The sequence below is a fragment of the Zingiber officinale genome, chromosome 3B (assembly GCF_018446385.1).
Source record: "Zingiber officinale cultivar Zhangliang chromosome 3B, Zo_v1.1, whole genome shotgun sequence".
Taxonomy (NCBI): Eukaryota; Viridiplantae; Streptophyta; class Magnoliopsida; order Zingiberales; family Zingiberaceae; genus Zingiber; species Zingiber officinale.
In genome coordinates this window covers 25,680,042-25,752,130 of record NC_055991.1, presented here as the reverse complement: position 1 = coordinate 25,752,130, position 72,089 = coordinate 25,680,042, and the positions used below count along the sequence as shown (strand labels likewise).

The 72,089-nt window shown below is 38.4% G+C and overlaps 3 protein-coding genes across 5 annotated transcripts; all 3 read right to left on the bottom strand.

Moving 5' to 3' along the window:
* Window positions 1-25,278: 25,278 nt before the first annotated feature.
* Window positions 25,279-27,892, bottom strand: LOC122056243 (receptor-like serine/threonine-protein kinase SD1-8). The gene is made up of 7 exons (XM_042618092.1): window positions 27,045-27,892; window positions 26,850-26,966; window positions 26,623-26,762; window positions 26,331-26,541; window positions 26,016-26,253; window positions 25,790-25,940; window positions 25,279-25,697 (listed from the first exon to the last, which is right to left on the bottom strand). Exons 1-7 carry the CDS (start codon window positions 27,844-27,846, stop codon window positions 25,410-25,412), a joined length of 1,947 nt encoding a protein of 648 aa, XP_042474026.1. The 5' UTR covers window positions 27,847-27,892; the 3' UTR covers window positions 25,279-25,409.
* Window positions 27,877-28,453, bottom strand: LOC122054773 (G-type lectin S-receptor-like serine/threonine-protein kinase At4g27290; the record flags this gene model as incomplete). Its single annotated transcript, XM_042616208.1, has 1 exon — window positions 27,877-28,453. A coding segment is annotated over exon 1 (444 nt), but the record flags the coding sequence as incomplete, so codon positions are not given.
* A 131-nt stretch (window positions 28,454-28,584) lies between these two features.
* On the bottom strand, window positions 28,585-60,740 carry LOC122056244 (TBC1 domain family member 17-like). Of its 3 annotated transcripts, XM_042618095.1 has the most exons (12): window positions 60,569-60,740; window positions 60,360-60,456; window positions 59,598-59,693; window positions 47,504-47,607; window positions 46,224-46,468; window positions 31,478-31,600; window positions 31,222-31,310; window positions 30,726-30,831; window positions 30,262-30,359; window positions 29,731-29,991; window positions 29,096-29,179; window positions 28,585-28,989 (listed from the first exon to the last, which is right to left on the bottom strand). In XM_042618095.1, the coding sequence occupies exons 2-12, from the start codon at window positions 60,453-60,455 to the stop codon at window positions 28,975-28,977; spliced, it is 1,317 nt and encodes a 438-aa protein (XP_042474029.1). In that variant the 5' UTR covers window position 60,456; window positions 60,569-60,740; the 3' UTR covers window positions 28,585-28,974. The 3 variants fall into 3 exon arrangements, with proteins under 3 accessions (XP_042474029.1, XP_042474030.1, XP_042474028.1); XM_042618096.1 differs by having other exon boundaries at window positions 59,598-59,706; window positions 60,360-60,740; XM_042618094.1 differs by having other exon boundaries at window positions 60,360-60,740.
* Between the last annotated feature and the right edge of the window lie 11,349 nt (window positions 60,741-72,089).

The following is a 72,089-nucleotide window of genomic DNA, read 5'->3' as shown; positions in this document are numbered from 1 at the left end:
TCCGTGAAGTTGTTGCTTCCAGGACTTCAGTCGACGACAAGAAGGCAAGCTTGTATTGTTACATTCATTGTATTTACTTCTTGTATTCTGTTGTACTCTTAGCTTGCTGTTGCAAGTGATTGTGGCGAGGTTTCTCCACCCACAAGGAGTTGATATTAGCCGGTTCTCCGGGGACTCATCCACCGACGGATTGATAGGGCTCGTCCACCTTACGGACACGCCGAGGAGTAGGAGTATCATCTCCGAACCTCGTTACATCCTTGCGTTGAGGTTTGATTTCTTCTCCTGTTTTCTTTCTGCATTTAGTTTCCGCTGCGCTAACCCTAGATTGTAGAAAAAAACGCGAGCAATTGGGGTCGGCTATTCACACCCCCCTCTCTAGCCGTACGAAGAGATCCTATCACTAACCATATCTAAAAGAGTTTAATTTCTTCTTTCAGCAATCATATTTTGCTGTGGAGTTCTAGGGATAGTTAGCTGTCTAATAATCTCTTTATCATTACACATTATGTTGAACTGGTCAAATAAATATTCACCTCCAGGGTCAGTGTGTAAGATTTTAACTTTATGTTTCAATTGATTCTCAATTTCATTCAAATAACGATTAAAGCAATCTAATGCTTTCGATTTGTGAGAAATCAAATACACATGACCAAAACATCTGAAGTCGTCAATTAATGTAATCAAATAAGAACTTCCATTTTTAGCCTTCACATTCATTGGACAACAAATATTCAAATGAATTAATTGCAATGGCGATTCAGCCCTAATAGTCTTACCAAATAGTTTCCTAATTACTTATCTAACAAGACAATGCTCACATATAGACAAGGTAACTTTAGCATAAGCACCTAACAGACCCTCTTTCGTTAATCTATTCATTCGTTCTTGTCATATATGTCCTAGTCTACCATGTCGAACTTCATCATTAATGGTAAGAGCAATTTTTGAAAATAATCATCATTTCTATAATTATTATTTGGTTCTACATCAAGAACCATGAAACCATTTGTTACATAACCATTCCCAATTAACATTGAGTTAATGCGAAGTTCCACACAATGACTATAAAAGTTTACATAATAACCTAAATCAAGAAGACTAGTAATAGAACTCATATTCCGTCGAATCTCAGAAGCATATAGGACATCATGTAAAAACAAGGTACGTCCACCACAGAGGTTGAGTTTGTAAGTGCCAATGTCTTTGACTACAATCCTTGCATTGTTTCCCACATATATCCATTTGTTGTTAGCTGATACCCGACAGTACTCCATGTATGTAGCTCGATCATGTGCTGCATGGTTTGTTGCTCCTGAATATATAATCCACAAAGGATAAAAATCAGCTAACAACACTGAACTTGTAACATAATGCTCATGGAAAGAAGATAAAGATGGATCTACCTTTTTTGACTCAGTACAATCCCGAGAAAAATGGCACTTCTTGCCTTAATCATAGCAAATCAGCTTACTCTTAGGTTTTTGTCCATATTTCTTTCCTTTCTTCTTGATTTGGTCTTGCCCAACAACAACACCAGCTTCTTTTCCTTTTCCCTTTCCTCTCTTAAACCATCTTTTCTTATTCTCAGAATCAGAACCTTCAACTACAAAAGCTTGGTCAGAAATCCTTATGCATTCTATTCTCTCCGCCTCTAGGTCAACATGGCATGAGACATTAGTAAAAGTCTTGATACTTTCACTATGTTTAAGGTTCTATTTCATTGTTTCCCAAGAATTCGGAATGGATTACTGCTTGAACATATTGTTCATCAGTCAACTTATTACCAACAGTCTTAAGCTCTCGAATCATATTAGTCATTCCCCTCAAATATTGGGTCATGGTAACATTCGAGCGCTTTTTATAACTGTCAAACTTAATTGACAGCTGACAAAGCTTACTCAGACTTACTCCACTGTACTTCTCTCTAAGGGTTGCCTATACAGTATAAGCCGAAGGTAATGACTCATACTCAAATACTAGGTCATCCACCATTGAACTAATCAATATTCCCTTAGCAGTGGAGTCTTTTTTTCATGCCTTATAGGCATCAAGATCATGTCTATGTTATGTTGTAGAACCATCAGCAGATTCTTCCATTAACTGATTTACAGTCTCTAGAACTTCTTGTTCCTCAAGAATATATTGTATCTTGAGATGTCAGATTTTGTAGTTATCGCTATATAATTTCTCTCCCTTATTGAGTTCAGCTATAATGTTCTTAGTTACCATTATCTATAATAAATAAACACATTATTTATTATTTTCGAGTAATTCATATGCATGTAATTAATTATTGACTCAATGTAAATTAAAATTGGTTTACAAAATCAAGTGGCAACTATATTTCCACTCATTATTTGTATGTTCTAATTTAATCAACATTGATCGGTTATATTATACACATCTCATCAAATAAATTAATTATTAAATGAACTAATCATGCAATGAATGAATCATTAAATGAACTAATCATTCTTTAAGATTGTTAATACATACCATTTTTTTCTAAGTTCGTTAATGTAACAACCCAATTTTCCCTATTTCAAGTTCTAAAAGTCCTTATTAATACTTAGAAGTGCTATAGAAATATTCTAGAGATTTTTTAAAAATTTTAGAGTATTTTTACGTAAGTTTTGGAAGTCGTTTGATATTTGTACAAAACGAAAGAAGTTTTGACAAAAATAATGTCCAAGCCGATGTTTGAACCGGAAACCTCAAGTTAAGCAAAGATTCACTTAACCAATAGACCAGCCGAACTTTTCTTAACTAAACCTATATCGAAATATATTTAAGTTATAGTGGAGAACAGAAATAGAACCTAGGTATTAAAGGATGAGCTAATAGCGTTTGGGATTTTATTTTACCCGAACCCTAACCTCTCTTCCTCTCCTTCCTTGCGGCAATTTCTTTCGGGTGAAACAGGATCGGAGCTGGGGCTCTTCCTCCGGCGGCCGGCGAGGGGTTTTTCCGAGAGCCTCTCACATCTTCGAGACCGTCCCACCAAGGAGAACAAGTAGATAGGGAGAGATCATCGAGAAAGCGAGTTCACCCGGAACCCTAGAGTCAGTTTCTCGGTTGTAAGTCCAAGAACTCCAAGGATATGTAAGTACTACTCACCTGTGGTAGGAGTTGCTCCGAACTTAGGGTTTTCGGATTGTATTTCTCCTGGTTTTTGAATCTGCCGTGAGCTTCCATGTTTAGATGATTGCTGTGGTGAACTTTGGATAAGTGTAGATATTATTTACATGAATAAAGATGAAATCCTTGGATAAGTGGTTTTCCTTGTTTCCGAATTTGTGTTGCTAGGGATTTGGGTCCTTCTTGTTTAGGATCATTTTGTGCAGAAGTTATTTTACTAAGGTTGTTTCGGGTCTTGTTGTACGGCACGGGAATAGTTAGGGATTATAGTGTTTCTTTGCTTTTGGAACCTGCTGTAACAGATTATGGTTACTAGGGATGTAGTTCTTCTTCCTTGTTTTTGGAACCTGCCATAATAGATTTACTTCTTTGTACATGATTGGCTTGGAATTGATAAGAAGTGTATACTTAAAATGTATGCTCGGCTTGTATTTGGTTCTTTGCTGTGGACTGAACTGTAGCAACTTTCAGTTTTCTTTTGCTGCCGTGAGTTCTTATAGGAAGTTGAGAAGAGGCTTTAAGAAATTTGAGTAGTTCCCATTAGCAATTAGTCGAGCATGTGTAATTTCCCTTGCTGCCATGAAACTTGATTTAAATTGTTTAATTTTGAACAGCCTATTTGTAGCTTAGTTTTCCTTGCTACTCAAAAAAAAAAAGGGGCAAGAACAGCCTTTATTTAAAGTATGCAGTGTTAGTTCCTTGGTTTTCTTGAACATGAATAGCTATTAAGCTTATCTTGTAGTTTGATTGGCTTTGCTTTATTTTTATAGCATGCTCAGTTAGTTGCAATTCTCTACTTGTTAGATATACTTACAGTGTTCTAGTAAGCTCTATTAGGAGACTATGAGAAGTTATGAGTAGAGAAAAGACCAAGGTCTAATTAGAAGAGATAACAAGTAATTTAAAGTAAGAGGCTAGTACCCGACTTTCAAGGTTGTCGTTAAACAAATTCAGGTGACCAATTCCAAGGTCTTGGCCCTGGTAAGACCAAGGTCTTTACCCTCATAGGACTGGAGGCTCGCTACCTCAGTCTCTATTAGAGAGCGCGCATTTGGTACTAAGCCTGGGTCCAAGAAAGAGAAGAAGAAAGTTAAATATTAATTTCAAGTATAAGGCTATAAGTAAATGAAATAAGTATCACCTATGTTTAGAACCAGCAAAGTTTAGCTCTTTTAATTCTAAGCATACCGTATTAGTTTTCATTTGCTTTCCCTATGAGTTTATTGAGCATGATTAGCTTTATTTCCAGCATGCAGATTTGTTCTTATATATCATGCGTATGCAGATTATTTTAGTGCTTTGCTATTAGATGAGCATGTATAGCTTTTCTTTTTAGCATTTCAGTTTTAGCATCCTTTATATCTTATGCACTTTCGAGTTTTTGTGATATAGTTTAGTACTTACTAAGCATTTCGCTTATAGATTTATTTTCCTCCTACTGCAGATAAAGGAAAAGCTAAAGTATAAAGAGGAAAGCGATAAGGAGGATGCGTGATGGATGGTGTGATGTTGAACTATGGAAGCCTCGGGACTTGGCTAAGAAGTTGTTTAGAGTCCTTCTTTAATGTTATTAGAGAAGTTGAGATTGTTAAATAGTTGTTTCCTTTTTCTTATGTTGCTAATTGAGTCTATTCCGCATTGTTAGTTTGGTTGTTTCCCACTGTTGGAGCTTTATTCATTTGCTATTGCTAGAATAGTTTTTTTAAGTTGTTGTGTCTTATTACTGTATGGTTGTGAAGTATATATACCAGCCGCATGTGGCTGATGGTTTATTTTGCATGTATTGATGATTATTGTCACCGGTACAGGGGAGACTCTGTCGAAATTTTTCGGTAGAAACTTCTCTGGGGTCGTGATAAATTTAAGTGTTGCTAATAATAGCATAAGTAACACTAGTAAGTAGAGTAATAGTAGTAAGTAGAGTAATAGTTAAGTAACGACCACCTTTAGAGAGTAGCAAGGAAGGTGGGTCGCTACAGTTAACGCATAACATAACTTTCTATTAAAATAGTATTGTTTGTACATAACAACAGTTTCTATTACATAGTTTTATTAATACGAGCTTAATACTGTCCATACATAGTGGCAATAATAACAATTGTACTCTACTTTACAAGATAAGCTAGCGCAACTCCCACTGGGAAAAATACTAATGCAATGGGCAATATTATCCTGTTCATCCCGGACTCGATGAAGGCAAGATCAGCTTTAGATTATCTATTTCTAGATCTTCCTCAAGTTCTTTGGGATCCATTTCTATATCCTCCTCAGATTCTTCGGGATCCATTTCTATAAGATCTGGATGCTCTTCTGATTGTTTAGAATCTCATACTAAATGAAGTAAATCTCTGCACATCTCTAAATATGAGATGCGTCCTTCAAAATAATCCATTAGTTGGTGTGTTGTATCTCTAAGATGTCCCAGCAATGACTAAACTAGAGCCCATCTTCTATGTTCGTCCAGGACTGGAAACTCTTCTCGTTCGACTTTCTAGAACAATTGATCGAGTCGACCAATAAGACATCCAACTCCATGAATCGGGTCATAATCAAGCTCCTTGATCTCCTCCCAAAGCTCATGTTGTCGTATATTGTGGCTTGTCATCGTGTATATTATCCGTTATATCTGGAATTGAAAATAATAATGTCAGTACAAAATCGACAAACTAGTAACAAAACTAGTCCAATTCAATTCTCACATATGTATGGAACAATATACAAAATCCATAAGCATATGAGAAAAACATATTTTCTTTATTTAAAGAGTTCCAGTACACTAACACACTAGATCGGTTGATTGGAAAATTAGATCCTAAGTACCTTTACTTATTAGAACTAATCTAATTGACATATTTAGTTATTTTTATTTAATCTAAGCCCATTTAATTAGACCATCCTTATTAATCTGGTTAAATCAACAAATAGTATGAACTAAATTAGGGTTCAACTTAGACCAACCTGATTTAATATAGTCTAGTGCAAATTTAGATTGAACCAATTTAATCTAATCATACAAATCTAAAAAATAAACATAATTAATTGAAAAATTAAACACACAAAGTTTTAATTTTCTATTAATTTTATAAAAACAAACAAACTTTTCGATTTTTTTTATTTTTTATGGTGAAAAACATTCACATTTTTTTTATTTTCTGTTTGATTTTTAAAAATCAAACATTTCCTCGTAACACGTGGCACACATTTCTTCTAAGTTGCTATCGATCGGCCTTTAAACGTTGTAGAGGGTATTCACCGGCCAAGGACACCGGTTGCCAACCCCCTCACCGGCGCTTACATCAATCCCGGCAACAGAGAAAACGCAGAGGTCACAATGTGATCGCTGATCGCCGGAGGGATTTCTCCTCTCTCGAGCCTTTACCATTGTTACTTCGTAAGAAAAAGATTCATATAAAATGAATAACTCATAATGATGCTCGGAATGATATACTCGGAGAAGAAGATCATGAAAGATAACTCATAATGATGCTCGGAATGATATGCTCGGAGAAGAAGATCATGAAAGATGTCGGAAAATAATTAACCATCGGAAGAACAATCACAAATGAACCAAAAAATCCTTCAGACTTTACAAACGAAATCATGCACTGAACCTTAGTGTCTCTGTGTTCTTCTTCTTCTCTTTTATAACTTGGACGCTGCATACTGTACGTGTGCACTAAAAGGCTCTAATTGCCTTATGTTACCAGCACAGCAGTAAAGTCATGGCGGCGAGCTCGGCGAGATCACTCATACATGATATTACATGTCCAAGTCATATTAAATTTTATTATCAAATATTATGGAAAAAGTATGTCAATATGAATCTCCCAAGGGTTGATGGTTGAATTCCAAGAGCAGAAAAACAAGAGAAGAAAAAAAAGAAGACGAACAACCACAACAACAAGAAGAAGAATATTATACAGTTTGTCGATGAAATATGTTTTCACCTCCAACATCTTTGTCAATCCAGGCATAGACAACAAGAATATCCCAAAGCTTAGAAAGATTTTCTCTCTTCTCATAAAATACCAGACTTATATCAGTCCGAAGCAAGACCTATAACAAGTAGAAATACAAATTAAGATTTTAGTTCATAAATTATTACTAAGCAGGATAAGAAATGACTCTTGAAACATGTTTCTTAAATAACTTCTCATGGTTGTTTTTTTTGTAAGAAAAAACAATTTGAAAAAGATAAAATTCCTTAACATATGTTAGCAATCACATCAAGCATACTAAGAAAGTATCAAGTTCATTTTTCAAAATGATATCACAGTGCCAGCACTTAATGTTAACATAGAGTACGTAGGGGTGTCAAAAATGAACTCGACCCGATCACCCAATCCGAGTTGACCCGAAAAAAATCAGGTTCGAATTGACCATTTTCGGGTTCGGATCGGGTTCGGGTTGGAGGGTTGGAGAGTAAAAATATTTCGGGTTGGGTTGGGTCGGATTCGGGTTGACCCGGGTTGACTTAAATATAAGGTTTTGTGAGTTTTTTTTGGATTAAATCAAATTTTATTTTAAAAATTTAGATGTTTTTATGTATATTAATATCATGTTTGTATGATAATAATGAAGTATTGAGATAAAAGGAAAGAATTATAGGGAAAATAATCCAAAAAAATCGTTTTGAATAGGATTTTCAGGTTATATGGGTTGGGTTCGGGTTGATCGGGTTGGTCAGGTTCGGGTTGAGGTATTTTGGATTGAACTCGGGTTCAGATCAAGTTCAGGTTGAGTTAAAAAAAAAAAAACTCAACTCGATTCAACCCATCCGAATTAACACCCTAGAATACGTCAGAGAAGATATAGGGACACCAAAGCATATTAAAGGACAGTAAGGATAGAAATGGATGAGAACCAAATAGCAAAAGTATAGAACATACAAAAATGAAAGGTACCAATTTGATGTAGGGTAAGCTTCCAACTAATCACTTGTTTATTCCTCAAACGATCTGTTCTTTCTTCGCCGCTATCAACTTGTGACCTTTGAGATGGAATTTGATTAGGACTGGCTTCCATGATTAATGAAGCTGTGACGACTATTCCACTGCCAACATGATAATTCAATGAGGTCATAGAATCGATCCTCGGGACAACTGAAAAATAAATTTTCTATCCTCGTATTACACCATATCCGGCACATGCTCGCTCGAATATTACGATTTACCTCCCTCATGATAACCTTGGGTCGGGTACGACGGGGGCGCTGGAGACGAGTGTTTCACCTTTTTATTATTTCACTCTGTATGTTATTTCAAAGATTAGTAGTTATCCATGATTTATCTTTTCAGTATTGATCCTAAGACAGATTGACAGGAACATTAAGGAACATAATTATTTTTCACTATCATAATTCACTCTGTTTAAAAAACTGATTACCCTCTTAGACTGGATACTAATAAGTCAAAACTTTCTGTTAACACATTGTAGCCAGAAATTGCAAGGTCTAGTGTTACTACCTTTACTAATCTGCTGATACAAATCAAACACTTAATTTTTCATTAATGAAATGGTGAATATAGTAGCTTACACGTTGCAAGGTTAAGTCAAGAGTCAAGTCACTGGATCAAAAGTCCAGTCAAGGTGTAAGCCGGAAAGATCGTATCAAGTTATGACACAGATAGGATCGGGTCTGGAACCTGACCAGCACCCGACACCCTCAGCTCCATTACCCAACTCACATAGATCAGTCACTTAAATTCCTCAGTTCGGCACAACTAGGCTACCTCAGTTTGACACACCCGACTCCCTCAATTCAGAACAACCAGGCTCCCTCATCATAGGTTTCCTAAACCTTTCCAGCTCGGTCCTCGAGGTTCAGTTTCCCAGACTCCTGCAAATTCAATGACTCGGTCATACAAACCTCTTCGACTCAATCTGCCTGACCTCTCCAGCCCTATCGGGCTCAGTCATCCCCTACCTTACGTGCACGTTTAAAACGTAGGAGACAGCATAACTGCTTCATTCTTGAGACCGTTTCTCCCAACGGATGTAGAGAACATCAGCGCATATCTTAGAAAATGTGGTAAATGGATGCACATATCTCGAAGAAACGAATACATTTGTCACTTTTTAAAATATTATTTCTCCGACGGGCATAAGTACGTGTACACAGTTATCTAAATTCTGGTTCAGCTGTATAATAAAGATGTTGGTATCAATCTTCATCTTGAAAAAGGATATTTGGTTCACAACACAGGAGTTTTTATATAATGATGTAGCAAAACTATATATAATGAGATTGGGTTGATATGAGGAAGAAGGATTCAAGTGCATTGGCGAGATTGGGTTGACGTCCGTGATCTGCTTCGCAAAACATAAGGGTGAAGTCGTCGACACGCACTACAAAAAAAAGTAATTTTATTGACAACATTACCGGCGGAATTAAATTTTCGTCGAAAAACCCTAATTTTACCGACGGAATTAAAAATGTAATTAAATTTCTGTCGGGAAACTCTAATTTTACCAACGGAATTTTTAATTCCGTCGGAAATCCCTAATTTTACCGACGGAAGAGAAATTTCTGTCGGTAAATCAAGGATTTTACCGACGGAATTAATGATTCCGTCGGTAAAATTAGGATTTTTCGATGGAAATTTAATTCCTTCTGTAATGCTCCCTAAAATAAACCCTACCCCTTCGCTTGTTCCCTCACGCGCGCGATCAACCCTTCTCCGTTTTCCCCGATCCCAATCGCAGGTTTGAGTTTTCTTTTTCTTTCCGACTTTTTTTCTTTGTTTTTCGACGGTCGACAGCTGTCGCCAGCCTGCCCCCACAAGCGGCGGTCGACAGTGGCCATCTGTGCCAGCTAGCGGCCGCCTGCGCCCGCCTGGCCCGCCAGCGACTGTGTCGGCCGTCGTCGGCCGCCAGTTGGTTTCTGGTGGATGTGTCGACCGTTGTCGCCCGCCAGCTGGCTGCTAGCGGCTGTGCTGGCCGACAGCTGGCTACTAGTGGCTGTGCCGGCCACCAGCTGGTTGTTGTCCCTACCGATAGCTGGTTGCTGGCGGTTGTGCCCGTCCATCGTCAGCCTGATCCAGCTGTGCCGCCCGTCGGCAGGTTGTGCTTGTTGTCGCGAGCAACTTGTCATTTATTGTTATAATTTTTGAGCTAAATTATTTTTATTTTGTAAACAGATAGCATTTGCTGCTCTTCTCCGGTTGACCTACACATCTTCAGGTAAAATTTACTAAATTATACTGTATGTTATTTAACATGCATGGTTCAATTTAGAAATATGTTATGTTAGTATGTTAATCTATAACATAATATAGTCCGTTTGTTTGTTTTGTGTTAGTATGTTAATCTACGTTAATTTCTAGTTCTCAATATATTAGTTTCAGGTGAAAATGTCTATGAACAAAGCTTGGATGTACAATCAATTAGAAAAAGAATTTGTCAGAGATGATTTTATTGCTGAAGTTGAACAGTTTGTGAACTTTGCTAAAAGTTACCCTGAATGTATGAATGGTGCTGAGTTACGGTGTCCATGCAATCATAAAAAATATCAAAATAGAGCTTTCCGTGATGAGGATACTGTAAAAATGCATATATGTAAAAATGATTTTGTGTCAAATTACTACAATTGGTACTGTCATGGAGAGCCTTATTTATATGAACCAATTAGACCTTCTGGTGGTTCGTCATCTAGGACAACTGTTACCGCTCCTGAAGCATCAACTAATATTAATATTTCAATGCAATCAATGGTTCATGATGCGATGAATGCTGCAGTTGATTATTCCAATATAGATGAAACACCAAGACCTGAATATCATTAACTATATGAAATGTTAAAGGCTAGTGAAAGAGAAGTGTGGAAAGGCATTCCCTCTGGTCATTCTCAATTATCAACTACTGTAAGGTTATTAAATATGAAAGGAGAACATCATTTTTCAGAAAGATATTACGATGACATTTGTCAGTTGATGTCAGAATTGCTTCCTGCTGATAACATAATGACGGATAGTTTTTACAATACAAAAAAATTTGTCAGAGGTTTAGGTTTGCTTGTGGAGAAGATTGATTGTTGTATAAATAACTGCATGATATTTTGGAATGAAGACAATGATCTGCGTGAATGCAAAATCTGTACACACCCTCGTTATAAGCATGGTACTCGCATACCAGGGCAAAAGAAAAAAAAATGCTTGGAAAGTGATGTATTATTTTCCGTTAACTGCTAGACTTCAACGTTTGTATGCATCTGCTGCTACAGCTTGCCATATGACATGGCATCATGAGCATGAGCACAATGGAGGTATAATATGTCATCCTTCTGATTCACCTACATGGAAACATCTAGATGTTGTATTTCCTTCTTTTTCAATGGAACCACATAATGTGAGATTGGGACTTTCTGTAGATGGATTTCAGCCATTTGAACAGTCAGGGTAACAATATTCATCTTGGCCAGTTATATTGACACCGTACAATTTACCACCATGGATGTGTATAAAAGATGAATTTATGTTCCTTACAGTACTTATTCCTGGTCCAACCAATCCCAAATAGAAGATAGATGTTTTCTTACAACCTCTGATTGCCGAGTTAAGTGAATTATGGAATGTAGGGTCGGTGATTTATGATGTTGCAAGTAAAACTAATTTTCGATTGTATGCTGCATTATTATAGATGATCAGTGATTTTCCAGCATACTCAATGTTGTCGGATTGGAGCACTGCTGGTAAATTAGCATGTCCACACTGTATGACTGATTCTGATGCATTTTCATTACCTTACAGTGGGAAGGTGTCTTAGTTTGATAACCACCGTAAATTTTTACCACTTGATCACTCTCTTAGGCGAAATAAGAAAAATTTTCTAAAAAATGTTGTAGTCAGAAAATCCCCTCCACTCCATGCTTTAGGTGAACAAATCATTGAGCAAATTGATAGTTATAGATTTCTACCATTATCTCAATCTAGTTCTAATGAGATAAATAAATATATTGTTAGGATGTGCAAGTGTGGTTGGAAGAAAAGGAGTATTTTTTAGGAGTTACCATATTGGAAGTATCTGCTTATTCGACATAATTTAGATGTTATGCATATTGAGAAAAATTTCTTCGATAATATTTTTAACACTGTGATGAATGTGCCTAGAAGAACTAAAGACACTGTAAAATCACGCGAGGAATTAAAAGAACTAGTCAATAGACCAGAGTTGCATCAAGATGAAATAACTCATAGATTTCCAAAGGCTTGTTATACATTGGAGAAAGATGGCAAGCAAGCTTTATGTAATTGGTTGAAAGAAATCAAATTTCCAGATGGGTATGCCTCAAATATGGCTCGATGTGTGGATATGAATAGATTAAAGATGTTTGGAATGAAAAGTCATGACTGTCATGTATTTATGCAAAAATTTATTCCAATAGCTTTCCATGACTTACTTCCTCAAAATATTTGGCAAGCACTCACTGAATTGAGTCTATTTTTTAGAGATGTTACGATGGATGATATCCTTCGGCTAGAAATAGGCATTTCTCTCATATTATGTAAGTTAGAGCATATATTTCCACCTAGTTTTTTTTATTCAATGAAACATCTTCCAATACATTTTCCATATGAGGCACAAATAGCCGGTCCTGTGCAATATAGATGGATGTATCCATTCAAACGATTTTTAAGAAAATTAAAGAATAATGTTTGTAACAAAGCAAGAGTTGAGGGCTCAATATATAATGCTTATCTGGTTGAAGAAGCATCTTTTTTCTACTCCTATTATTTTGCTGATAATGTCAAAACTAGACATCGCAAGGTTTCTAGAAATTATGATGGTGCTCAAGCAATAGACCATTCGATGTTTTCTATTTTTAAGTTTCCTAGCAAGCCAATGGGTGCATCTATTTCTAGATTCTTAACTCCAGAAGAATACCATACTGCAAGAACATACATACTCTTAAATTGTGAAAAGGTCAAACCATACATAAAGTAAGTTGACTTCTCTAATTAAAAAATTATCCCCCATTTAATTTGCTACTTGATATCTCATTTACCTTAAAATTACCTTCTTTTCCAGCTTGTATGAACAACAACTATATCTACAAAATCCATCAATGGATGTAGATGGCGTAGTTGAAAAATTAGAGGTTGAATTCGCATTATGGTTTAAAATATATGTAAGTTGGAGATTTTATCAAATATTTAAGTTCATGTGTGTTAAGTAATGTTCTAATGTCTACTAATTGTGTAGATTAAAAACTATAGAATATCAAATGTGACAAATGTTAGGATAATGAATCTTGCATCAGGACCCCTTCGTAAAATAAAGGTCTACTCTAGTTTCTATGTTAATGGCCTCAAATTCCACGTGGCACAACGAGATTCACGAAGATTAACCTATAATTCTGGTGTTTGCGTCAAAGGATCTATGGACAATAATAACACTCAGTATGATTACTATGGTAGGCTTGAGGAAATCATAGAAGTTGAATATCCTACATTACCTATTAAGAGGTGTGTGCTATTTAAATGTTCATGGTATGATCCTACCCCAAGAACAGGTACTAGAATACATCCAAAGTATAATTTAGTTGAGGTTAATGCAAACAAAAGGTTTAACAAGTTTGAACCTTTTATTTTTGGGGTACAAGCAGCACAGGTTTTCTATCTTGAATACCCTACAAAAAGAAGAAGACCCAGTGAATGGTTGTCTGTTTGTCGAATGAAGCCTCACTCGATTATAGAAATGTCGAATACCATCACTGCTCAGGCTGCTGATGTATTTCAGAATGACAAAGTGGAGAGACATTCAATTGATACACAACTTGAATCAACATCTTAGTTACTTGTAGATGTTAATGTCACTTATGAGGAGATAGATGATGGAGAGATGTCCAACAATGAAGATGAATTTGTACTAACAGAGTCTAGCGATGAAGACTTGGAAACTATTAATGTTGATTAAATAGTTGCTAATGTGATGTCTGAACTGTTATTTTCTATATAATTTTGTATTGTGATGCTAATGTTAATGTTATGTATGTGTGTAGATATATTTTTGTATTATGATGTTAATATTAATGTTATGCATGTTTGTAGATATATTATGTAGATATATTATTACTAGTACATGCATGCTATGTTATTGTGCAGATATATTATTATGGCTAAGCAGCAGACAATAGCACCCCGTGGCTACAAGGTTATTAGAGTTGTCGGAGATACGTATGTATTTTTGTTATTAGTAATACAAGTTCATTGATTTCTTCAATACTTTTCATATCTATTTTTTTTCCTTGCAGATTTATTCCTGATGCCCACCGGGTAGCCTCTTATATCACTATAAAGTTTAAAGAGCGAGTATGTGCTTCTAGTACTACATAGAGGCATGTAGACCAGGAGATAAAGACATTTTATTACAATGAATTCGTAGTAAGTAAAATTAATATATTTGGTATTCAATAATATATTTATCCTTTCATATACTAAAATCTATACTTTTAATTGTAGAAAAGATATACATGAGAAGATGGCCAAGAAGAACAGTTCAAAGCTACATGGAATTGTTATTGTGCTAAACTTTACAGAGACCTCATGTATTATATAAGGAAAAAGGGCACTAGGTTGGCGTATGTTTTAGAGACGACATGGAGTGCATGGACGGCTACCTGGGCTGCAGAAAGATGGCGAGAAAATGCTGAAAAGGCTCGATCTAATAGAAATATAGAGCCAGGTGGTCCGAGCACCGGAATCGCTCGGCATACGTCAAGATCGAAATCCATTGTTGAACATGCTATGGATTTGGTAATTTAATTTAAAGTTATACTTTCTAACAATTTTTTATTTTATTATCACATTAGTATGTATAATTATGTTCCAAATTATATGTGTATGTAGGAGCATGATCTTGCTCGGTAGCCCACATGCATAGAGGTATTTCTGAAGACCCATAAGAAGAAAGATGGGTCATTTGTCGATTCTCGATCCCGGGTCCTACATGTAAGATTATTAACTTTATTACATTTGTTCATGCATTTCTATTTTGATTAACTTTAATAATTGTTATCAAATTAAATATTGATCAATATTATAATTTTGAACACAAGAGCAAATGACAGAAAGAGTGGCTCAGGCCTCTCAGCCACCATCTGAGGGGGAGGAGCCATAGTCTCTATCCACCGACGCGCTAAATGAAATATATTATGATATTGTCGGTGGAAAGACAAAAAAAACTCCACCCTCTACGGCCTTGGCTTCCAGGCCAAAGTGGCATTTGATCGTTTGAGGACTCCTAGGGGTCATGCTAGTTCCTCTTCTTCTAGTGAGATGCAGTCATTAAGACACGAAAATGAAGAACTGCACACTCAACTGAAGTCAATGGATGAGAGGATGACTTCTATGGATCAGTGGAGGGCTGCTGAGGAGAAGAGGAGGACTGACCAGGATACTCTCTTTGCTAGTATGCGAGAGATCGTGGCAAATTTTGCTCGCACCCAGACGCCACATGGTCTTGAGTCACAAGAGACTCAAGACCCATCAGACCGTGGTGATTAACATGTTTCGAGGTTTGTTCAACTACTATTTAAATCTTTATTTATCATACAAGTTACATGCAAAATATATTTGATTGTTTTATTCTACTCTGCTTATTTCTAAATATTACATTATTATATGTTTCAGGCGTCAGGGTGTACATATTCAGCACGATCATCATCATCATCATTATCTTTCTATTTAGGTATTTATTTTTTAAATATAAAATTCATTATACATATATGTAATATTTTGAATTATACATCGATATCAATCTCATCATAATTTATTGTATTTTACTTTTTACAGGATTTTACACTATTAGTTGTTTTTGGATTATTTGTTATCATGATATGGATTTATATATTTGAGCACGGAAATATTGTATATGGATGCTTTGTTTATATTATGTTTGTTTCTATATGTTTTTATATATTTGGAGTATTTGTTTCTATATGTATGGATTGTGTTAGTTTGTTTGTATCGATATATATGGCTTGTTAGGATTTGTAAACTGTGATTATATGAATTGTTAGTATATGTAAAATTTGATTGTGTGTATGGATTGCATAATATGATGTTTATATGTATGGAATACCATCGATTGTGATGGTTTTATATGGATATATAATTTGTATGCACGGTTGAATGGGAATACAATTAGGTGCTGCCAGTTTTTTTTTATTTTCTGACGGAATACCGACGGAAATTGTATTCCATTGGTATTTTTTGTTGGTGCAGGAAGCATCCGATGATCGAACCTATATTTTGAATATGTCAAAGGGTTTAAAGTTAAGGTGTTTTGTTATCTGATATGTTGAATGAGCTTTGCGGGAAAGACCTAAGATTTCTTAGGCAAGAGTCCTAGCTACGGTTAGGCAAGTGAAAAATCCTAGAGGGCGGTAACCCTAGGTCTTAGGGGGTGGTAACCCTAGGCGGAAAGTGTAACGCCCGAAAATTCTCAAACTTATTTTAGAAATATTCTATAATTTTTCTGGAATTTTAGAGTATTTTTATGGAATTTTTAGAGTAGCTGAAGTAGCAAAAATAAATAGGACCGTAAAATAGCCTACGCGGGGATTGAACCCGAGACCTATTGAGTCCTATGACTTATGGTGAACCATGGTAACCAAGTGAACCCAGCAGGGCCGTGCTGAAAGGAAAGGGAATCAATTTTATTTAAGTTGGAGTTGGGGCGAATTAGATCACTTAATATAAATAAGAAATAATTAAGTGAAGGGTTATTTGGATCGTGATTTTTCCTCTCCTCAAAACCTCACCGCCGCCCACCTCTCTTTTCTTCCTCTCTCGGCGCCAACCACAAGGAAGGCTAGGGTTCTGCCCAAGGGCACCTTCCGGCGACGACTTCGACACGAGGACGCTCCCCTCCGCGAGAGGAACGCGTGGACGCTAGAAGATCGTCGAAAGGATCGTCTCCTCCGGAGATCTAGCGATTAGAATCGTAAGAGAATCCGAACAGGAGGTAAGAAACCCCTCACCTGCGGTATAAGTAGCTATTCGTGTGATTTTTATGCATTAGTTTAGTCGTATGCAAATTCCAGCACATAAGGTGTGCACTAGCGTACACCAGGTGCTCGATAGAATGTTTAGCGCAATCAAATGCAAATTAGGCATTTTATTAGCTTGGATAAATGCACTAGAAGCATTTACATAGTCTATTTGGTCTTGCTCCAACTTTTACAGGACTAGACGTCCAATGGGTGGGCTCCCACAGTCGCCTCTAGGTTCAGATAACCTAGTTCTGGGTTTAGACGACCTGGTAGAAGTAAGACAATAGCTATTAGCTTATGTTCAGTATTTTACTTTCTCAGTGGCACTGTACTAGATTAAACATCCATTGGGTTGGACTCCCACAGTCGTCCCTAGGTTCAGCTAACCTAGTAACCCTACTAAATTCGGGACTTGCAAACCCGGGTCTAGTTAGGGATGCGCGCACAACAAAGTACAGTTGCCGGGCCCAAACAGCAGCATGATTATGTATTTTCACCTATTATATGTATATAGTTTTTTTAAACTCTCACAAAACGACTAGGTGAAATCAGTACAGTTTTAGTATTTGCTAGAATTAGCTCAGTTCAGCTCTCTCTTATGATTATGTATGATAGCTCTATGTTCAGTTTTATTACACCTGTTTTAGATGATAGTATGTCATGACTAGCTTTTGATTGCTATGTATCGTATGATAGCATGCCATGTTTAGTTCAATCAGTACGTGTTTTAAATAGCATGTTTTCAAAGCATGATTTGCATCGATTGCATGTTTTAGTGAGGTAGATGGTTTCTTACTAAGCGAAAGCTTACAGATACTTTCTTTTCCTTATACTGCAGATAAAGGTAAAGGAAAGATGGACTAGCGGAAGCTGGAGGGCAATGCTACGAAGATGTGTGTGGATGGAACTTGGAATAGAGATCTTAGGGAATTTCAGCAAGCTTGTTTAAGCACTAGAACTTTTTAGCATTTGGTTATTTTGCATCTTAGCATGTTAAATGTTATGAATTAGTTAATCAAGCATCCTATCATGTTTAGAATACTATTTTTGTGATGTTAGAATGTTTGGCATTTAGTTTAGAAATGTTATAGGTGATTTTGGCACGAACAAGTGCTGAAATCAGACCCTTGGTTGAAATCAGAAACTCGAATCGATCAGCTGATCGATTCGAGGGTTCCCAATCGATCAGTTGATCGATTGGGCAAGTTGTTCCGCGAACAGTAGGCTTCTAGATCGATCAGCCGATCGATCCAGCAATTTCTGTAGTGAACAGAAGGCTCTGAGATCGATCACTGGATCAATTGGCCAGACTGGATCGATCAGCCGATCGACCCAGAATATCGCCCCGAGCACAGTAGTGTGCTGGATCGATCACTGGATCGATCCAACCTAAGTTCCGTATACAGTAGCCACCTGGATCGATCAGTGGATCGATCCGGCCATTCCAATCGATCCGTGGATCGATTGGGAGGCCTGATATCAGCAAGAAACTTTTAGTTAAGTTCCTTGACCATTGGAGAATGTAATATATGTCATGAATAGTTTAGATTGCACCCCTTAGCACATGTAGAACCAAGAAATGATAATAGTTTAGTAAAATTTTAATTAATACAGCTTCCGCACTTAGATTTAATGATGGTCATGGAATAGTTAGCACGGCATAATGTGACGATTCGGCCTTACAGCTAGTCAGTAGAAGGCGGGTCGTTACAGAAAGTCTTGGCGCGTCAGAGCTTCGGGCAAAAATCCTAGGGGGCGGTAACCCTAGGTTGAAATCCTGGTGTCGCGAACCAGGTGGAAGTCTGGATGGGTCGTGGACTGGACGTCCAACATGAAGACCAGAAGCATCGGACGCTGAGTAAAAGTCCAGTCGGTCTGGAGGACCGAACTGGCAAAAGGTAAACTTCTCCTGAGTGGAGTAGATGAGGACGCGTTCCTCGGAAGAGGGAACAGTAGACGTCAGTTCAACATAGAGTTTCCGATTGGAAATCCAAAGTCAGAACCGGGCAGTCCGAAGACTATCAAACTTAAGTTTCTTATATATTATCTGTTCTGTTCTGCAGGAAACTAACACTTTTGTGCAGGGGTAGAACTGACCGGGATCGGTCGACCGAACGCTTGGATCGGTCGCCCGAACCCCCAAGTCGCAGATCAGATATCCAGCGAGTGGACCGGGCTCGACCAGGGGATCGATCGACCGAACCTGATTATCGGTCGACCAAACCGGAGATAGGGGTTGACCAGATCGAAGCAGAGCGAGCGGATCGGGCGGATCGAATGAGGAGGAGTTCATCTGATCGGTCGACCAAATCGGGGATCGGTCGACCGATCTGTTTTGGGTTAAACCTGATCCCATATTTCGTGGATCTGGATCAGATCTGTAAAGGCTATAAAATGAGCCTCGGGCTACAGCTTCAAAAGATCAACGAAAAGGCTATCTTTCATCAACAAGCTGCTAACAAGACGTTCCGACAAAGCTACACCTCGATGTTGACGACCTAAAGCTTTCAAATTACTGTTTTCTCTGTCATTGATATAATTACTGCTTTTTCATTGTACTTAAAATTGTAATCATTTTACGAGATTATAGTTGTTGCCCAAAGTAAACGTTCAACGAACGTGGGCCTTAAAGTAGGAGTCGCCACAAGCTCCGAACCAAGTAAATCTTGGTGTTCTTCTATGTGATTGTTCTTTTATTATTTCCGTTGTGTTACTCCGTTAGTTTTAAATCCGAAACGAATTAGCCACGAGCGCTATTCACCCCCCCTCTAGCACGGTCTCGATCCAACAATTGGTATCAAACCGGGGTCGCTTCGATTTGGTGCAACCACCAGTCAAGCAAATCTTTTCGTGGTCTTTTCAATTTTTCGGAGTCGATCGGAATTAGTATAATTGCTATATTCCGATCTGTTTTCTCATTCAAATCGATTTTTACTCGAAGTTGGTGCAACACTACTCGAATTCATTTTCTTTTATTATACATCCCGCACTGCTAATCCAGGATCAAGTCCTGGGATTTGTTTTTATTTTTATTGAGTGCTAGATTCTTTAATGGCTATCCTAGAAGGTTTTAGCACAGTCCGCCCGCCACTCTTTTCCAGCGAGGACTTTGGCTATTGGAAGAACCAGATGGAATACCACCTCAAGACGCAAGTCGAGATGTGGATTATTATCCAGACCGGTCTCGAACTTCCACGTGACAGCGCTGGAGAACTAGTTTCATGCATCAACTGGGATGCCAACATAAGGAAGAAGATTGAAGTCGATGCCAAAGCAACTTGCATGCTACAATGCGGGTTAACAAAAGAAGAACTAAACAGAGTCAGACCATTTTCAAGCGCAAAAGAGTTATGGGAAAAGCTAATCGAGCTGCACGAGGGCACCTCCGACACTAAGGTAAGCAAGCGCGATTTAATTTTAAATAAATTGTATAATTTAAAAAAGCAGGAAAGTGAGACAGCGAGCTAGCTTCATACATGCATCTAGGACCTCTTTAACGGACTCCACGTGATTGGCCAACAAATAGAAAATCATGACGTCATAAGGTACGCGCTTAACGCTTTTCCGAGGAACACTTTGTGGGCATCCATGGTTGATGCTTACAAAGTTTCCAAGGATTTATCTTTAATTAAACTAGATGAACTATTTTCTGAATTCGAATTACATGAACAGACTAATGCATGTCCATCCGAGAAGGGCATTGCTTTGATTGCAGGTACAAGCAAAACCCGGGAAGCTAAAACAAAGTGCAAAACCAAACTCGAGTCCAAAGACTAATCGGACTCAAAGGACGACGATGAGATTGTTTCTGAGCTATTAAGGCTCATACGAAAGATCTACAGAAACAAAAAGGCGACTCGAACAAACATGAAGGACAAGACTGGAGTCACCTACTACGGCTGTAACCAGAAGGGGCACTACAAGCCAGATTGTCCAAATAAAAAGCAACGGAGAAAGAATGTATTAAAGGCAACTTGGTCCGAGTCATCAGATGAATCTGAGACTGACAAAGAAGAACAAACGAGCTTTCTCGCTCTACCAGTACAAGCAAACATCGTCGAAATTGAGTCCGAGTTCAAGCCCGAAAGCAAGAGCGAGTCAGAAATTGAGTCCGAGTGAAGCCACGGATCCGCATCCGTTTTCGAAGGACCGAACCCCACTGTAAGTTCTCTACTCGTCGAGACTCAATTAGATAATTTAAAGAATTTAGTTCCTTATTTATTAAAAAAATTTAGCTAAATCCAACGTCCGGGTCAAGTCACTCCAAAAGGAGGTAACAGCCCTTAAGGAAGCGACTGACTCGAGTTCTTTAACTGAGCCAGTTCAAATTGGAAGTTCAACTCAAGTTCAACAACTTGAGGAAGAAAATTCTAATTTGAAAACTCAAGTTAAAGAACTTAAGGACACGCTGGAACGGTTCACCCTAGGTTCTAAGAATCTTGATCTGATTCTTGGAAAACAGCGAACCGTTTACAACAAATCCGGACTTGGATTTAAAACTAAAAGAAAATACAAATCATATTTGTCCCTAGTTAATAAAAGGACCATAGTCCAAGCATGGGTCCCCAAGTTGAATTTGGTTAATCAAGTTGGACTTGGGCTATATTGGGTCTCCAAGGATAAGATCCATTACCTTGATAGATCATATCGAGGCTATGATCTAGGGGGAGCCAATAGAAAAACCATCCCTATCAATAGATAAATTGCTTGATGATTGTTTATTTATTTTTCTTGTAATATGCATGTTTAGAATAGGATAGATTAAGAACTTAGGCGTAATTTACACTTGTTAGTTAAACCTAGGGGTTTCAAAAAGAAAATTAAATACGTAATTTCTTTGAAAGGCTGTGTCTAGAAAGTGGTGGATAATCTCATACCCAAGAAGGCCTAGTGTCTCGCCACTGTCTGGGAACCCATCTTTGAAATATGTATTTAATTGACTAATTGAAAAACCTGAGCTTCACTTAAATGTAAGTTAATCCTTAAAATAATTTAATTTAAAAGATAATCATCTCACAAAACTACTTAACACTCTCTTATTGGTAATTTCGAAAAGGGTGAGATGGATCTAGGATTAAAATTGTTAATTTTAATTTAATAATCTTTTAAAAATTATTTCAAAATCTTTTAAAAATTATTTTAAAATCTTTTAAAAATTATTCAAAAAATCTTTTAAAAATTATTCAAAATCTTTTAAAAAATTTAAAATTCTTTTAAATTATAGCAAATGATATTCAATAATAATTATTTTCAAATCATGAAGGCATTTATCAAAGGGGAGTGATGGGAGTCAAACTAAGTTTGTTTAAATTGTTTTTCTTCTTCAAAATATTTCCAAAAATTTAATTTATTTTCAAAACTAAAAATTATCTAAAAACTAAGTATTTGCTCAAGTATCCTTCAAAACACTTATTTAATTAAGTAGTTTTTCAAGAATTTTTTTTTTTGTTAAGTTTTTAACTTTAAATCTAAGATCTAAGGCTTTTTAAAGCTAAGTCTTTTTAGGCTATATTCTTGACAAAACAATCATCTTCAAAATTTTGGCTAAGTTTCTTTGAAAAATCAAGTTAAAATACTTTTGAAAAATATTATGTTATTCAAGCCAGGTTTTTTAGATTAGTACTCAACTATGCTTTTATGAAAATCCCACTAAGCTAAGTACTTAACTAAGTTTTCTCAAAAATAATTATTTTCAAAGCCAAAAATTTAGTTAAGTGCTACCCTTCAGGGGGAGCTTAGATATAAATAAAATATTTTTCTATTTTTCTCTCTACTTATTCTTTTTGAGTTATGTCAAAGGGGGAGAAAAACTTCAAAGTTAAGTTAAGAATTAAGAATTTAAACATAATGAAAGGGGGAGCATAAGATTTTCAATTCAAATTATTTCATTTATGCTCATGTTTAAATTTCTGCATTTATTGTTATATTTTTACTTAACATTGAACCGTGTTGCCGTAATAAAAAAGGGGGAGATTGTTAGTGCAGGAAACATCCCACGATCGAACTTATGTTTTGATTATGTCAACGGGTTTAAAGTTAAGGTGTTTTGTTATCTGATATGTTGAATGAGCTTTGTAGGAAAGACCTAAGATTTCTTAGGCAAAAGTCCTAACTACGATTAGGCAAGTGGAAAATCTTAGGGGGCGGTAACCCTAGGTCCTAGTGGGTGGTAACCCTAGGCGGAAAGTCTTGGCGGGTCGGAGCTTCGGGCAAAAATCCTAGGGGGCGGTAACCCTAGGTTGAAATCCTGGTGTCGCGAACTAGGTGGAAGTCTGGACGGGTCATGGACCGGACGTCCAGCATGAAGACCAGAAGCATCGGACGCTGAGCAAAAGTTTAGTCGGTCTGGAGGACCGAACTGGCAAAAGGTAAACTTCTCCTGAGTGGAGTAGGTGAGGACGTGTTCCCCAGAAGAGGGAACAATAGGCATCGGTTCTACCTAGGGTTTCCGGTCGAAAATCCGAAGTCAGAACCGAACAGTCTGAATACTGTCAAACTTAAGTTTCTTATATACTATCTGTTCTGTTCTAACTCTGTTTTGCAAGAAACTAACAGTTTTATGCAAGGGTAGAATTGACCGGGATCGGTCGACCGAACGCTTGGATCGGTCGATCGAACCCCCAAGCCGCAGATCAGATATCCAGCGAGTGGACTGGGCTCGACCAGGGGATCGGTCCACCGAACCTGGTTATCGGCCGATCAAACCGGAGATAGGGGTTGACCAAATCGAAGCGGAGCGAGTGGATCGGGCGGATCGGATGAGGAGGAGTTCATCTGATCGGTCGACCGAACCGGGGATCAGTTGACCGATTCGCTTCGGGTCAAACCTGATCCCAGATTTTGTGGATCTGGATCAGATCTGTAAAGGCTATAAAAGGAGCCTCGGGCTGCAGCTTCAAGAGATCAACGAAAAGGCTATCTTTCATCAACAAGCTGCTAACAAGACGTTCCGACAAAGCTACACCTCGACGTCGATGACCCGAAGCTTTCAAATTACTATTTTCTCTGTAGTTGGTATAATTACTGCTTTTTCATTGTACTTAAAATTGTAATCATTTTACGAGATTATAGTTGTTGCCCAAAGTAAACATTCAACGAACGTGGGCCTTGGAGTAGGAGTCGCCACAGGCTCCGAATCAAGTAATCTTGGTGTTCTTCTGTGTGATTGTTCTTTTATTATTTCTGTTGTGTTACTCTGTTAGTTTTAAATCCGAACGAATTAGTCTCGAGCGCTATTCACCCCCTTAGCGCGGTCTCGATCCAACATTTTTATCGTAAATTGCCAACGGAATTGTCTTTTCTGACAGTAATTGCCAACAGAAACTGCATTTCCGTCGGTAATAATTTCCGTCGGCAATTACTGACGGAAAAGCCAATTCCGTCTGCAATTTACGATACAGGGCCGGTATTTTTCGATACACAGTACCCCTGGCTCCGACAGAAGTTATATTTTTGTTGGAAAACTTAGCGACAGCTATCCCGCAGGATTTACTGATAAAATTATAATTCCATCGATAATATACCGACGGAAGTTTTTTTCCATCGGGAAAATAGATTCCAACGCATATCCTCCAACCGATTGTTATGGAAAAAAACTTCCGTCGCATATCCTCCAACCGATTATTTTCTATCGGAAATCCGTCGATAAGGCCTTTTACCGACGGAACTTTCCGTCGGTAATCCTAAAAATTTTTGTAGTGACGAATTCTCCAAACCTTAAATAGATCAAATTATTTAGTCTAACAGTTTGACTTAATTGATCTAAGCTAACACCAAAAATCTAATTTTCAGTCTCTATAAGAAATTCTGTTAGGAATTTAATAAATATATTGAGAAATAATAAATCCAGTCATATGTATAAGTTTATGCACTTAATAAACGCTAAAAATAAATTATTAAAATTTATGTATGAAAAACTTATCAAGGGTTATCAGGTAACCATTTAATAGATCAACTTGGTTGAGAAAAATAAACTATTTTTTTAAATAAAAGATGCATATTTAATTCAATTAGTATATATTAAAAAAATACTTTTTTGAAAAAAAAAACATACTCTATCAAATAACAGTTTGATATAATAAAATTGATTAATTCACTAATTTATAATTAAAAAATTAGACCAAGCAAAGTTATGAGACAAATTAATATACAAATACAACTTAGGAAAAACACCTTACATTACAAGACTTTAACAAATACACATTTAAATCGTATTACCAAACTATCAAACTAGTTTTGCATCCATCGACGACCTTGGAGTATTGTATCTGAAATATCATGAAACATCATTCATTACGAAGTATGATTTACTTGTTGATGAGGATTCAAACTCCAAAGGGCCTCTTAAATTTACAAATCCAGGCGGACTTGGTTCTGGCAAAAGTGAAACATCAATGTCTAGCATTTTTAATACTCTATTCATTGTTGGTCTATCTGTCGGTCGCTCTTGGACACATAAAAGTCCACATTTTATACAACTCAACACCTCGCTTGTTACAAACAAATGTACAATTGATTCGTCGACAAACTTCAATGCTTCACCATCTTTCCACAAGTTCCATACCTAAAATGAGGCATTTTCCATGAATTAGAGGAATAAATATCAAAGAATAAAGTATAATATTTATTTTGTGTAATACCATTCTACTTACTTACATGATCAAGAAGAGTCATATGGAATGGAGAGTTATGAACACCTCTATTCCTTCTACCATTTATGATCTCAAGTATCAATATACCAAAACTAAATACATCAGATTTCATTGAGAACGTCCCATTCATAGCATATTCCGGTGACATGTATCCACTGCATTAATAAAAATCAAATCTCAAGGTTTTGTGTGATAAAATGTGATGAACAATGATTGAAGATAAAACTCACTAGGTTCCAACAACTCTCATTGTATTAACTTCTGCATCGTCACCTCTAAATGCCCTCGCTAGTCCAAAGTCTGATATTTTAGGATCCATGTCCTTGTCGAGAAGAACATTACTAGCTTTCATGTCTCGATGGATGATTCTTAGCCTAGAGTCATAGTGCAAATACAACATTCCTCGAGCGATCCCAACTATGATGTTGTATCGTGTTTTCCAATCCAGCAATCCACTTTTTGCCTTATCTGATTGCAATATCAAAGTTACAACACTCATTAGCATCTCAAAATTGAGAAATGATCAACTACTTAAATGCATTCACCAAATAGAAGGGCATCCAAGCTTCCATTAGGCATGAACTCGTAGATCAACATCCTTTCCCTTGCTTCGATGCAACATCCGAGAAGTCGAACAAGGTTTCGATGTTGTAACTTAGCAATCACCGTTACCTCGTTTTTGAACTCATGGGCACCCTGAGTTGATGTCATCGATAGCCTCTTCACAGCTATCTCTTGTCCATCCTTAAGCTTACCCTGTCACCGCCATATTGGAACTCCAATTCAGATAAAGTTTAGGTAGTCAACGGCTATGCTAAAATTTATCCAAAAGGATACTTTGTATACTGGCCCGTAACCTCCCTGTCCAAGCTTGTTGCTTTCTGAGAAGTTATTGGTGGCTTCTGCAATGGTGTCTAGATCGTATATTGGTAGGTCCAAATCCTCCTCTTGAGTCTCATCATCAAAATAATTGCCATCTGCCAAATGACAATTGCATCTGTATTAGTGATTATGCTAAATTCATTGCGAAGTAGTTGCCATCACCAGAGATTTTAATGGCATACGTTTCTTCTTCCTCCAGCAAGTCCAATAAACAATGAATGCCAGTAGAAAAACAGCCAGAGCAGGGGCCACAATGACTGCAACCACACGACTCCCATGACCAGGCTTTGCCGATGTGCCTGACCAAAAAATGACAAGGTCAATGGAGGAAAATTCAAACAGTATGTAGTTGAAGAAGAAATCTGCATCGAACTCACTTGGGAGATCGGCTGCTGCTACTCTGACGAAGAGATCCTGCCCTGTTCCGCCGTCGTTGGACTTGATATCCAGTAGATTGGTCCACCAGAGAACGCATCCGTTGCCACTGCCGCTGACGTTGGCCTGCGCGTAGCCGGTGCAGGAGCAGTTCCTAAAGCAGCGGACCCTGCACTCGTCGAGGCTCACCATACTCCAGTCCACCGTCGCCGTCGACGTGTCGGGAAGCTTCACGCTGATCTGCGCCACGAACCCATCGGCGCCGTTGACGCAGTCCAATGCCGTGAGCCTGACGCAGCCGTCCAATTCGACGCTGTTATTCGGACTGGTGAAGCCCTGCAGGCACGTGCACATCGTCGACCCGCCCGGGTAGCAGACGCCGTTGGGGCCGCATCGGGCCACGCTGTCGCATTCATCCTGCGGCACGAACCCCTCAAGCGACCATATCTGCCGGTCTTCGATCCAGATGTAGTGCTGCACGGCGCCTGAGGTGTTCATCACAAGCCTATCGATGATCGATGTGTCGTTCAAGTACATGGAGAAGAAGAGTTGGTGGGGATTCGCCACGTAGTTGAAGCCGAAGCCGATGGTGCGGTAGCGTTGCACGCCACTGATGCCGCTAAACCGGTTGCCGTTCCACGGGCCGCCTCGCCAGTGCAGTCGCGGGCCGTCCGTTACAACCAACTGCGGGTCGCCGCTCTGGTCGATGCTCATCGTGTAGCCATTCGGCGCCGGGTCGCTCTCGCTCGTCCATGCCGTGAGGTTGTAGTTGCTCCCGGTCGTCAGGTCCCATCCTATCTTCATGCCCGGGAGTAACGTGTCCGTCGGAAACTCGAAGCTCTGCCACGCTACAGAGCTGTCGTTACTGATCACGAAGTTTCCGGAATCGAGGAGTTGCGCGACGGGGTTCTTGAGAACCGTCGCCGAGTGGGAGGACCAAACAGCAGTTGAGTTTCCATCGGTGACAGTGAGTCCTCGGTCGGCGGTTAGAGAGAGACGGCCGGACCGGCCGGTGATAGCATGTTTGCGGTTGGCAACCCATACCACGGTTTGGTTGTCGTTGATGTTGTGGTGCCATATGCCGATGTAGCGATTGCTGGAGCCGACGGGGCTGAAGAATCCAAGCGCGAATCTACCGCCATCGGAGATCAAGATCGCTCCGCCGGCGTCAAGGAGAGGAGTAGAGAGAGTTAGGGTGTCTCTTGCACTGGAGCGGTAGCAGAAAGTTGTAACGAAGAAGAAGAGGAAGGAGAAGAAGAGCGCAATCCTCGTCTTCATGGTTAATTACACTGATTTAGGCAGAAAAAAAACAGAGAGGGGCTATTTAAGAGTCGAATTGAGTTGCAATCTTTCTTCTTTCTTCTTTCTTCTTTCTTACGAACAAACCCCAACAAAATAAGATAGGAACGATTGGAATTATATAGAAAATGATAACAGGAATGCTAAGTAAATCATCTTTCGTTAAATTAAGGATGGTTTGACTTAAACCGAGAATGAATGTTTTGTTCTGAGCTCACACAGTGTTTCCTGCATTATCCAAAATTTCCAAACTAGATTGTTAAAATCTAAAGCAAGGTTCTGGCTTTTACAGGAACAATCCGTTTACATTTAAGAAAAATGCATTATTGACATCCTCATTTTGTTAATACATCAGGTTTATTACAGTTACAGAAACCTTGAACATTTCGTGTTCTTTAATCAATACAATTGCAATGGTTTGCTTAGAGGGAGAACAAGTGAGCGAAACTTCGTGTATTAGACTTGACAGCACAACAGGTAGGAGCATAAAACTAGCTCACACAAATAATACAATAAGCTAGAAAACTTGATGTAGGTGAGATGTATGTATCCTTCAGAAACCTTTCACCAAGTAAACCTTACACTATTTGGCTGCTGGAATCAATTCTCGTCAAACAGTGTATACTCTGGAAACTATGAATTTTTGGTCTGAAGATTTTGAATATTGAAAAAAAAAAAAGTAATTTAGAGATTCAGATATCACAGTTAGACACATTTTATAAGCTTAAAGTGCAAAAGAAAATGAAATGCTCACCATTTTCAGGTATTTCTTGTGAAGCTTTATTGCATGGCTGCAAGCTTTCTTTGCGTCTAAATCTCCAGTTATGTCATTTAAAATCTGAATTGAAGCAGTATCAATCAAAGCCAATTAAGAGGCAATGGGAATGACAAGAATTTCTCTCATTTAAGTGCAAATGGCTTTCGAATTTGAAGAGAAGATCAATGAACAAGATTGACTTCCGTTCTAAACTTATTTGCTTCGTTGATCAAATTTGCTTCCGTCCTAGTTAGCATACTTGAGAGTAGGTTTGCAAGTTTGTTAACGAAAGGTGTAACTTCGTTTGTAATACAATTCCGGGTAGTGAGCTGTGGACTTATAGATGAGCTGAGAGTATTACTAAGCTATGGTTAAACATATTGAGTCAGTGGTTGGCTATGAGCTGAGTATGTGACAATGAAGTCTTATACAGCTTCAAGGTGAGGCATTGACATTTGTTACTTCTACAATTTAAAAGGTAAGAAGTCACTTCTCCCATTTAAATGAGGCATTGACATTTGTTAGAGACTGAGGAAAAAGTCATGATGCCTTTTGGATCGTAGGGTAGCTTTTCTTAGACGATCTCACTGATCACAAGGAAAAGACATTCATATAAGTTTGGAAATCCTTACCTTAACAACGTCGTCCAAACCACGTGCTTCATGCAATAACTTTGTGCTTTTATCCTTGAGAACACTAGCAACGAGAAAAACTGTGATTGGCAAAGGGGCTTCTGAAGTTTTAGTTCCATTCCTGATATTGTCCCTTTCAAATTTCCCAAATTGACGAGTCGACTTGAGTTTCCTTTTAGATCGGTCATTCTTTTCAGTTAAAATCTCTGGTTCTTCATAAAGCATGAATAGATCAGGATGATATTCAGAAGCCCACATCATCTGTATGAAATATTCATGTCAGAAGAGTGTAAATTGTAAGAATTGCATCGTTCTGTATGTAAATTGTATTGTATTGTATTGTATTGTATGATTCTAACAAGGTGGCAAAAGGTGCCTATGCTCGCCCCCAGTGCCCCCATCAACCCGTCCTAGGGTTAACACGGAGAAGATAAATCACGGGTGGCTACTAGCCTTTGGAATAATGTCTTGTATGATTCTAACAAGAATGTACGAGAGTGTTGCCCAATGAGTTCCAGTAATATGTCATACCTCCCAAAGATACAAAGAATCTCCGAAGGACAATTCTCGCCTGAACAATACCATAAGCATGCGAACTGCAAAAAGGTAATCACCTCCGCCTAGGGTTTCTATTCAAAAACAAACACAACATTAGCATCTGCACATGGAGGAGTCGGCGCTGAAACAGCTGAGATAGCTACAAGGATTATAAGGCGTCCTTTCAGACATTAGAGAAGGCGTTAAAGTAAACATAAGCTATGTCAGTTTAGTCGTTATCTCCATCTGCTATTATACAAAATAACAATGCTAAATTTCTTGTCAATTACATAACTGTTGCATCCAACTACAAAAATGCAATGTTCAATAGATACAAGAGACAATCTACTGCTTATAATGATAAGCTTCTGAGACGAGGAAATATTTGTCTAGATACGATGAGGCACAAACTATATCTTACAAAATGCAGTTATATTCTAGTTTCTTGTGTCGCATACCTAGGTGTTGGTGAAGCTTTGGGTCCAAAACTTGTGTGATGGATGCTAGACTTTGAAGTTGGTTCTCCACCCCGATGGAGCTCTCAGTGCATTTGAAATTTCCTCGCTTAAAGATTTCAAATGCGAAGGTGATTAAAAGACACGTCAAAAGAATATCAAAAAGAACTATCAACGAGCTACTAAAAAGTATTTACTTTATACCAGTTCAGCAAGTATGCTTGTACATTGGTAATTGTTCACTTAAGCTCCTCTATTTATCATATAGGAAGAAAAATGATAGTTTTTCACAACCAGCTATCTCAAATTACTCTTTTAGTTCAGACATCCTTTCAAAACACTCATTAGCGAAATAAATAACAATTACACAGGTAGGAAAATATATAATGTATTCATTTCCAACTAAATGTAACCATTTCCATTCCTCTCCAGTATCACTCATAACTGTATGATCTTGCTAAACATTGACCAATAAAAGGGGGAGATGACAACAAAATACCAGTTTGTGCATCAAACGCTCAAAGCACCAGAATGCATCTGCTTCATCTTCAAGAAGAATTATCATTGGGGAACAAAGATCACTCATACCTGGTATGACAAGTGCAAGTCATTAAATTTTGTTGTCAAATATTATGGAAAATGTATGTCAATATGAATCTCCCATGGGTTGATAGTTGAATTGCAAGAGCAGGAAAACAAGAGAAGAAAAGAAGAAGAAGAACAACAACAACAACATCAATGAAATATGTTTTCACCTTGACAATAGCCAACATCTTTGTCGATCCAGGCATAGACAGCAAGAATATCCCAAAGCTTAGAAAGATTTTCTTTCTTCTCATAAAATACCAGACTTCTATTAGTACGAAGCACATCAAGACCTATAACGAGTAGAAATACAAATTAAGATTTTAGTTCATAAATTATTACTAAGCAGGATAAGAAATCACTCTCGGAACAAGTTTCTTAATAATCTGTAGAACTTCTCATGTTTTTTTTGTAAGAAAAAAAAATTGAAAAAGATAAAATTCCTTAATATATGTTCAGAAGCCACATCAAGCAAACTAAGCCACCAACCTAAAGTATCAAGTTCATCTTTCAAAAAGATATCACAGCGCCAGCACTTATGTTAACAGATAGTCTGGTATGACAGCATATATAACAGCATACATCAAGGATGAAGTGTCCCTTGGGACGGTTTAGTGGCTAGCGGATGAGGTGCTGTCACCATGAGATCTGGGGTTCGAATCTCGGTATAGCTGAGATAAATGTCTCCCTCATGCGCTAGTCACTATTCCAAAGGCTAGTAGTCATCCATGATTTATCTCCTCCGTGTTGGCCTTGAGACGGATTGGCAGGGGCGCTGGGGGCGAGCGTAGTCGCCTTTTACCACCATACATCAAGGATGAAGCATATAAAACAACATATATCAAGCCTTAATTAATAGCTGTAAATATATTGTAATTAATAGTATAACTAAACCTTTATGATTTAGCTAGATTGATTAAGAGTTTTAGACAAATTACTGTAAATCAGCCTGAAATTATGGCTGAAAATCTGTCTTATAAATCACTAACATTTTCTGTATATTGAGAAGAACTATCATGGTGACAGCATTCAATCCAATGGATATGGTATCGGAGCCATAATTAAAAATTTGAGAGTGTTCTTGAGAAGTTCAGATCTTGGTTTTGGGAATATTTCCAGAATTCCTAGTGGTGTTATTTCAGTTCAAGCTTTTGGACTTTTGGGTCTGCTAATTTTTAGCACTTCTTGTTGCATTTGAAGGGGAGCCTTAGCGTAACGGTAAAGTTGTTGCTATGTGACCAAAAGGTCATGGGTTCGAATCCTGGAAACGGCCTCTTGCAAAAAGTAGGGTAAGGCTGTGTAATGGATCCTTCCCCAGGACCCCGCATGGCGGGAGCTTCGTGCACCGGGCTGTCTTTTTTTTTTGTTGCATTTGATGAGTAACGAATATCATGTCAACTACCAACTCAGATATTTTTAGTTCATAGGTAAGAATTATTCTACCTGTGAATTTTAGTTTAGTTTGTTTGTCATGGGAAAAGAAATAGGGGGTCATATCGATGGTAGTGATCCGGCACCTACTGGCTACTGAGCTTTCTAAATTGGCTCAGTGGGAAGTCAAGGATGCCAAAGCCATGACATGGATTCTAGGATCAGTTGATCAACTGCTTGGTCTTAATCTGAGATCATATAAGACAGCTAAAAGCATGTGGGAGTATTTAAAAAAAGTTTAATATCAAGACAATGCAACCAAACATTTTCAATTAGAATACGAGATTGCTAGTTCTCTCAGGATGATCTTTCCATTCAACAGTACTTTTCTGCTTTCAGAACTTATGAGCTGAATATGTTGACAAAATTTATGCCAAAGTACTACTCTCTTTCTATGGTTCAAGAGGTGCATGAACAAAGCAAGCGAATTCAATTTTTAATGAAATTACGTCCTGAAATGAGGCAGTCTACTCTAATTTGATGAATCGTGCACCTTCTCTTTCTTTGGATGTGTGTTTTAGAGAGTTGCTTCGTGAAGAGCAGCATCTTACAACACAAATAATTTTCCGGCAAAACAAAATGCATAATAATGCAATTTCTTATACAGCTCAAGGGAAAGGCAAGCGCAAAGACATGCGACAAGTTCAATGCTATAGTTGTAAGTGATACGGGCATATTGTTGTTAATTGCTCAAAGAAATATTGCAATTATTGTAAGAAGTTTGGGCATATTATCAAAGAATGTCCTACTCGTCCTCAGAACCGTCATGCTAATCAGGTTGTTGTTGCTAATCAAGCTGTGTGTTCAATACTTACTCCTGAAAGGTTCAGCAGATGATTACTACAGTCTTTCAGCCTTAGGACTTCAAAGTAAACATACTACACCATCTTTATCTTGGCTTGTGGATTCTGGCACATCCAATCATATGACCAGTTCTCTTGAGACTCTTAGCAATGTTAAAAATTATCATAGAAATATTCAGATTGCTAATGGTAGTAAGTGTTGGAACCCCAAGGTAGTTTTGATGTGATCAAATAAATTAGGTTAGGTCCTGTTAAATTTAACCTTGTGTCTAAGTGTGCAGGAACTTAGGAGCACAGGAAGTCGAGCAAAAAACGCAGCTAACGAGAAGGACGGCACGGGAGAGAGCCGACAAGTTCGATGCGTCTGAGGAACGAGCTACTGCTGAACAGTACGCGGGCGGACGAGAAAGAGGCGCACGGCATTTCGGAGGAGCGAGAAGCCGAAGCGGAAGGTTGCTCGAGAAGGCCGGAAGTTTGGTTCGGATGAGCCCTATTTCAGATGGCCGAAATCACCCAAGCAAGTAGAGCCGGAGAGGAAGACTAGGACCGAGGCGAGCGGAACCGGAATGGATGACCCGGATAGAAAAAGTCAACTATGTTGACTTTCCTGGTCCGAGCGCCCGGACCTAGTCGGGGCGCCGGGAACCAGTTTGGGGTGCCCGGACCATCCGAACGCCCGGAATCCAAACTTTACCCAAATCGATGTGGCGTTTAACCGTTGTGTCGGAATAGAAGTTTATCCCATTCTAGATGCCTGGAACCCTTCCAAGCGCCCCGACCAGGGCTATAAATACAGCCCTGGTCCAAGAGGTTCATATAACACTTGTGATTCATTCTATTTTTGTTTTGTTGTATAATTGAGTACTTCAACTATTGTAAGAGGCTTCTCCGCTTAAAAAAGATTGTTTACTGAGCTCCAACTTTCTTGGATTAACCTCCCCGATTGTAACCAAAGTAACCCTTTCGTGCCTCTTTTCTTTCAGTCATTTATTTTATTTATGCAAGTGATAGATTAATTAAGTTGTAAATTCGAGAAAGGTTCTTTTTATTTATCAGGGCTATTCACCTCCCTCTAGTCGACCACCAACGGTCCGACAGTAAGTTACCTATTCATGCTACTAGGGATATTAATTCTTCAATTAAAAATGTTTTGGTATCTCCTGAGCTTTCTACTAGTCTCATTTCGGTAGCACAATTGGTTGATAATGACTATGATGTTCGATTTTCTCGTGATGGTTGTGTTGTGCAAGATCAGGTGTCGGGGAAGCTACTAGCGAGGGGACCTAAAGCTTGTTTCCTTTATACTTTTCCATTCCTAATTTTGTTTCTTTAGCTTGTAGTACTGTAAACCAAGTAGGTGAAATATGGAACAAATGTTTAGGTCATCCTAATTCTATTATCTTATCTCACTTACTAAATTCTGATTTCTTGGGCAATAAAGATCATTTTTTATCTCGTGTAAATTGGGTAAAAGTCTCTTTCTTTTCCTTCTCAGTAGTCGTGCAAAAAACTATTTTGCTATGATTCATAGTGATGTGTGGGGGTATTACTTCTATTATTTCTCATGTCAATTACAAATACTTTGTCACATTCATTGACAATTATAATAAATATACCTAGATTTATTTCCTCCGTTCTAAATCTGGGGTTTTTACGGTCTTTAAAACATTTGTAACCTATATTGAGACCCAATTTTCTTCAAAAATTAAAGTGCTAAGGTTTGATTTGATTCCGGAGGCAAATATATGTCTCATGAATTTCATGATTTTCTCCAACAAAAAGGCATTGCTTCCAAATGCTCCTGTCCTTATACATCTCAGCAAAATAGTGTTGTTGAGCGTAAGAACCGACATTTGTTAGATGTTGTTCAAACTCTATTGATTGAATCTTTTGTTCCATCTAAATTATGGGTTGAGGCCTTATCTATAGCGGTTTATTTAATTAATCGCTCGCCTTCACGTGTCTTGAACTTTGATTCTCCATATTTTCATCTTTTTCATAAACATTCCAACGATCTTGACATGCATACTTTTGGTTGTGTTTGCTTTGTTCATTTGTCACCTTATTGTTGGATCGTAAGTGATCGGGGGTTGAATCTCGAACATGGTTTAAAATACCGAGTCATTCCGCCTAAAACTCATGGTTTTTACCGTTCCGACGAGGGACTAACACTGACACGCGACCGACACAACACGCGCATGAGAAGTTTGGATCGTCATCGAGTGTGTCCAATAGCGGCACAGTGCGCAACAGAAGGAATCGATTTGATTCCTTCTATCAATCACAAGATCACTTTAATCAAGGAAAAAAATACTATATAAATGATGAAGACTTATCAGAAGCATCAGCGAGGGAGATTAGGTCAGTGTCGGCAAGCGCAACTAGTGAGGCGACAATCACAATTCTTCGGGAGGTACCATAGTAAATTTTCAATTTAAGTAGAGAAGACTAGACAGATGCTGCGATCTGAATCGCGAGCGAGCTCGTGAGCTCAGGAGGATGGCAGAAGGTGAAAGGCAAAATCGGCGAAAATTGCGATTCATGAGAGAAATGAATAGGGTTTTATTAAAAACTTCCATATAACGATTTTAATTAAAACCGTGATTTATTTATATGTTATAACTTATAATTGTTATTGATCCTGTCCGAACGCTGAGTCGATGGACGCTGGGGACGTGGCGCTCTCCGCTGTCTTCGACTGGCTGAACGAATCTCCGGCGAACCTGCAAGGAAGTCGAGCCGGGAAGGGGTTCCCGGCGACGACCCTCCGACGCTCAAGAGATCGCGTACCTCTGGCGAAGTCTGAGGACTCTTATATAGAGCTGTGGGGAGGCTTATGCACACCTATCGAGACGTACACGTGTCCTTTACCATACCTTAGTATGGGCTTACCAGAGGAGCATGTCTGACACCATACTGCTATAGTCCGAGCACCTCTCTGATGGGACAGCAGAACCTTCCGTCGTAGGATTCTGCGTATGGCTTGGTCGTCGAACATGCCTGTTATCAGAAGATGTTCCCCAATGTCCCCTTGTCCTTGTCTCTTCTCCGATCGGCCGGACCTCATGCTGACCCTTTTGACTTTTGACCTCTACGTGTCATTGGCTCCCCTCAAAGGGGGTCCCCCGTCCTTACCGCGGGATCAGTTATAATTTTTATAAGTGTTATATTAAATTTTTATAAAAAAATTATATATATATATATATACATAATTTCTAAGTAATAATTAATTATTATATAAACGATAATTATATATATATATATATATATAAATTAAATAAATTGTTAATTAACTAATATAATTATAATATAAATTTATTTTTATTAATAATAAAAATATTTAAATTTTAAATTCATATTCGTAATTTATTAAAAATCAAATTAAAATTATATACATAAATATATAATATATTATTTAAAAAATATGTAATTTCTAATTAATTATTATATAAATTAAATGAACTAATATAATTATGATATATAAATTCATATTTTTATTATTTATTATTAAAAATATTAAAAAATAAAAAAAATTAATTATAACTTTAAATTTGTAATTTATTCAAAAATAAATTTTAAATTAATTTCATAAATAAAAATAGTTTAAAATTTTAAAATAATTTAAAAATCTCTAAATAATTTTAAAATTTGACAAATGATTCAAAAATTAAAATAAATTTAATTTTTCAATGTAATATAAATTATAGTATTTAATATACAAATTATATAGAATATTTATTAACAGAATTATATAAAAGATAGTATAATATAAATAGATGGCCAATTTCCTTTGTACTGCATATGAGTTGGAGTTTTACAAAATTAATTTAGTTAATTTTGGCTATTTTTCATGTATGAAAGTTTACCTCCCTTTATCAATTTTTAATTTTCTAATTAATTCCCTAATATTCTCATAAGTAAATTAACTTAAATTAGTCAAATATTAGCAATTTGATGATTTATGACCTCAAATTTATTTATGGATGTTATAGCTCAATTGCATTTTATTTTCGCTTATTTTATGCAAAATTTTAGTCATTTGTGTATTTTTTTTCACATTTTATGATTAAACTGTAATGCATTTTTCCTAAGTGAATCATCATGGATTAGTATATTTTTATAAATAAACAAATAATTAATTAAGGGAACTAATAATTAATAATAATTATAATAATAATAATAATAATTATTATTATTATTATTACATATATATATATATATTAAAATTATGTTTATATTAAATAAAAATAAAATAAAATCAAAAATAAGAAAAAATTCTATGAAATTATTATGAAACTATCACAGGTATATAGTAAAATTTATCTATTAATTATTCTCTATATAAATATCTAAATATTTTATTATATGTATACTTAAATAATTTAATTAGTGATATTTTAGAAAATTTTATGAGGAGAATTATTAAACTGATTAAGAATTGAATAAATAATTTAAATTTTTTATTTATTAACAAATTTATAGTAAATTTTATCTATTAATTATTCTCTATATATATATCTAAATTAATTATTTCATGTTTACTTAAATAATTTAATTAGTGATATATTAGAAAATTTTATAAGAAAAATTGTTAAACTGTTTATGAATTGAATAAATAATTTAAATTGTTTATTTATTAACTAATTTTTAAAAATATATAATTTTAGATGTTTTGAATAAATTTAGTTTTAAAATTATATATAAATAATCATTTTTATTATATATTATACAAAATATACAAACACTAACTATGTAGATATATATTATATAAATTAATAGATAATTAATTAAATTGATAATTAATAATATAATTATAATATTCATTAATTAAAATTTAAATTTTATTAATTCCTATAATTTTGAATATTTAAATTTTTATAACGCATAGTTAATGACACCAAAACAACAATCTGATCCAGCTTGGAGACATGCATGTCACCCTCCGGGCGTAGTGTAGCACATGACATCTCTAGCGTAATGACCAGGGTCGATTCTCAGAAACTAACGACCTGAGGTTTACCTGCATTTACCTCCCTCCATATTCATGGGACCGGCACTAGGGGGTCATTAAGGTAACGGATTTACCTTTAGAGACATGCACATCGATTAGAAAATCGATTTCATTGCCAATGTTTGTATTGCGATATGATTGAACGTGATGGTGGGATCACACGCCTAAAACAATATCTTGCTGGTGGATATCCGGATGTCTCTAAATGCCTAAAAGTTTCTCCAGGAATTCATGGTGCAATGAAAGACGAACTTGACGGCCAAAAAAAATTAAAGTATAAACAACAACAACAACAACGTGAAATGCTTGATAGAAGTCTTTGATAAATTTGAAGGTCGTGGTGAAGATCCAAATGATGAAGAATTTTTAGCAGCTCTTAATGCCTCTCAAACTCAATATGAATATGAGCGGCATATGCAACATAGTGGTGCTATAATTAGTGCTAGTGGAAGTGGCTCAGCTGGTAGTAGTGGAAGTGGCTTAGCTGGTGCTAGTGGAAGTAACTCAACTAATGCAGCAACATTGGGGAGGAGTGAAAGTGTTCATGTTACTTTAGCACAAAGCGGTATTGATTGTTTCTTTCCTTCTATGGGACGAAGGCGTGCAATTGATAATGCTGATATTAATCTGCTAACATTCCTAGACAAAACAAGCAAATAGACTATGATTGATAATGCTTATACTAGGGAGAAGAAGAAATCAATAGGTCAAAGTATTGCCAAATTTTTTCATTTCAATCGAATTCCTCCCAATGCAGCAAATAACATATACTACCACAGCATGGTGCTTAACATTCAAAAATCTGGACTTGGTATTCAACCTCTGACTGTATATGAAATTATTGGTCCGTATTTAGATGAACAAGTGGAGGAAATCAAAACTTGGATCCTATCATGCAAGAAGCAATGGGGCTTATATAGGGTTACATGAATGTGTGATGGTTGAACAGGATCTACACGGATGAGCATTATTAATTTTATGCTATATTGCAATAGAAAGATAATTTTTCATAAATCTATTGATGCAACTACAGATTATCATGATGTATCTTATATATATCATTTGATGGATAACGTAGTTCAAGAGATAGGTGCAGAACATATAGTGTAGATAATTACAGACAATGGTGCCAACTTCAAGAGGGCTGGAGAGTTATTGGAGCATAAATATCAAATATTATTTTGAATACCATGCGCAATACACTATATTGATTTGATGATGCCAGATATTGGTAAACTCAATATATTAAAGAAGGTAGTGAAAAAAGGTCAATCGTTAACAAAATTCTCTTTTTTTTTATTGGGTTCATGGATTAATGAGAAAATTTATTAATGAGGAGATTCTACAACCAGGAGCAACTAGGTTTGCAACTCACTTTCTCCTGTTAAAATCATTGTTTCATAAAACAATCGAATTGGAGGTCATGTTCACTTCTGAAGATTGGGAAACCTCTCGATACTCTAGTTCTACCGAAGGGAGGTAAAAAAATTATTATATCTACTAGATTTTGGGACTATATTTCAGATATTATTATAGAAGTAGAACTCTTGTACGTCGTTCTACGCAAAGTTGATATGGACAAAAAGCCACAAATGGACAACGTCTATCATCTAATTCACGAAGCAAAAGAGGAAATTAAGAAGCATTTACAATCACCAACCAAGTATCAATATATATTAATATAATCACTACAAGATGGGACAATCAAATAGGAAAACATATTCATTTGGCAGGTGCATATTTTTTATGATAAAGAATTTTTAATGTTGCTATTAATAATTATATATGCTTAATTATTTTAGGTTATTATCTCAATTCGGCATATTAATACCGTTATAATCTTGCCACAAATGAAGATATATTACTAGCCCTTAGAAATGTAATATCAAGACTAAAAAAATAGAGAATTAGCTATTGAGGCTATTAATGAAAGTCGATTATTTCGACATATGGTTCTTTCAGCGATTTTTTTGCAGTGTTATGCAGAAATAAAATGGATGCAAATAAATATAGAAAAAATTATTACTAATTATTGTCAACAAATATAAATACTATTTTAATTTTATTCTTATTTATCTTATAGCTTAGTGGTGGTTATAATACGGAGGATCAGCCCCAAATTTAAAAAAGATTGTAGTATGAATTCTCTTATGGACAACGTCTTCAATTGGTTGCGAAAGAAATTGGTCAACTTCTCCCTCATTCATTCAAAAGTACAAAATTGTCTTTCTTATTGTTGCTGGGAGAAGATGGTCTACGTTCATTATAATATGCGTCTTCAACTAATAGCAATAACAGAAGAGAAGGAAAAATAATAGTTTGGTGATGTAGGATAATCCAATGATAAATTGGTGGAGCACCGCTGAGGCTGAGAATCCTTTACTTGATGAAACTAGAGATCCACCACGACCATCTCAATTTCTTACTCAAGAGATTGAAAAAATACAAGCTAGAGGAGATGTCAGTGAAGAATATAATGATGAGGCTTTTGACCAAGAATTTTGATTTTTTGAATCACGACCGAGACGTTCTTAAACATCTCAACCTCAAACTCAATCAAAATCCATAGATAAAGACAAAGGTAAAATTCCTGCAATTTTTACTAAAGAAAAAAAAGAAAAGTCAAAACTCCTAGTTTTAAGGAAATGGGTCAATTGAGAATTAGTGAAAATCCACTCAATACAATTGATGAGCAAGAACATGATGATAATGACCATTAACAGACGTCTTCAAGTGGTTGCAAAAGAAATTGGTCAACTTTCTCCCTCATTCAGACAAAAGTACGCAATTGTCTTTCTTATTGTCGCTTCGAGAAGATGGTCTACATTGATTATAATCTGCATCTTCAACTAAGAGCGATAACAGAAGAACAAGAAAAGGAAAAATAAGAGTCTAGTGACCAATTTGATATTGGATTTGTCCAAACTGAGGATAATCCAATGATAAATTGGTGGAGCACCGCTGAGGCTGAGAATCCTTTACTTGATGAAACTAGAGATCCACCACGACCATCTCAATTTCTTACTCAAGAGATTGAAAAAATACAAGCTAGAGGAAATGTCGGTGAAGAATATAATGATGAGGCTTTTGACCAAGAATTTTGATTTTCTAAATCACAACTAAGACGTTCTTAAACATCTCAACCTCAAACTCAATCAAAATCCGTAGATAAAGACAAAGGTAAAATTCCTGCAATTTTTACTAAAGAAAAAAAAAAGAAAAGTCAAAACTCCTGCTTTTAAGGAAATGAGTTAATTGCGAGTTAGTGAAAATCCACTCAATACAATTGATGAGCAAGAACATGATGATAATGACGAAACGTCATCATCTTCTAACACTATAATCCAACGAGAAGTTCGAAATGATGATAGTGATGTCAATAGCAGTGCAAGTACTAATTGAAGTGATGGCAGTGGTTATGCATCTGGTGGTTGTAGCACTTATGTTCCCCCTATTCTGGCACCGAAGCCTTCCACATGAGAAAAATTACACACATGCAACCCAAGATGATGGTCATGGATGTAGAATTATTAAAACTCAGTATCAACATCGATCTAAGGGTGACAAACAAGAGAAAACTCACAATTATCAAATATGCAGGAGAGTTTAGCTGAGATTGATTCTGATCGAAGTTTATCATACTCAGCCTTCCTATTATAGTTCTGATGCATCATATGGTGATCCATCATATCAGAGCTTGGACGTATCTTTATCCTTATCCTGTGCCTGTACTAGTTCCAATTCCAGTGATGTCAGTTCAAATTCAACTTTCAATGGTCAATCGAGACATGATGATGAACATGTGGAGAAATCAATATCAATATTACATGTCATGGGATAATTATTTAATCTAGGTATTGAAAAACTATGGAGTTGATTTAACCAGAATGTTGCAAGAACCAATGCTTCCATCTAATTCATGTCACTCCTTTTGGTATTAATAAGGTATTGTATTATGATGTATCAATTTTAATTTGAGTTCATATATAAATTTTCTTTAAAGAAAATTATATTTATTTATTTTTGCCTAACATTTATATTTAAAAAATAAAAACTACCGAAACTGTATCGACACGACATAATACGATATCGAAACCGTATCGTTCCGGTCTAGAACCGAAACTCCAACACGGTTCGAAATTTTAAACCATGATCTCGACGCTTTAAAAACTTTTCTTTTCTTTCGTTAAAGTTCGAGTACATAGAGAAAATAAAATAAAGAACATGACAAAGGGCAAGTCTTTTGTACTTGGTTCGGAGCCTTTGACGATTCCTACTCCCAGGCCTGCGATCGTTGATTGTTTTCGTTAGGCAATCCACTATAATTAAATCATACAAAATGATATGATGATAGTAACAATTCTACTATCTTTAAAGAATAAGTGCAAGTATATAAAAAGGTTACCAACAACACTAGCTTGAAGAATAAGCACAGTTGTTGGATAGTTTCTCATAGCAAAGGTGTTGAAACTTGCATGGACAAGCAGAATGAATCGAAGATGAGAGTTGTTTTCGACTCAAACCTTGGGGCCTTCTTTTATAGGCATTGTTCGACCAACTGAAAAATTGTTCGATCAACTAAACCTATCAGTCGAGTGAACCTCCTATCAGTCGATTGAACTCCACACCCTTCCTTGTTTGCCATGATCCAATCCTGTGATTCTCGGTGTTCAGTCGACTGATCCAGATGATGGATCAACCGAAAAGTTGTCATTCACGCGATGATTCGATCTGATTTGTTGTTGTTTCCTTTCATGGTTCAGTCAACATAAACTTTATCAGTCGACTTTGTAAATACCAAATTTGTAATCTTTGCTCTGGTCTTCTTATTCTAATCTGATCGGTCAATTGATCCTCTAGTTCAGTCGACCGAACCATTTGTTAACTCGGAATTTGATTTATCTACAAAACAGAGTTAACATAGTAATAGTGATAATGTCCTTGCAAAATAGAGTTATATATATATATATATATATATATATATATATATGCATGAATAAGAAAGTACTGACTATTCTGATCTCAACCTAGAAACCTCAGTTCGTTTTCTTTAGTTGGATCAGCGCCTAAGGTTTTGTCCCTTGCCGGGACACAACCTCACTGCACTCTCTCCAGTAACTTACCTCAACTCATCTACCAAACATCAGGTCCTCCAGACCTAGTTGGACTTAGCTGTTCAGTATTGGATTATTTGCCAGGACTTCCACTTGACTCGATATCGGGTCCTCTAGACCTACAGAGTCCACCTGCCAAATGTCAGGTCAACTTGACCCATCTGGACTTCTTGCCTGGTTCCACAATATGCTGAGACTTCTCTTGCCTAGTATCGGATTTAGCTGACCTACTAGAACTTTCTGAGTTAAGCATCTTGCACATTGGATTAACTCATAAGATAACTATAAGACTTAACTTTTGACAATATCAACACATAAGTTTGATTATGGTGCTTCCTGCACCAACACTTATGAACATTATAAACTTTTTGCTCAATCTATTAAATGTGCTTTTATGGGCTACAATATTTCACACAAAGGTTATGTTGGCTATGATCCATGCTCTAACAAATTTCGTATCACTCTTCATGTTGTTTTCTTTGAAAATTAATTTTTCTTTTCTACTCATATTGAGTCTTCGCCAGAGCCACCTATCCTTCCTTATTTTGATGAGGTACCTAATACTTTTAACCAAATCAAGCCTAGCTTTGCGTATCAATGACAACAACGCCCAACTTTACAGTTTTATAAGCTTGATCCAACATCTGCGCCAATTCAATCAACTTTCACATGCTATTCCACGACGCTCTTCCAGAATTACCCGTCCACCGGATCGGTATGGCTTTTCTCATACATCTCTTTATACTACTTTATCCATTGTTCCTATTCCTTCATGTTATTCAGAAGCTACTAAACATGATTGTTGGTGCAAGGCCATAAAAGAAGAACTTAGCTCTTGTGGACAATCACACCTAGTATATTGTTCTATGCCCCCCCAAATGTTAAATTCATTGTTTGTAAATGGGTCTACTCTATCAATCTTCATTGAGATGGTACTTTAGATCGCTAAAAGGCACGGTTGGTTGCCTTGGATAACAAACAAGAGTATGACATCAATTATGACGAGACTTTTACTCTGGTTACCAAGATGTCAATTGTTTGAATGGTTATTTCAATTGCTTCTTCACAAGGATGACCACTTCATCAGATGGATGTTAAGAATGTGTTTCTTCATGGTGATCTCAAAGAAGAGATCTACATGGTTCCTCCGCCGGGTTTGCCTTCTTCCTCTTCACAGAGCTAATATGATTCATCTTTGTTTCTTTGCAAGACATCTACTAGTATTGTCATTCTCCTAGTTTATGTTGATCACATTGTTATCACTAGGACCGATTCTATCTTAATTGCTCATTTAAAACATCTTCAAGCTTCATTTCATATGAAAGATCTTGATCCTCTTACTTATTTCTTGGGTTTGGAAGTTCATACTGATTATTCTAGTTTTTTTTGCATCAACATAAATATACACAAGATTTGCTTCATTTAGCTAATCTCCAAGATGTTTTTATTGTAGCTACTCCACTTGAAGTAAACATAAAGTACCAGTGTGAGGAGGGTAATCTTCTTTCTAATCCTACTATATTTCAACAAATTGATGGGCAGCTTGAACTAGTTGACTGTTATTCGACTGAACATTTCCTTTGTTGTTCAGAAGTTAGTCAATTCATGACAAATCCCCATCATCTACATTGAGTTGTTGTTTATCAAATCATTCGATATTTTCATAGGACACCGTGTCATGGATTGTTTTTTTCAGCTGGTTCTCCTCTTCATCTAGTTGCCTATAGTCACGTTGATTGGGCGGGATGTCCTATACTCGCTGATCTGTCATAGGTTGGTGTATGTTTCTTGAGAATTCCTTTATTTCTTGGAAGAGCAAGAAGCAAAATCGTGTTTCTAAATCTTCTACGAAGTTCGAATACCGTGCTATGTCTACTACTTGTTCTAAGATTGTTTGGCTTCATGGTCTTCCAGCTGAGCTTGGTCCAATGGTCCCTCTCAATCTACTGCTACTCCGCTTCGTGCTAATAACACTAGTGTCATTCAGATTACTATTAATCCTATTTATCATGAGCATACTAAGCATATTGAGGTGGATTGCCACTCTATTCGCGCACTCATATTATTTCTCTTATATTTCCACCAACCTTCATATAGCTGATAGTTTTAATAAGGCCTTGACACGACAACATTATCGGTTTCTAGTGGGCAAGTTGATGTTTCTTGATCGACCAACATCAATGTGAGGGGGGATGATAGTATGCATCAAGGATGAAGCATATGACAGCATATATCAAGCCTTAATTAATAGCGGTAAATATATTATAGTTGTAACTTAGCCATAAATATATTGTAATTAATAGTATAGCTATACCTTCTTGATTTAGATAGATTACTACAAATCAACCTGGATTTATGGTTGAAAATATGTCCTGTAAATCACTAACATTTTCTATATAATGAGAAGAGCTTTCATGGTGAGGGCATTCAATCCAATTGACATGATAGTGTATCAAAGAAGATATAGTGACACAAAAGCATATTAAAGGACAGGAAAGAAAGAAATGGATGATAATCAACATAGCAAAAGCATAGAACATATAAAAATGAAAGGTACCTATCTGATGTAGGGTAAGCTTCCAACTAATCACTTGTTTATTCATCAAAGGATCTGTGCTTTCTGCACCGCTATCAACTTGTGACCTTTTAGATGAAATTTGATTAGGACTGGCTTCCATGAGAACTAAAGGGTCTTTAATAGGTTGACCATCTTCAGTGATTAATGGAGCTGTGACAACTATTCCACTGCCAACATGAGAATCCAATTCACGACACACATCCTTCCATCTTTCATATTGCACTCTGTATGAAAAACTGATTACCCTTAGACTGGATACTAATAAGTCAAAACTTCCTGTTAACACATTTTAGCAGGAAACTACAGGGTCAACTGTTACTACCTTTACTAATCTGCTGATACAAATCAAACACTTAATTTTTTGTTAACTAACCTAGAGAACCATGAAGTTGTATAACAAAGATGCTGGTAACAGTTCTAATTTTGAAAAAGGACATGCATGAAGCTCCTGCCAATGCGGAGTCTCGGGAAAGGGTCGGACCATATTGGGTCTATTATACGCAACCTTACCTACATTACAAGAGATTGTTTCCGTGTCTGGGATCTTTCACACGGTAGCAACTTGACCAAGGCTCCTCTTTAGTCTTCATCTTAAAGTATTTAATAAATCTATCCATTTATTGAACTAGAAAACAAAAATCAATCAAGGTTTTGACTACTTTGCTTGTATAAATGATGGATTTCCAGTTGATAAGATGATAGGATCGAACATTCTTCGTTTGCTAGCTTGCAGTTTTTGTAACATTACTAATTCTATCATCATAAACAATTATTTCAAGACTTTTGGAAAACATAGTTTGTGACAGAGTGAATCAAAGAACTGTGATTAAATTAATATGGACCAATATAACTTAAGAGATAAAGTTTGAGGAACAAGAGAAAAGAAAAACCTATTTACTAAGCACAGGTAAGATTTTGTACATTAATTTTCCCTACCATGATCGACTGAAGCCTTGTGTGGGATTGTCTTAATTTTACATAGTCCATTGGTGCACAGCCATATCTTAGCTAATCTGCGGATGGCTGATGACACTTAATTATCTTATATAGCCTATATTCACCATTACACTTGAAGGCAGGATTGCAAGAGAAAAAAATCAGAATAAAGTGGAATGAGAAAAGCATCAGTAGCATATATAGCAAATTAGCAATGATGGGCATGTCTCCAAAATGAGAATAGTGCCACAAGAAAAAATTATAAATTATATGCAATATACCATTTGCAATTTTTTTACAAAAAAAATCCAGTCATTGTGTACCTTCGATGCTGTCTCAGTTGCTCACGTTCATCAAAGGTGCTTTTTGGATCAAAGCATCCAAGTAAGAACTCCCAAACCTCTCCTCTTATGGAAGGATGAACACCCTGATCCAGTAAGGAAGATATTAGGAATCAAGGGTATCAAAGTCAGTTGCTCATCTTAGGCTGTTATTTGTTTTTCACTTGGAATGAAAAATGAAATAATATTGAGATACTATGCTGTCACAAAAGCAAACAACCATTCCTTGATGTAGATATTCTAGTCATGCAAAAGGGAATTTTGATAAAGCATAGCCAACTATATTATCAAGTCTAAGAAAGAGAGGAACATTCACCTATGTTATTAGCAAAATCTACCCACCGTATAAATGGACTAATAATATTCCTAAGTCACTAATCCTGTCGGAAAACTACAGAGATGGTGCGTTGGACACTGTGGATTAGTGGTTAACTGGTGGAAGACCTTTCTCTCGTAGAAGTTTTCCTTCGATCCTGTGTACAAAAAGACGAGTCAACAAAATGTCCTAGGAATCAGGAGAGAGTCCCTGACGAAGGCCCTCCAACGCTCAAATCAGGACAAATCCGGACAGGTGGATCTAGAACAGTAAAAACATGTGCGCCAAAGTAAAGTTGCAGATGTCCAGAGAACGTACCTTCGCCACAAAAGGACTCCTCTTTTATATACCACCTCTCAGAACCTCCGCAATCGTGAGGTGACAATATGTGTCAGAGTTTGTTAGGTAATTGTTCGAGGAATCTTTCTTTTATCCACATGTATACCTCTTTTATCTTTTATAGCTTATGTTACTATTGAGGTTGATGAGAAAATATGTTGTCATAAATAGTCTGCTGATGGGAGACACAATGGTCCCCAAAGAAGTTTCCAAAAGAATATTCTCTGACATGTAATTGTTATTCTAACAATTTGTTAGGATATTGTCTGCTAAGTATATTTTGGTCGGTCCTTAAGGTCGGCTGTCTGAACTGCTCGGTTACACTTTGTATAATCTGCTCTGTTATGTATTATACTGCATGTATCTTGGCCAACCCGTTAGGTCGATCTCCTTTATACCTATCTTGGGATTAAGCCTCTCAGTTATGTTCTGTACAACATTGAGACCTTCGTTCAGAGAATAATGTAATGCCCTGTTTATGTTAGGAATCCATTTGAGAAATAATATGATGTCCCGTGTTTCCTGGAAGTCCTATGCCTTACTAGAAATCCATCCAAGTAGTGATATGAGGATAAATACTTCAAAGCTAGCCGACCTTTTATCCGACCGAGCGTGCAAAGAGGGATTTGTGATCCTCAAGGAGGCCAAACCATACTCTAACCAACCTTATGGCTGAGATGACTTGGACATCCCAGCCGGCCTAGGAGGTCGACCGCCTCAAAACCCCGATCAGTTGTTGAACGACCAGACACGTTATCTTTTAAGTAGAGTACTAGGCTTTATACATTTGATCGGCTTAAAGGTTGGTCGGCCACTACTCGCCCGGCTAGCCTGTTACTTGGTCGGGTCTGGAGGACCAATCATAGCCAGGTGAGGAGATGTCTCCTTTCTTGAGTTAGACAACTACGTCATCATGACTTTGACCGCCCTGTCATCTTGACTCTAACTTCCACGTCATCCCTTGAGTCCGAACGTCATAACCTGTATCACTAGCCTTCCCTTCAAGTCTAGTCGAAGGAGGTGTAGCCGACTGACTGGACCCAAGTTTAGTTTCTGGCCACTCATCCCTTTCATCGAGGTCGTCCAGTAATTTGTACTCTCCTTTATGCCTTAAAGACTTTGTAATTTTTTCAAAAACTACTCGCTAGTAGCCAACTGTTCAGGAGAAATTACCAAGGACGCGCGGAGAGGTGCATGGACAAAGAAATGATTTGGTTGTCACATCCATCATAAATGCCTATTTATGGGTTGATGTCACGTGGCCCCCCTTGTTATTTTCTGAAACGGCTTTTGACGCACATCTCCTCGTATAACTAAACGGTCTCTCTCTTCGTTCAGATCATCTGCTGCATGTTATTTCAATCCAACGACCATAATTGAATTGTACTTTATAAAAACCCAAAACAGCTCATATTCTCAACACTTAGCCTTTCGTTTTCCCCGCTTTCTTCTCCGGCGACCTTTCACCTGTGGTGTTCTTCTCTTTTTCCCCTTTGGCCATTAGTAAGTCCTTTCTTTTCCTACTTCGTATTTTCTCATGGCGGAAGAATTCTTTGCCCCTTGGTAAACCCTAACTTTTTCGGATTTTGACGCCGCTGATAAAGCTTATATCCGTGCTCGGTATGAAATCCCCGAGAGCTATCGAACTGTTATCCCTTCTCCTAACGTTCACCTCATCATCCTCCTCCTGATAATCACATCACCTTTTCCATAGACCAGTTACCAGCCAGTCTTCGTTTCCCTATTCCCTATTCCTACCAGAGGTGAGTCAGTATTTCCGCATCCCTCTATAGGAGTTCACCCCGAACGTTATCCATGCCCTATGCGGCACATTTATGTTATTTCATCTGTATAGCATTCCCCTTACGCTTCAAAATTTTTTCCTATTTTCTTATCCCAAAAATCGGAACCAGAAGTTTTCCTCTTTCAATCTCATCCGAAGACATGCCTTCTTCGAATAAGGGTTGGAAGTCACATTTCTTTTTCCTTAAAATGCTTGAGCCCGCCTCTTGACCGACTGAATGGCAGTCTTCACTTCCTCCCCTCCCCAACATAGGGAATTACAAACATAACGCTACCTATGTCTCATACTTTCCCAAGCTAACAAACCAACGCTTTAAAATACACCAGTGGTTGCGCGAAGGCCTCCTGCATTTGTTTGACTTGAGTCCTATACAAAAGAAGCTTCCCGACTCTCTCGGTAAGCTCCAATAACTTGGTCACTGTATTATCACTAAATAAGGTATTCTTTATTTTATGCAATGAACGTCATTTTCTCTGCTCTAGTTGATGACTCGATCGACATGGAAGAGTAAGAAATCCTTGCTAAGGAGCGAGAACCACAGGCTGAGCAAGGCTTACAACCGCCCGCCCCTACTAGTGAGGTGTCCGAGAGTCTCGCGGCTGAGTCTAGCGCGGTTGCTGCTTCGGAGGAACTGCCTTCCCTTACACCTCTAACGTCTGAAGGTTCTCCCTTGAAGGGAGAGGATGTTCCTCTAAAAAGATGCAAAAGGCGCAAACTTGTCCACTCCGAAATCCCAGAAGAACTAGCACCTTCGACCGAAACACCCTTAGGTGAGGTGCCTTCCGCTCACTTATTTCCTAGACGGGCTTTACCTTCAACCGAAACACCCTCAAGTGAGGTTCCTTCCGCTCACTTATCTCCTGCCTGGGCAAAGCCCGTCCAGGAGGAAGTGTTGGTGCAGCGAGGCCAGCAAGAGAGGGGTGAATTGCCTGTAAGAAGAAAGCTAAACCCCTTCCCGTTCTTTTGACTTGTATTAGTAGCACAATTCTAATTAAGCAACAACAATAGACGAAATAAAAACTTAAAAGGAAAATAAGTAAGAGACTATGATTTTTACTTGGTTACAACTTAGGTGGTTGTTAAACCAAGACGGTTGCAAATCTCTACTAAAAATGTCTCTTTTGATGAAGGCAGAGAAGCCTCTTACACTCTTTGAAAAGCTCAGAAAGTTGCTAGGAAGCTAATACAGAAGTTGTTCTATTTTTCCTAGGTCCAGGAGTATTTTTATAGCCCGTGGAATAACTTATCCGAGGCTGGAAGGCGCCTTCAATAGGGTGGAAGGCGCCTCCAGCGTGGCAAATCCTATTCGTGCGAAGATAAAGTTTATCTTCGCAACGATCACTGTTTGAAGGTGCGCCTTCCATGCCACCTCGAAGGCGCCTTCAAGGGTTAAAGGCGCCTTCCTCCAGAAAGGCGCAAGGTCGCCTTCAATACCATTAAAGGCGGCTTCAGCAGCTGCTACCGAGCTCCAAACTTCTCCTTTGGCTTTTCCGCTCTCCACTCGCTTGGGTGATTTCGGCCATCCGGAATAGGGTTCATTCGAACTCATTTTCTGATCTTCTCCTCGAGCAGGCTTCCTATCTGACTTCTCGTCCCTCGAACATCGTGCACGTCCTTCTCGTCCATCGGTGTACTCTTCCGCAGCACCTCGTACCTCGGACGCACCGAGCCCGTCGGCTCTATCTTGTGTCATCCTTCTTGCTAGCTGCGTCTTCCACTCGACTTTTTGTGTTCCTAAGCTCTTACACACTTAGACACAAGGATTAAACACGACAGGACCTAACTGAACTTGGTTGACCACATCAAAACTACCCCGGGATTCTAACAGGAAGTACGAGAGCAATCTTCCGAGTGGACCTTGTCTGCTCTTCCTTCTGCTTGCCCAACGTCGGAAGCTACCCAGACTCAAGAGGTCATTTCCTTGCCAGACGAGCCAATAGACTCAGCTTTCATTGTATCTCTTCGGACGAAAACTCCTTCGGGCCCTACCGGGTCAAGACAGCCTCATCAATTTTCGACCACTTTTGATATATCGTCCGCCCAGGCCATAAGTTCTCCCTCAACTGCTCCGACCGGCCAGATACTTCTAAGGGGTCGTTTAACAGAGGCCTAGGAGGATGCTGGAAACCAGCTCAGCGAGCTAACTCCTAAGGAATTAGCAAATGAATACGTTTACTTACGAACCAAGGTGAAGTATTTTAACCTACCACTTTCCACATTGACTGTTTCTAATGTTATTTGTCCTTTCCTTCAAAGTTGGGTGATTGAGATGAGTGCCAGCCAACAATTATACTCTTTGGCACAGGAAAATAAATAGCTGAAGCAATAAATTTCTGAAGCTACTACAGCCCCCTCCTCTAAATGGCTGAGTGAGCTAGAAGCCCAGCTCCAAGAGGCTCAACGTTTGGCAAAAGCTGAACTTGAGAGGGCGACTAGCTTAAAGACTGCTCTGGATATCTTTGAGGCTAAACTTCAATCAGAGATGATCCTCCGAGTGAATATAAAGATAGAGCTAGCTGAAAAAAATACAAAATATGATCGCCTATCTTCTCAATTGAAGGAGCAAAATGCTACTCATAACACTAAGTTAGTTGCCAAAGTTTCTGAGTTGGTGGCCCAAGAGGCTGAGTGGGATACCTCACGCTCAGATCTAGTAACTACTCAGACCACATTATCTACCAAAGAATCAGAGTTAGCAGGTATTTCAGCTGAACTAACAATTGCCCGAGCGAGTTGGAAGCCTACCGAGTAGGAGAAGATAAGCACTTCGAAACGAGGAAGATAGCCCTTCTCCAAACACCTGAGTTAAATGTGCCCATCGCCCGCTTCATCAGCAAAGCACTTCTTAAAGCGGAAGGTGCAGTGGAACAATTAAAGGAAGGTGGTCACTTAACTTCCATTCCTCCTGCCCACTTTCTTGACTGCAAGAGGATAAACCGCAAAGCTCTGCCTGACCTTTTCCCAAACTATTCTGATTTGCTATGATTTACTCTGTAATCCTTGCTTCCTTTGGTGATGAATCAGGACTCTATATTTGTGTTTGTAACATAAGCAACCTATATGATCAAGTTTTTGTTAAATTTGTCGCGTATCTTGACGATACGGTTGGCTTGTCTAATAATTTATGCTTTTCCTGAGCATGTGCTGACCTAAGACGGCGTAGATTCGTCCAGATCAAAGCTCGAGTGGCTATAGTTTCAGAAACCACTCACCCGATCTTGAAGGATAAGCGCCCTATACCGAATGATGTCTCTAGTTTGGTACAGTCATATTAAAAACCGTTCGGGAATAATTTTATCTAATTTTACTTCTGCTTAGGGTCGAACTCGTCCGAGATTCAAGAACATACGAACAATAACAAATAATACCTATTAAAGTCGGTCAGGATTAAACCCGTTCAGTATGACTCCACTCAAGGTTAGAATCAGTCTAACCTACTTCTGGCCATTATTATTTTACTCATTTTCTTCCCAAGTAAAGCTCATTCGATCTTAGACTGACCGCGCCTTTGAGAGAGTGGCACAAAAAACAAGGCTCACCTTGATAAAGACGTTGATGCTTCGAGAGGACTACCACTATAGGCTTTTTACGGGTGACACGTGCGTGTGCGTTATTATAAGTACACATATTTTCCTACACCGCTGTTTCATCTTCCTATCCCACAATCTAAAATTTAACCCACTTATTTATTGTTATAATTCGATGGTCCTGCTTGAAAGGTGACTTTTCGGGATTTCCATAAGAAAAGCTTCAAGAGTTTTAACTTCTTCATCCCTTCTTCTTCTTCGATGATTTTTCTTCGCTGTTCTCTTACTTTCCATACTCATCTCCTTCTCTTCGCAAAAATGGCTAAGGATAACGCGTGGTATATGCACTGCTCCTCAGACTTCCGCTTCATAGATGCTCATGACCTCAATTTCAACTACGGAACACCTATTTTCATAGTTATACCCAACAACAATGATCGCCCCCATCTTCCTCCAACGGAAAGCATCGCTGTTTTTAGGGAACAGGTTATAGCGGAGCTGCGCTTCCCTATCCACCCTTTCTTTATCGCAGTTAGCTAATATTTCCATCTATCACTTCATCAACTTCTCTCCAATTCCCTTCGCATTCTGGTGTCACTATTGTTTTCCGTTTATTTGGCCTCCTTTTATCCCTCCATCTATTTCATCATTATTTTTATCCTCAACAAGTGATGGATGGCCTATTTCGTTTCCGCGCCCACCCTAAGACAGCTTTATTTGATAGGATTCTAGCCTAGGGCGAATGGTGAGATAAATTCTTCTTCATTCGGCTCCCCGCCTCTTTGCCTTGCCCAATAACCTAGCAGCAACATCTTTCTCCTATCCCAGATTTAGGTAATATCCGCACCAATCCGACCTTACGCAAGGCTTTGGAGAGACTAAGAGGCCTAAAATTCAGCCTACCCGAGTTAACCATAGAGGGCTTGTTATATGTTTTTAGGCTTACTTCGGTCAACCTTGGGCTTAGCGCCACTTTTAGTATGAAATCTTCATCTCTTCCTTAGTTACTTGTAAAGGTCTTCCTTATGATATTTGCTTATTGTTGTAGTGAAGGCTATCACCCCAGCCTTTCTTTTCAAATGAACTAAGGAAGATGTTTTGAACCAACGGGGGGAAGCACTGCTAAAGGATCGCGAAGCCGAGCAAGCTTCGCCCTCTGCCAACTGTTTACCCCCCATAGATTCTCCCAATGGAACTTCCTCTTCTAGCTCTTCTAATTCAGATACCCCCCTCTCGTTCAAGCGGAAAAGGCCACGATCAGAGACTTTGGGTCTAGATCTATCCGAGCAACCAACCACCAAGCGGACTTCCTCTGATATGACCAAGGTTTCTTTTGCTAAAGGTAAAGAGCCTGGATTTCAAAAAAGTCATCAATCTCGTTCTAGAATTGTTATAATGAGGCCAGCTATTCTCACACCTGCATCCTATGCGATTGCCCAGATACTTGACCAATCGAGATAATACCAGAATCTTTGCCTACTCAGTTTACTTTGCCGTAAGCTTTAGGCACTTCTTTAATCCCCCCGGGTTCTAAACGAACTTCCGATACAAGATCGGTCGATCTTACACCTAGGCGCTCGGTAGTCGCATAGGACCTTGGGTCAATCGGGAAAGTACCAAAGCCTTCGCCTGCTCGACCGACCTCCGTTCGTTCGAGATCACTTAAGACTTTCGTTGCTCTTCCATCAAGGCCAACTCTTCGATTGGTCCTCCTCGCCATTTTAAACAATCTTATGTATTACCCAGTCAGTAAGGAATGGATGCTACCGCTTCATCTTCGTATGGGGTATTAAAGTTAAACGGCTCCTTAGCTGAATCTTGGTTAAAGGCTCGTGAATAGTCAAGAGTCAAGAGTCAAGAGGATCTACTGTCAGTATGCGCGGATGAACATGCCCTAAATGCGACCGCGATAAGCTTATAATTTGGTATACCTTATAGACTAAGATTTCATTGACATACCTTATGGACTAAGACCTCCTTGTTCTTTCTCAGTTTTTCGCTTTTGGGATGCACTTAAGCCAAATGGTTGTAGACTTAGAGTGTGCCAACAAAGTTTTGAGAGGGCGAGTAGAAGAATTAGAATTTGTAGCACTCATTTCCAGCATTGAAGTGACTAACTTACAAGGAGAGGTTGAAGCTCAAGCCGAACACCTCTCAAGTATGAGGCAAAATTTGATGGAATCTCAAATACTAGCAAAGTCTTATTATACGGGCAAGAAAAGGTTGGAAGTCTTATTACAAACTAGCAAGTCTCAGCTTCGAGTAGAAAAGGCTATAAGGGACAGGGTCGTTTCAAACCTAGATCAAAAAACTACCTTGCTAGAGGAATTAAGGGCTTCTCATATAGCTAGCTTCTCTGCACAAACCACTGGATCATATTCCAAGAACTTAACGATACTGAAACAACAAAGAAAATTAGATACACAAACGGTCGGATCGCTACAAGCCAAGTTAAACTCGACCAAGGTTGAGATGGAGACGTACAAGACTGGAGAGGATGAACGTTTTGAGACTAGACGAAAGGCTTATCTCAATTCTCCCAATTTTGGGACAATATTTGCAAAGCGCATCTCCAAAACACTCACTCATATGGCCGAGGAAGCTACCAGACAATTAAGGGAGGGTAGCTATTTGTCTATAAAACCTCCCCTGCGATTCATAGATCATCATCACCTCAATAGGGAGCTCCCCGAAGACATTTTAAGTGAGTTCAACTAGGGACATACCCATATTTTTCATGTCATAGCCCCTATTTGGTTGTAAAGCACAAATCAAAATGTTGAGATGGTTAAAATGCACGACTACTAGCAAAGTAATGGAGGAAAAACTTGTGGAAATCCTTGAAATTGTGAATGGATTCGGCCGGTAGTCACTTAAACCACCTTTGCGCCTAGCCGCCGAATGTGGTGAGGAACACCTGGCACTCTACCCCGTTGGTAAATTGATGGAGAAGAGTAACGTGCTCAAATTTAAGGAGATGATTCTCAGGGTCAATCGACCCTGAGTATTCTCCTATCACTAGAGTATGATAATGCTTCGACAACTTGTCTTCTAGCACCTTCTGAGAGAACGGGGTGCTAATTTCTTCAGGGGAGTTGCATCTTGCTAGAGCCTTTCCCCTACGTCCTTCTCGAACCGGCGCTTCTCCATAGGATTCTTGATGCAGTTCCCCGGCTCGAGTGCTCAGGCGGCGTGCAAAAGAACACGCGATGGCATGGAAACGATGAGTGGGACGCTCGCGGCAGAGCAACTGGGCCTTCCTCCCTAGCTCCTCTCTCCCTCTAATGGGTTGTTGTTGATACAACGAGATTGGGTGGCAATAGGGTGCCACCGGTAGCCACTTGTTATTGTTATTGTTGTTGCAATAGTTTTTGCGCTCGGGCATTGATGAGCAGATCCAGGTCTTCTTACGTCAGGGTAACAGTAGTAAGTCTTCCAGCTTCTTCCAGCTCTGATTCTCAGATTCAGGCAAAAGTTCCCACAGACGGCGCCAAATTTGATCCTGTCTGAAAACTGCAGAGATGGCGCGTTGGGCACGATGGATTGGTGGTTGCCTGGTGGAAGACCTTTCTCTCACAGAAGAAGCTTTCCTTCGATCTTGCGCATAAAGAGAGGAGTCAACAAAACGTCCCCATATACCAGGGGGAGTCCCATCTGGACGAGTGGATATAGACCAGTAAGAACGTGTACGCCAGAGTAATGTTGCAGATGTCCAAAGAACGTACTTTCACCACGGAGAGAACTCCTGCTTTATATACCACCTTTCAGAACCTCCGCAATCATGAGGTGGCAATGTGTGTCAAAGTTTGTTAGGCAATGCGCCATAATTGTTCGAGGAATCTTTCTTTTACCCACATGTATACCATCTTTTGTCATTTATAGCTTCTATTACTGCTGGGGTTGATGTGAAAATATGTTGTCATAAATGGTTTGCTGATGGGAGACGCAATAGCCCCCAAAGAAGTTTTCAAAAGAATATTCTCTATGTGACAAATTGTTAAAATGTTGTCTGCTAAGTATATCTCGACCGGTCCTTAAGGTTGGTCGTCTCTGCTGAGCTACTCGGTTGTATAGTCTGTTCTGTTATGTATTATACTGCATGTATCTTACCCGACCAGTAAGGCCGATCGCCTTTATACCTGTCTCGGCATTAAGCCGCTCAGTTATGTGCTATACAGTATTGAGACCTTCATTCGGAGAATAATGTAATGTCCTGTTCATGTTAGGAATCCGTTTGAGAAATAATATAATGCCCCATATTTCCTAGAAGTTCATATGACAACCTATGCTTTGCTAGAAATCCGTCCGGGTAGTGATATGAGGATAAATACTTCAAAGCTGACCGGCCTTTTATCCGACCGAGCGTGTATAGAGGGATTCACGATCCTCAAGGAGGCCAACCCATACTCTAACCAACCCTAAGGATGAGATGGCTCGGACATCCCGACTAGCCTAGGAGGTCGGCTGACTCAAAACCCCGATCGACTGTTGAACGACAGGACACATTATCTTTTAAGTAGAGTACTAGGCTGTATACGTTTGAGCGGCTTAAAGGCTAGTCAGCCACTACTTGCCCAGCTAGCCTATTACTCGGTTGGGTTTGGGCAACCAATCATAGCCAGGTGAGGAGATGTTCTCCTTTCTTGACTTAGACCACCATGTCATCACGACTTTGACCTCCTCGTCATCTTGACTCTAACTTCCACGTCATTCCCTGGGTCTGCTCGTCATAACCCATATCAATCACGTTAATAAATATGGCAATTCCTTGTTGTTAAACTACTAGATATGGCACATGTCATGGCAAGATGGACAAGCAATGTTCAAAATTTGACAAAATAAATATGAAATATTCCTTGGTGTTGAGCAACTAGTCATGGTAAAAGGAATGCCAAAGAAATACCTAGTTTTTGATTGGCTGAAACCAAACAATGGATCCCCCTCATCCAAGGCAAGAAGCACAAGTTAGATCAGTATTTTGGAATACTAACCTTATTGAATCCTTGGCATACCTTTCATGTAAAGTCAATCCCATTAACGATCACCAACATAGTAATGATATTGATAGGTCTCAATGTAGTTCTAATAATCTCTTCTCATATTTTTTCCCTCTTCCTTTCTTTTTATGTATCTTTGACTTTGCGCATACTCTCCTACAGGATGGCATTTATCATTCATTCATCTTCTTGCCACAACTGCCTAAAACAAATTTAAAAAACAAACATTAGACCCAATCACCTTGTCTCCATGTTTCTCCAACTAAATTCCTTGGGCCTTTCTCTCCCCCCATTTGATAATATATTTTAAACATATCATCTAGGTAGAAGGATCATTAACTTGATATGAGAACTTTGATTAAGTCACGATCTTTTGTGCATTTATTAGATGAAATTGGTAAATTAGGAGTAAGAATAATAATTTTATGAGAGATGTAACCATACTATAGACTAGATTGATTTCTATTTTCTCTAAAAAAAATCCTGAAAATTAATTGCAATACCTCAAAAAAACAGCTTGTTCTTGTACTAGAACCATAAAGTGTCTAGATGAGGATTGTATTGATTTCTATTTTCTCTAAAAAAAATCCAGAAAATTAATTGAAATGCCTCAAAAAAACAGCTTGTTCTTGTACTAGAACCATAAAGTGTCTAGATGAGGATTGTATTGGTAAACAAAAATCTACCAGAGCTTGTAAAATTTTTTATTATATTCTTGAGCAAATTAAATACCATAATATCAGAAAATTTATAGTTAGAAATAGTTAACAGGTTCAACCAAAGGTAGAAAAGTGAAGGTGAAGAAACTACTTGCTCATATTACACTTTTCCAAATTTTTGGCTGAGTAACATGGAGGTGAAGTAATTTGACCTCTCAAATATAAGAGTTCCCTTTGGTTTAATTTTCACTAAAAGTTAGATATAGAATATATACAGCTCATTTCTGGAGGATTTCAATGATGCCCATGGTTTTTTTTTATGCACAAATGCTAGTATAGAGCAACAGCACGGGAGTTTTTATATAATGATGTAGCAAAACTATAATGAACAAGATGATATTGACGCTAAAAGAAGAGCTAAATATCAAACATACTGCCCGCTGTATACGTCTGAGAACCGAAGCAATGTCCAAATAACCTTCTGGACTGAATGCAGTTTGCCATCTTCGTACGCTTAGAGTCCTTCCAGCCTACACGAACAAACTAGAACAATTTTGTTTAAGGAATTAACTGAAACATTTGAACAAGGAAATTCAAGACTATTTAATGTAACTCAAAAAGATCTTTCTGTTAACAGATACTCCTTTAGAGGTATGGACCTTCTAAAGAAATAATTCACATCATTCAATTTCCTGAATTCCACCTCTACGGTTCACGTGTTATGCCCACATCTCTCAAGTGGTCTAGGCATGTGAAAAAGGCACAATAAATAAGGAAGAACCGAACTGAAGTCACCTAGAATGGAAATAACAGAAAAGACCAATCATCTTTGCTTAGCAAGATCTGAAAAAACAACAGATGTGTTATAATCCCTCTCTTTTGCATTAATACAGCTTATTCCCCTTTCCAAGCTTGATTTACATGATATAGAAACATCTACTAAAGACCGATACAGAATAAAAATATCAATAGGGCCAAAGTAAATATTTCCAGATTATGTTTAGCAGGCACGGAATCGCCAAGTGCCATGATCTTACAGGCCAGATCATGCCTGTCACTAATGAATTCCTGCGTTGACTAAGATGAAAAAAATCAAACAAGTTCCAACCGGAGATAAGAAAACATCCCAAAAATTGGAGAACTCACTTCGGTCAAATCTTCAAATAACCAAAAACCTCGAACGCGATCTAACGAACCTTAATCTTGAACTTGCTCTCGGGCCCCTCGGCGCACCCTTCCCGAGCCTCGTAGTAAGAATCCGCCGGAACCCCGCTACCTCTCCACGTCATCATCCTGCCAAACTCACAATCGACACGACAAAAATCTCAGACAATAGCGAAAGGTCCCCCGCGGGCGCGCTCGAGCTGGAACCCCGGCCGCCGATCCAGCTACGGGAAGATCCCACCTTTACACCGCGCCGGCCAGGAAATTGTCCAGATCAAGCGCACCGGAGGCAAAGGCTCCGTTTTGACGAGGGAGGGAGGACGACGGGGCACACCCTCGTGTTTGGAGGGAGCACGTACGCGCTCTCTCGGTCGATAGCCGGCGAAATGGAACGAGTCCAGATTGCTCCGCGTAGATTTGGTTGATTTAAGTCATTATTAACTGACTTTAATTAAGTATTAGTCGTATAATTAAAGACTAAGTCACTGATTTGTGGTTGGTTGCCGTCCCAGCGGTTTTCTTTTTCTTAATTTATTTTGAAGTCATTATTTCTTTACTTAATTATCTTTTTCCGCCATTTATTTTTTTTTTATTTTTTTTACATTTTTGCTAGTATTATAACATTGATCGCGGACAGAAGGCATAATAATACCATATATGTTGGTAATTTTGAGAGCATGAAATATTAATTAAATAAAGCGATAACTATTTACATGGATCTCTCGAAGAAACGTCGCTGAAGAACCGCCGGTCGACGAAGAGATTGCCACTGTCGGAAACGCGATCACGGAGCAACCGGAAAGCGCTTCAAAATTCATGAGTCAAATCCCAGCCCCTGGATGTTCTCCCTTTCCTCGACCAAAACACCTCACAACTTGGCAGTGCTCTTCTCTGATCACCTTCACAACATCAGTCGTCGTTCCTTTTCTGATTGCCTTGGACGCCTCTTATAAGAAGGCTAAGGAAGACGAAGGGGAAAGGACGCCCCTTCATCTCCTTGGCGTTTGTAGCAAAGAGAGTAATGAAGGGGAATTTGTGCCCCTTCGTATGGATCTCCAGTAATGCCCAATATCTCCCACTCGTCCAAGTCAATCCATATGGTCACATAGACCATGTCAGTCACATAGACTACAAGGTGATCATGTCACGAAGACTAGAGCGAAATTAGTCACAAAGACTAAATAAGTCACGTAGACTTTATGAGGATCAAGTCACGAAGACCAGAGCAAAATTTAGTCACAAAGACCAAATAAGTCACATAGACTTTGTGAGGATCAAGTCACGAAGACCAGATCAGAACATCCATTCCATACATTAGGGAAAATGATTCGTGCGACAGCAAGCACAGTGAGCATTCAATTGCTAAGAAGATTGTCACACCTTACTTAGATGCTCTATATAACAAATCAGAGACATAAATGTCCATAGAATGAATCAAAGACATAAATGGCTTGCCTTTACCCCAGATTAAATTATTTACATCATCATGAACATCTCTAATCCCTCATATTGACCATATGTCAAGAGAATGTTCAACATCTTTAATCAAACAAATTATTCACAGTTACATTTTATGTACTGAACTAAAAATGTAACCGGTACCAGTGAATAAATGTCACAGATGTAAATCAATCTTAATCTTCCTTTTTAGCTAGAATCTATTCATTCTAATCAGTCGCTTTCTTAGTTATGCTCCATAGACCGAATAATCCATAGCCAATAGGAAACATGCTAAAGTAGCAGACACTGATCAGAACTTCAAGTAGACAGCTAAATAATCACTTAGGGTAAGATTAAGATTAACTTATAATCTCAAGGGTCTCACATAGTAGAGAAGCAGAGATCCATTCTCCTACTACCCTTCTTATCGCCATAGCACATGTGGTATAAATCACATACTACGATGTTATTCTCTTTACTAAAAAGAGCGCATGTTTTTCCCAAATTTAACATCGTACAGATTTCGATCTAGACATTCCCAATGTCTAATCTTGAATTTAACATATGAATTCTAATCTGGCCTCAAGCAGATTCAGTAAATGGTGGGTGCATTTATTCCAATCATTACACAAATGATCTCATCTTGACACAAATATCAAGGCGACCTTAACTTATGGGTATGTCTCTATTCACAGCTACATAAACTGTCTCATAAGCAACGGTCTTACCTCTATTCGTACTTAACAAATAGAGATGATTGTCCATGTGAGTGAATCAATCTCAATCTGCCAACATACTTATCGAGACTTTTATTCGAATGTAACCAAGACATATACACTGAATAGATCATGGCATTTTTCATTTATCAAAATGTCTTTACAATTGTTACATTCTTCGAAGTCCTAAAGACTTCACATGCCCATGAAATGACTCTTTAGTCAATGGCTTAGTAAAAGGATCAACAAGCATATTCCGTGTAGGGATGTACTCAAGAATAATCTTTTTCTTGTCAACAATATCCCTTACAAAATTATACTTAATTTCTATGTACTTGCCTTTGCTGTGGTATTTGGGATCCTTGGAAAAAAGCTATCGCAGCTTGACTGTCACACTACACAATAACAGGACTCCCACTATCCTCAGCAATCCTCAGATGCTTCAGGAACCTTCTTAGCCAGGCAACCTCTTGCACACCCGCTGCACAAGCCACATACTCAGCTTCCATTGTTGACAAGGCTACACAAACCTACTTCTTGCTATTCCATGAGATGGCACCACCATTCAGCAAGAAGACATAGCCAGATGTGGATTTCCTATCATCAAGGTCCCCTACCCAATCTGCATTTGAGTAACCACTTAGGCTCATATCTAATCCTTGGAAACAGAGGTAATAATCAGCTGTTCCTTTAAGATATCTGAATATCCTCTTCACCGCTTTCCAGTGTCTCGATCCAGGGTTTGACTGGAAACGACTAACTAAGCCAACAACATAGCTTATATTGGGACGAGTACACAACAAAGTGTACATCAAACTACCAATAGCACTGGCATATGGTTTCTTCTTCATTTCGGCTATTTCCTCAGGAGTCTTGGGATATATACTTTTGCTTAAGACAGTACCTTTCACTATAGGCGTCTGTTCAATGTTACAATCTGACATATTGAAGTGTTGTAGCATCTTAGTGATACAAGCTTCTTGAGACAAACCCAAAAGCATCTTTGATCGGTCTCTAATGATCTTTACTCCTAAGATGTACTCTGCTTCTCCCATATCTATTATGTCAAATTATGATGAAAGCCAACTTTTGACTTCTATCACACACTTTATATCGCTTCCAGCTATTAACATATCATCAACATATAATGATAAAATGACAAACTTTCCTTTTTTCCTTTCTTAGGTAAACACAATGATCCTCATTGATTATTTCGAAACCATAAGACAATATTACTCCATTAAATCTTATGTTCCATTGTCTTGACGCTTGCTTTAGCCCATATATAGACTTCTGAAGTCTACATACTCTTTTCTCTTGGCCTTCAGCAATATAACCTTCTGGTTGTACCATATAGATTTCTTCGTCAAGATTACCATTAAGGAAAGCCGTTTTTACATCCATCTGATGTAATTCCATGTCATATTGTGATATTATAGCTAGGATGACACGTATTGACATAAACTTTACAACTGGGGAGAATGTCTCTTCAAAGTCAATACCCTCCATTTGGGTATATCCTTTTGCAACTAATCGAGTTTTGTATCGATTAATCGATCCATCTGCTTTCCTCTTTACTTTGAGAATCCACTTATTCCCAATAGCCCTTCGGCCCGGAGGAAGATCGATTAAATCTCAAACTTGATTCTTTCTCATTGACTCCATTTTTTCATCCATTGCAATTTTTCATTCTTTTTTAACTGAGCTTCTCAAAGCTTCCTCAATTGTTGGAGGTTCCTCATCGTCAACTGGGAGAACCATCAATGCCTCATTCTCAATATCAAACCTTCTCCGAGGAATCATCTGACGACTACTTCTTCGAAGGTTAGACTGTTGAGAAACTGACACATTCAGTGGTAAATTACTCCCACTCGGTTGACTAGATTCAAGTATCTCCTGATCTGTTGATAAAAGAACATTATCCTCCTCCTCTATCTCATATAAAGGAATTGTCTTATCAACTTCACCTCGTGTTGAGAACTCAGTTTCTAGAAAATTAGCATCTCTTGACTCTATTTCAAAGATGGTTCCATCTTGTCGCTCACCAATAAAAACATAACCCTTAGAAGTCTCAGAGTACCTTATAAAGATACACTTCTTACCTCTGGGTCCTAATTTTTCATATTCGTGAGTCTTATCATGAACGTAGGCAGCTGACCCCCAAGGTCTCAGATTACTCAAATCCGGCTTTCTGCCTGTCCAACGTTCATGTGGGGTGGATGGAACTGACTTTGAAGACACTTTCTTAAGTATATAGGTCGTAACTAATAATGCATCTCTCCAAAAGGAGATTGGCAAATTAGCCTGCGCCATCATAGACCTAACCATTTCAAGAAGAGTCCTATTTCTTCTTTTAGCAATCTCATTTTGCTGTGGAGTTCCAGGGATAGTTAGCTGTCTAATAATCCCTTTCTCATTACACATTGTCTTGAACTGATCAGACAAATATTCTCCTCCACGGTCAGTGCACAAGGTTTTAACCTTACGTTCCAATTGATTCTCAACTTCGTTCAAGTAACAAATAAAGCAATCCAATGCTTCAGATTTGTGAGAAATCAAATACACATGACCAAAACGTGTGAAGTCATCGATAAATGTAATAAAATAAGAACTCCCCTTTCTAGCCTTCATATTCATCGAACCACAAATATCCGAATGAATTAATTACAATGGTGATTCAGTCCTAATAGTCTTACCAAATGGTTTCCTAGTCGTCTTTCCAGCAAGACAATGCTCACATATAGACAAGTTAATCTTAGCATGAGTGCCTAAGAGGCCCTCCTTAGCTAATTTATTCATTCGTTCTTGTCCTATATGTCCCAATCTAGCATGCCAAATTTCATCATTAACATCAGCATTACTAGTAAGAGCAATGTTTGAAAAACAACTATTATTATTTTGTTCTACATCAAGAACCATAAAACCATTTGTTACATAACCATATCCAATTAACATAGAGTTAATTCGAAGTTCCACACAACGGCTATAAAAATTTACATTGTAACCTAAATCAAGAAGACAAATAACGAAAACCAGATTCCGTCGAATCTCAGGAGCGTACAGGACATCATGTAGAAACAAGGTGCCTCCACCACGTAGGTTGAGCTTGCAAGTGCCAATTCCTTTAACTTCAATTCTTGCATTGTTTCCTACATATATCCATTTGTTGTCAACTGGTACCCGATGATACTCCACATATGTAGCTCGATCACGAGCTACGTGGTTCGTTGCTCCTGAATCTACAATCCACAAAGGATACGAATCAGCTAACAACACTATACTTGCAATAAATTGCTCGTGGAAAGAAGACAAAAATGGATCTATCTTTTTAGGCTCAGTATAATCCTGAGCAAAATGATCCTTCTTGCCACAGTTGAAGCAAATCAACTTGCTCTTAGGTTTTTGTCTATATTTCTTTCCTTTCTTCTTGATTTGGTTTTTCACAGCAACAGCATTAGCCTCCTTTCCTTTTCCCTTTCCTTTCTGAACCATTTGTTCTTATTCTTGGAACCAGAACCTTCAGCTACAAAAGCTTGACCAGAAATCCTTGTGGATTCAATCCTCTCCGCCTCAAGTTCAACATGGCGTGAGACATCAGTGAAAGTCTTAATACTCTCACTATGGGTCAGATTATGTTTCATCGTTTCCCAAGAATTAGGAAGGGAACGAATGACTGCCTGAACCTGTTGTTCATCGATCAACGCATAACCAGCAGTCTTAAGCTCTCGAATCATGTTACCCATCTCCATGAGATGTTGGGCCATAGTAACATTCGAGCGCTTTTTACAGCTATCAAACTTAATTGTTAGCTGACGGAGCTTACTCAGACTGACTCCACTGTACTTCTCTCTAAGGGCTACCCAAACAGCATGAGCCGATGGTAATGGCTTATATTCAAATACCAGGTCATCCACCATTGAACTAATCAATATACCCTTAGCAATGGAGTCCTTCCTTTTTCATACCTTATAGGCATCAAGGTCACGTCTGTGCTGTGTTGTAGAACCATCAGCTGGTTCTTCCATAATTTGGTTTACAGCCTCTAGAACTTCTTGTTCCTCAAGAACATATTGTATCTTGAGGTGCCAGATTTTGTAGTTGTCCCCATGTAATTTCTCACCCTTATTGAGTTCAGTTATGATGTTTTTAGTTGTCATGATCTACATAAATAAACAAAGTATTTATAATTTCAGTGTAATTCATATATGTGCATCTATTTATTGACTCGGTGTAAATTAGAGTTAGTTTACAAAATCAAGTGATAACATTGTTTTCACTCATCATTTGTATGTTCTAATCTAATCAACACTGATCAATCATATTACACATATCTCATCTAATGAATGAATCATTATTATAATGAACTAATCATTTTTCATATGAACTAATCATATGGATATATGAACAAATCACATTCACATGAACTAATCATGTCATGAAATGAACTAATCATTTCCAAGTTAGTTAACATATAACTTAACTTTTCATTATTTAATTCTGTTTGTACAAAACGACAGAAATTATTACATGACTCAAAAACTAGATGAGCTAACATTGTTCGTACATAACGACAGTAAACAGAACACTAATAAACTAGATAAGCTAGCACTACTCCCACTAGGATAACTGCTAGAGCAGTGGGTAATTGCATCTCGTTCATCCCGGATTCTATGATGGGTGGATCAGCCTCAGATGTATCCATCAGATCCATCTCTTGATCTTCTATACATTCTTGAGGATCCTCCTCTGATTCTTCTGGATCCATTTCTAGATCATCGGGATCCATCTCTAGATCCTCCTCAAAATATTCAGGATCCATTTCTGGATCTTCTTCAAATTCTTCGAGGTTCATTTCCGGATCATTTTCAGATTCTTCGGGATTTGGATCCTCCTCTAAATCTTCAGAATCCATTTATGGATCCTCCTCAGATTCTTCGAGGTCCATATCTTCGGGATCTGGATTCTCTTCAGATTCATCAGGACCCCATTCCAAATGAAGTAACTGTCTGCACATCTCTGAATATGAGATGTGCCCATTAGACTCATCCCAAAGTTGGAATGCTATCTGCCTTAGATGTTCCGATAATGAATAAACCAGATACCATCTTCTTTCTGTTTCCTGAATTGGATACCCTTCTTGCTTGAGATTTCAAAACAACCAATCGAGCCGACCAATAAGCCAACCGACTCCGTGATCCGGGTCATATTCCAGCTTCTTGATCTCCTCCCATAGCTCATGTTGTCGTCCATAGCGACCAGTCATCGTGTATATCGTTCTTTGTATCTGGAATTGAAAATCATGATGTCAGTACAAAACCGACAAACTAGTAACAAAAACTGGTCTAATTCAATTCCCACATATAGAACAAAATATACAGAATACACAAGCAATTAAGAAAAATAAATTTCCTTATTTTGGGGAGTCTCATGTGACTAACACATAGGATCAGTCGATCAGGAATTCAGATCTTAAGCTTAGTCTATTGTCCTTATTAGAACTAATCTAATTGGACCTATATTCTGTTATCGTTTAAGCTCATTTGCGTCAATCTCAGACTTATTGATTAAACTTAGGTCCGTTTGATTCATCCAATTGCTCATTAGATTAAGTCTGACCCATTAGAACAAATCTATTTTTTTTATGATCAAATCTGACACACCAGAACTAATCCAGTCATATTTGATCAAACCAACTTCTGTAATCAAGATTACCCTAATTAATTCAATAATAAACCGAGCTGGTTAAATCAACCAATAATTTGAACCAGCTTTAGGTATCATTGAATCAAACTGGTCTGCTTAAATCAATTAATAATTTAAACCAGACATGAGTTTGATTGGTCAAGTTGGTAGGGTTCTATTTTCAGTAAATTGAACCAAAAATTAATTAAATACTTTTATTTATTAATTAAATACATATAGATATGTATTATTAATTAATAAATAAATATTTAATTACTATTCGTGAAGAAGAAAAAATTAAAATTATGCTTGCATTTTTTTTTTCACGTTGTTGGTTTTTTTTTCACAATGCTTCATCAAAAGCATTGTTCATGCATTTTTTTTCTTCTCTTTAATCGATTCGTGAATCGATTCAAATGCCAATTTTTTTCATTGTGCTTCGTCAAAAGCACTGTTCATCTCACTTTTCCTTCTTAATCGATTCATGAATCGATTCAGCACAGACACTGTGCCTTTTAATCGATTCATGCATAGTGTTGAATCGATTCAACACTATGCTTCATCAAAATCGGCACTGTTCGCGATTTTGGATAGATTGAAAAAAAAATTCAATCGATTTAATTCAATTGAATCGATTGGTTAATCGATTCAATTGATGAACAGTGTTACTGTTCATCTTCTTCTTCGCGAAAGAAGAAGGAAAACGCGAGCTTTTTCGCGTCGATTTTCATGCTTTCAAAACCATGCAATCTCTGATACCATTGTTGGTAGTTTTGAGAGCATGAAACAATAATTAAATAAAGCGGTAACCACTCACATGGATCTCCCGAAGAAACGTCGCTAAAGAACCGCCGGTCGACGAAGAGGTTGCCACTGTCGCTGGAAAGTGCTTCAAAATTCATGAGCCAAATCCCAGCCCCTGGATGCTCTCCCTTTGCTCGACCAAAACACCTCACAACTTGGCAGTGCTCTTCTCTGATCACCTTCACAACATTAGTCGTCATTCCTTTTCTGATTGCCTTGGATGCCTCTTATAAGAAGGCTAAGGAAGACGAAGGGGAAAGGATGCCCCTTCGTCTCCTTGGCGTTTGCAGCAAAGAGAGTAACGAAGGGGAATTTGTGCCCCTTCATATGGATCTCCAGTAACGCCCAATAATATAGGAGTGGGGTGGATCAATAGTCACGATGATATAATAGTTCAGAGATAAAAAGAGATGGTAGATTGAGAAGTATATATTCTAGTGGACTGTAGTCTTCTAATAAAACCTAATTCTCAGTCTACTCCCGATCAACTCCAGTATCAGTTAGGCCCCCAAGGTCCAAGGGCATGGCTCCTAGTCTATTCTTGGTCGACCCCAACGCTAGTCGGAGCTCAGGGCTCAATGCCTCACTTTTTATAGTATGACTCTTAGTCTACTCCAGGTCGACCCTAGAGCTAGTCAGGTCTTAGGGCTCAGTCCTTCACCTCTTATGAGCACAACTCTCAGTCTATTCCCGGTCAGCCCCAGAGGTTGTCGAGCCCCAAGGCTCAGTCTCTCACTTCTCATGGGCATGACTCTTAGTTTACTCCCGGTCGATCCCAAATTCGGTCAGGCGCCAAGGCTCAGTCCCTCACCTCTCATAAGCATGGCTCTCAATCTACTCCCGGCCAGTCCCAACGCCAATCGATCCCCCAAGGCTCAGTCCCTCCCTTCTCATTGGCACGGCTCCCAATCTACTCCTGGTCGACCCAAGTGTCGGTCGAACTATCACGAGGGAATAATATTGTTAGAGAATCTTAACCATCTGTCAAAAATAACAGTCATTTGTCAAGGAATATTCTGATACTCTGTCACATGCATGCAACGGAACCTTCCTTCACCTAATGGAAGTCCGTCATACATCCTCTATCATCCAACATTCCCTAACATTCATTAGTGCGGAGGTTACGAGAGGCAGTATAAAAAGGGAAGTGCGGTGTGTGCAAGCTCGTGGGTTACATGCATCTACTATAATTCTACTTTTTCATGTACTTTTCACTAAGCTTTTTTTTTTCTGACTTAAGCATCAAAGAACTTGCACCAGGGACCACTTCCTTGGTTCTCACTCTAATGCCCCCGTGGGATCTCTTGCAGCTCGTGGGTACCATGTCTCCTCCTTGCTCCCCTTGAAGATCTAAAAGCCTGGAACTCATCTTCAGGTCCTAAAGTCCAGTCCTGTATTTGTCAATGCTCTCGCCCTCGTCACTGGCCCTTCATCTGACTCAGCTTTCGGACGGGATCAAATTTAGCGTCATTTGTGAAAACCTCTCCGCCTGATCTGGAACATGAAGATGGGTGACGTAGAAAAACTTTCAGCCATTACCATAATCCTAGAGGATTTCAACAAACACATCACCAGCTGGTAATTCTAAATGGTCACTCGGTCGGTATCTCTAAAATGGTTGCTCGACTAGTATTCTAAATGAACTCTTGGCCAATATTTTGAAGAGGTCACTAGGCTAGTATTTCCTAATGGTCGCTTGACTATCATTTCCTAATGGTCGCTCAACCAGTATTCCTAAATGGCCTCTCAGCCAATATTTCCAAATGGTCACTCGACCATCATATCCTAATGGCCGCTTAGCCAGTATTTCTAAATGGCCTCTCAGCCAATATTTTCGAATGTCCGCTCGACCATTATTTCCTAATGGTCGCTCGGTCAGTATTTCTAGATAGCCTCTCAGCCAGTGTTTCTAAATGGTTGCTCGCCTAGTATTTCTAAATGGTTGCTCGGTCAGCATTTCTAAAGGACCACTCAACTAGTATTTCCAAAGGTCCACTCGGCCGATATTTCTATATGGCTACTCGGCCAGTATTTTCAAATGGTCACTCAGTAGGTGTTTTCAACAGCAGCGAGTTATAAGCGTCCATGGCTCACGCGCTCAACGACCATCTAGTCAACTATACCAAACTCTAATCCTAGCGATGAGTTATAAGTATTCATGGCTCACGCGCTCAACGACCATCTAGTCAACTATACCAAACTCTAATCCTAGCGATGAGTTATAAGTATTCATGGCTCACGCGCTTCCTAGACTCTTGCCTCTGGGTGAGTTATAAGTGTTGGTGCAAGTTGCACTAATAATCTAACTCAAGTTTTGATGAATAACAAGTGAGTTAAATTAGGTGCTATCATAATATAACCTTGTTACCAAGTATGCAAGGTTAACTAACTTGATGGGTTAAGAGAACTTGACACTATGTAACGACCCGGCCTTCTTGGCCCATTTGGCGACCTCTCATGTCGTCGACCGTCGACCCTTATGTCGTCGACTCATTTGGAGACCTCTAATGTCGTCGACCGACGACCCTTGGCCGTGTCGTTACTCACTAGGACTTTCCACCCCTGGTCAGTGGATTTTTGCCTCCCCCAGGATTCGAACTCTAAACCTCCAGGCTTGGTTCTGGAGGTTTAGAGTTCAATCTCGGAGGCAAACCACCCAGTGAAAAATCAGTGAGTAACGACGGCCAAGGGTCGTCGATACGGTCTCAAATGATCGACGACATAACGATCGGCGACATGAGAGGTCGCCGGCCTTTTGGCCTCTTGGGCGGTCGTCGGCCCATTTGGCGACCTCTCATGTCGTCGACCGACGACCCTTTGGCCGTGTCGTTACTCACTAGGACTTTCCACCCCTGGCCAGTGGATTTTTGCCTCCCCCAGGATTCGAACTCTAAACCTCCAGGCTTAAGTATTAGAGTTTATGAATCCTGGTAACCAAGTGAGATGATCTCACTTGGTTACCAGGATTCATAAACTCTAGTACTTAAGCCTGGAGGTCTAGAGTTCGAATCCTGGGGGAGGCAAAAATCCACTGGCCAGGGGTGGAAAGTCCTAAAGAGGTCACCAAATGGGCCGACGACATAAGGGCCGCCAGTTGGGCCGCCACAAGGGCCGCCCAAG

What these genes read in the sequence shown, in the direction of transcription:
- LOC122056243 (XM_042618092.1), bottom strand. Translation starts at nt 27,846, where the DNA reads ATGAAGATAGGATGGGACCTGACGACCGGGAGCAACTACAACCTCACG. An exon ending in AGCAGCAGCCGATCTCCCAA is followed by an intron (nt 26,967 to 27,044) that starts GTGAGTTCGATG and finishes TTTTTTGGTCAG; the next exon opens with GCACATCGGCAAAGCCTGGT. An exon ending in ATATGACTCTTCTTGATCAT is followed by an intron (nt 25,698 to 25,789) that starts GTAAGTAAGTAG and finishes GCCTCATTTTAG; the next exon opens with GTATGGAACTTGTGGAAAGA.
- LOC122056244 (XM_042618094.1), bottom strand. Translation starts at nt 60,455, where the DNA reads ATGATGACGTGGAGAGGTAGCGGGGTTCCGGCGGATTCTTACTACGAG. An exon ending in CAACTGAGACAGCATCGAAG is followed by an intron (nt 46,469 to 47,503) that starts GTACACAATGAC and finishes TTTTTCATACAG; the next exon opens with AGTGCAATATGAAAGATGGA. An exon ending in GCTTACCCTACATCAGATAG is followed by an intron (nt 31,601 to 46,223) that starts GTACCTTTCATT and finishes TACTCGTTATAG; the next exon opens with GTCTTGATGTGCTTCGTACT.